Source organism: Caloenas nicobarica, chromosome 12 (genome assembly GCF_036013445.1).
Source record: "Caloenas nicobarica isolate bCalNic1 chromosome 12, bCalNic1.hap1, whole genome shotgun sequence".
Lineage (NCBI taxonomy): Eukaryota > Metazoa > Chordata > Aves > Columbiformes > Columbidae > Caloenas > Caloenas nicobarica.
In genome coordinates, this window is record NC_088256.1 from 773,804 (window position 1) to 844,985 (window position 71,182).

Genomic DNA, 71,182 nt, shown 5'->3' on the forward strand with positions numbered 1-71,182 from the left:
GATCAGCTTCTGGGTGACCTGTTGAATAGTTGATTTCAGATGCAGAGGGACAGCTTGGCCCAAAAGAGCGACAGAAGAGGCAAGCAGAGCGCCGTAAGCAGGTGGGCTGGTGCGTGGTCTCAGAGAGAAGGTGTGCCGTCTGCCTCTATGTAAGTTTGGTTGTTTCTCTACTTTATGGGTGTGAAACCAAGAGGAAAGCCGGGTATCGGCAGCGCAGCTCCTTGGGCAAGGTGAGCAAGGAGTGCTGGGCTGAAGCAGCAGCTCGTTTCACATCTTGTGTTTCTGGTGCAGGTCTGAGCATCTTTTGCTTGTGTTTTACAGGTGGTAGCTGAACCTCAATGTGGTCAACAGTGTGGCAGTTGAAAGTGACAGAGGCCAGGTGGGTGAGCAGCCAAGGTAAAGGAATGGGAGATGGGACTGTCTGGGGGCAGGCTGTTCTTTTGGGCAGCATCTGAGCATGTGCCTTTGTTTTAGCAGGTGCTACAGGCAGGCTTGGAGGGGTGAAGCCGCATGCCGACCAGCAGCCAGGAAGGTGAGGTGGTGGTTGGTGTTCAGGAGCGTAGTAGTGCCTGGTGACTCGGTTCAGCGTTTCCTTCTTGTTTTGCAGGTGCTTTGTGGACCCCTTTGGACTCAGAGGACTGTTTGTGGTGAGCAGGGGTAGGATCTCATGTCTGTTGTGGGATTTCAGCCGCTTCACATCCCTTGATCATCTCCATGACAGCCTGTCCTATGCTGTGGCATCGCCTGCACCTCTTTCCTTGCAGGCTGGAGACATCCCCCCTGCTGCTCCACCTTGCTCTTGTCTGAGCATCTTCCTTCCCTTGCTGATCTCTCTCTATCCTCCCCAGCTATTCTTTGAAACACAACGCCTTGGGCTGATGCAGTGTTTCAGGTCCTCCTCAGCATGCTAGGTCCTGATCTGTCCTGATGGGTGGGGTTATTCTCCTGACCCGATACAGGACTGGTTACTTCTCCTTATCAAACTTCAGAGCATTCTGATGGCAAAACCAAGATTTTCTCCAGGTCTGGACTCTCCCTGGACTGAAGCTCCATTTGCTCAGCTGTTCATGTTTGCATGCAGACAGCTTCTCCTGATGAGTGTGTCTCTCCCAAGACAACAGCATGAGGAGTTACAGGACACCACAAATAGCCCCTCCTGGAGAAACTGTGGGGTCTTGGGGGTCTGGTACTCATAATGCCTGAGGTCTGGACTTAGAGGGGAAGTTTCCCTTTGTGGCAGATCAGCAGGTATGTGTGCAGCTCTGCTTGGGGACAGACGATGCCAGCTGAAGGTTGAGGAGTCAGCATGAGAGGACCGAACAACATGGGCAATGTTGTGGTGACTGGACATCAGCTACCGACTCACTGATCAGACAAATGAAAGAAGCCTTATGTTTCCAGGGCTGTGTACGTGTGGCAGACCTAAGATATCCCAATAGCTGCAACATACCAGCCATCCAGGAGGGGTTTGGGGCTCATTGAAAACATCTTCCTGACATGGGTGACTGAGGAGTCAGTGCGGTGAGGTGCCCTATGGGACTTCACACCTACAAACTAGAAAGAGCTTGTCAGGGATGTAACAGTCAGGGCAACAGTCAGGAAAGTACAGTTGAGGCTCCTGGAAGATAAGGCGAAGAGCAGGATTTCAGGACAGCAGGCTTTGGCCTGCTGGGGGACCTACTTGGGTTCTATGGGATATGACCTTGGTGTCTGCAGTGTGTTTTCTCTCACATTTCCTCCCTCCTCTCTCCCACCTGCTGTTGTGCAGTGTTTTTTACCCTTTCTCAAATACAACATCACAGAGGAGCTGCCAGCATCACTGAGTGGCTCAGATTTGGCAAGGAGTGGGTCCATCTTGGAGCCAGCTGAAACTGGCTCTGTCTGACATCAGTCCAACTCCTGTTGTCTTCTCAGAGAGGTGACAACTGTAGCACACCCACACTCACCCCCAGTTCAAAGACTTTGCCATGTAAACCCAGTACAGGGTGATAACGTATTGGGTGTTACAAACTGCTTGATCTTGGAGAAGAAATGGAAAATATCTTCTGTCAGCAATGTGAGGAAGTCACCAGTAAATGAGCAGGTTCCTATGGGGAACAGTAATTGTCTGACATTCACTGGCCAGGCAAAGCTGCAGCTGCCAACAGTCCAGAGGATCTTGGGCCAACTGCTTTACAGAGGAGAGGGAGGAAGGCCAGCAGCAGAGCACAGGCTGGTGGGCTCCAGAGGAGAAGACTTCGATGTACTAGAGGATGGCTGGTGAGATGGTGACATCGTGACATGGAAGTAGGTCTGAAGGGTGAAGGAGCTCAGGAAATCTGACAAGCCTTACAGGACAGCCTGCTCCAAGCACAAGAATGATCTCTCCAAGTACCCAGGAAAAGAAGCATTTATCTCGTGAAGCTGCTCCTCTGAGCTGGTGAAGCTCCAGGGCAAAAAGGCAGCACACAGGAGGTGGAAGCAGGGGAAGCTGCAAAGGAGGAATTTAGAAACCTTGTCCATGGATGTGGGGATGATGCCTAAGCTCCCCTGGACTTGACTCCTGCAGCAGAGGCAGAGGCCAGCAAGATGAGCTGACACTGCTTCATTTGCAGTAAAAGAATAGACAGGGTCAACGCAGGCCTACTGCTGAAGTTCGTAAGAGAGGACTGAACTTAGTAAGACAGGACTGAGGTGCTTCACGGCTTCTTTGCCTCCATCTTCATCAGCAAGGTCTCCTGGGACTTTGTTCGTGAAGGCAGGAGTCTGGAGAACACCCAGGAGTGGATGGGGCTCAAGTCAGGAGTTACCTGAGCAAACTCAGACACCATTACAGAAAAGGAGATGGGTCATTTGACCAGCTCCCTGAACACAACTGTGGCTGTGCTGTTGCACCTGAGATTCCCAGGAATACCCACCTTTTGGTCCAGAGGAGGGTGATTCCTCTGGAGGTGCTCTCGTGACCTAGGCACCCACATTTCTGTCATGTTCAGTCTTTATCAGGAGCTGCTCCACATCAATATGAACAGGAGACTGCTGATACCACCTGTTCTGGAAAGGGAGGGAAGGGTGAGCAGGAAAGGAAATAGAAGAAATACTGCTTTATTGCTATTTATTATGGAAATGCTCTCTGTTTGGCTATTCCTGAAATCTCTCTAATCATCCATATCAGACCTGAAGCATTTAGGAAAATGATGCACAAAGCCTTGCCATGTAAGGGCATTTTAGCTGTTTAACGAGCCCTGTGCTGCCATGATCCTGAACTGCAGCTACTAAAAGAATGAACAAGGCTCTAATGAAGTGAAAGGCTGAAGCAAAACTCAAGGTTCTGAGCGTGCTTTGGACTCCATGAAGGGCCATCACTGACACAGCTGTGAAGGAAACAACCAGTCGAGGTCCCTGTCCCTGGGGGCTGGTGAAGGAAAGACTTGAAGACACTGGTTACAGGTAGTGAGGGCAATGTGGAGGTGGCTCTGATGCCGTGTCAGCCCTTGATGTTTGTTTGTTTATCACCAGAATGACTGAGCCCTGACACCTGGTAGATATCTCTCAAGTGTTTTTCAAAGCTTTGCCTGTAGTCAGTGTGAGTGTTTTGGGGGTGGGTTTTGTGTCAAGTGCTGTTGCTTTAACTGGAAGGCTCTGGTTTTCTGTGGAGTTGGAAATGCCTGTGAGTTCCTCACAACTCATCCAGCTTCTTTCATGCACCTGGCAATGGTCACCAATCACCTCAATGTCCCAGTCCCAAAGGTGCTTTAGTCCTCTATTTGTATCTGTACCCCATCACTCCAGGATGTTCATGCTTCCTCCAGGCTCATGGATGATTCCTGAGGACCATGCAAGTGTGGGGAGTGTAAGAGAGGAGCAGAGCAAGGTCAGCTCATGGGCCATGCCTGAGCACAGCCACCCCCAGCAGCAGCCATTCCCCATCTCCCAGGCACAGCCATGCCCACAGCATGCAAATGTCACTGCCATGTATGATTAGTCCAAGAGAAGCCTGCCTTCTTTCCAAAATCACCAAAAATCTTTCTCCTATTCCTCCTCCACCTGCAGACATCAACCACATTCCATTTGCAGGCTCAGACATGGTTGTAAGGATTTGCTGAAGTCATCAGCCATCACCTTTTTCTACCTCACATCCCCTGTCCCTCTCTCCCACACCTACACATGGCCGCTCACTGCTGCTCAGGGCCTCTCACTCTTCAGTAGAGGCTTGAGCATCTTGGTTCTTCCTGGTGCTTGTTATAATCTTCCTCACTCCCTCCAGAGCTCATCTTGATATTTCTTGTCCATAACAGCACCTTTGTGACCACATTTTCCTAATTGAGTGTCTTTTCGTGAGCGTTTGTGCAGGAAGAATAGTCACAGGAAAGCACCAAATACATAAAAACTGATGCTGAGTGAAATGCCATGAAGACCTGATGAGTTACCCCCATTGCTGTGTCTTTCCTGGAGGGAGTCTGTCCCGAGAAGGGCATCTAGCTTCTGCCACTGTCTGCAGAGGCACGTAAGCAGTGTCCGTGCACCTGGGGATGAAAAGGGTGATTTTTGCCAAACCACCCTTCATCTGAACCGCTTAGATATGTACTTATGGATGGGGTATCATGTTTTATACTGAAAACACCTATTGGATTGGCGCTGCCAGTGGGGCTACCACAGATGCAACCTGCTGTGTTGCAGATGTTTATATGTAGGCAGATGAACCCTTTTCTATTTTTTAAAAATTGTTATTTTTAATACTAACACTCTTAGAGAAATTACACAAACACTTGAAAGATTATTGATGCCTTTTAACATGATTATCCACTGAAGGCCCAGTAGCTTTGCATCTCAAGAAATGGGATGCCAGAGGGCAAGGGTAGGATGGCTTGGGCTCTGTCCTGGGATCTGGAAACTGAAGTGTGTGCCCATCTCCCAACACCTGCCCTGCTCAGTGAAGGGTGTGAGAAACTCTGCCAATGAGCTCTGAAATCACAGTCATGACAGGTATCTTATGTCTAACTGCAGACAGTGTTGTCCTGCCAGCTCAGGATTGGAGCTTCCAACCCTCAAGGTATTTAAAATGTGTGTAGACATGGCGCTTAGGGATATGGTGTAATAGGTGGGCTTGGCAGTGTCGTATTTACGACTGGACTTCATGACCTTAAGGGTCTTTTCCAACCTAAATTATGATTTGAGTTAAAACCATTTCAATTCCCATCACCTCCAGCTTCCCCCAAGGTCGGCTGCTGTGTGGCACAACTGGCCTAGCTCTTCAGGCAGGCTGGGCCCTGGTTTGGTGCCTGCATTGGGAGTTTTCCTCTTTCTGGGGTAAAAGATCTTCGATGAGAGACAGTTGTAGAGATCTGAGTTGCAGAGATTTGAAGCAGTCCTTTCAAAATCTGAGCAGGCTCAGTTTTGGAGCCAGCGAAAAATAGAGACAATCTCAAGGATATTTTTGAAGAGTGGTACTATCACTAATAAGAATAACAGGGAATTCCGTTTTCCTGATGATGATGAACTAAAGTTTTTAAATTTCATTCCCAACAGTCATTCTTGCTTCTCAAAAGAACTGCTATGTCTCAGTAGCTAACCTCTTGCACGAGTTCTTTTTAAGAGCTTTTTCTCTCACTTCTACTGTTTTTATCATTTTAAAAGTATTTCTTTGGACAGATTTGCCCTGAAGTCACCCCGTTCATACTTTTTCTCGTTTTTTTCTGGTGTGAGGAGAGGTGACATAGTGCAGTTTTATTTCTTTTTTAGCCAAAGAAGGCCAAGGAACAGATCTCAGGTCAGTGCAAAGGCACAAAGGAATCCAGAGTGTTGAGGTGGTGCACACTGACACACACCGTCACCTGCATTTCCAGTCTCTGAAGTTCCAATGGTGCAGCAGAATCTGGAGTTCTGAGCTGCTTTCATCTGTGTGACACATGTAAAATGAAACTACCCCAGCCAAAGGGTTGGTTTTAATTCTCTTCACAGCCTGAAGCCCCACATGGGTCAGGAGGCAAGTCAGGATACCCAACAAGGACTCACATTCTCTGCACTTAAATTTCAGGTGTTCCTGGGAATCTCAGCAGACAAGTTGTTCAGATTCCTGGGTGCAAGGAGCTGGTCAAGAGCCTCGTCTCCATTTCTGTAACGATGGCTTTGCTGCCTGGCTGATATGCAGACTCTTTACAGGGATGCTGACATCTGTTGAGCAACCTGCTCTGAAAGGATGAACAAGGTGGGCATGAGGACAGCAAAGAAGAAGAACTTGGGTTGGGGCAAATGAAAAGGGATGCACAAGATGTGGTCAGGGCTGTTTGGGGGTCCTTGTAAAGCAGCCCTGCACCTCATGTGAATTATTCCTGTGGTCAGGGAGAACCTGAGAGCTTTCTCTAAATTTAAAACATGAAGGGGATGAAAGGACAGCATCATTCCGGCTGGATGGGACCTCAGCAGGTGTCTTGACCAACCTCCTGCTCAAAGCAGGGTCAGACCAGATTACTCAGGGCTTTATCCAAACACATCTTGGTCACTTTCTGGAGTAGAGTGGATGCGCACCCCTGGGAAACAGCTTCCAGTAGTTCACTGTCCTCACGATTAGAAAGTTTCTCCCTTTCTGTAGCACGTTTCCATGCTCAAGCATCCAGATAGGTTTTTACCCATCTACTTACACACTGACACAGACCATAATATCCTACTTTGGACACAAGAATATTGTGGGGGATGATGCTTGAATGCCTTGCTGACTTCTAGGTAACAGACCATCACTGTTCTCCCCACATCCAGCAACTCTGTCCTTTCCTCACAGAAAGCAAAGAGGATGGACAGGCACAACCTACCCTGGGTAAACCCCATCACCTTCTCTTTCAGACACCCAGAAATGGGGTCCCAGTGGACATGTTCTGGGGCACAGCCCTTAGTTCCCCTGCTCACCCACTGGCCATTTTTGAAAAGTGCACACAATGTGTGAGAGCTGCCAGTGGTCAGGGAGTCCCCCCAGTCTCCATGAGCTTTCCAAGATGGTGGAGAGTGGCCTCACTGTGACATGGTCCTGCTGTCTCAGCTCCTGGGATGCTGCCCCTCCTGTCTCATAGACTGGAAAGGATTGTGTTAGTTCCAGCGACCCCTGAATTGATCCCCATCCACTGCTGGTTTTTCTGCCTCCAGTCACAGAGGCCTGGGAGACCTTGCTGGTGAAGATGGAGGACCAGAGACACGGAGAATATCACTTCTTTCCTTTATTAAATTCATCAGTAACTACAAGTTAGTTGTTTCTCCTTTAACTGTTCCTGCAGTAGTAACAGCTCATTATGGGGCCCTTGAATTGCCTTACAGGTCTAGACTGAGTTTGATCTGGCCTGTTGCTGTGCTTGGAGGCTGCTGTCCTTGAAGACCAGATGAACTAACTTCTGCCACCCTGCCTTGGCAGTTTATTCCATCCGTGTCACAGCTCTGTCTGCAACACTGACAGCTCCAGCTCACCCAGTCAGGTCCCTGGCTGAGGACATTGCCTCACATCTGGACTGAAACACCCCAGCTGTGGCACCAGGAAACCTCTGAGTCGCCCCGCGGAAACCTGGCACCAAATGTTCAAGATCCCATGTGTGCAAAGGCTTTGCTTCAGAGCACAGACATGAAATGGTCAAAGATTGCTGAATGTCTCTCTAGACCTAGAAGTATAAAACCAGAATAAAATGCCTAAATTCCTTTAACTTAAGATATTCCTCCTCCAGCTTGGAGAAATTAGCTCCTTTGCTGTAACCTTTCTGGTGTCCTGTCTAATGATGGGACAAGAAAAGATGATTCTCATACCAATTTATTTTTTTATACAAAGAACATGATGCTGGCCAGAAGTGTCTCTGCAGAGGAGAGAGAATCAACATCACTCATTACTTCAGTTTGTTTCAAAGGACGTGCCCTTGGAGCCCAAGGGCCACCTGGAGGGTGCCCAAAGGGGACAGAGAAAGGGGCATCACAGGCTGCTCCTGTGCTGCTGAGCTGGGCTGGGCTCCTGGCACAGAGGGAACTCATAGCAAGCAGCAGCGCTGCAGAGAGACAGCTCTGCCCAGGAGCAGCTCCTCTGCAAAGTGCAGCAGGGCTGAGGGCTCTGCCTGCAGCACCGAGGGCAGAGGAGCCAGGCAGAGAGGGGAAACGCAGGCTGGGGTTGGAGGATGCTGAGAGATCTCTGTGGGAGAAATCTTCAGAGATATGATGCCTGTGGCTGCAGAGTGTTGCATCTGCAAATCTTGGTAGAATCTCAGAAAGCTGTCACATTGCAGAACTTACAAGAGACGTAAGTGCAACTCTCAGAGATTCTCTGACAAGAGGAGGAGGATGTGCTGCAGAGATCCGAGTGATCAGCTAATCTGCCAGAGGCCTTGTAACATCCCTTCAGGCACTCCTCTGCCCATGGACAGCAGCAGCATCACATCTGCTGAACCCATGAGCCTTAGTCTGACTCGTCCTTTTTTCCAGCCTGCAAACCTCTGCTCTCAGCAGTGCTTGGTGGCTTTTCAGGGTAACACGGGAGTGTGATCAGCCTCCATCTCAGAAAGGTGCCAGTCCAGGGCAAGACAGAGGGACAGACCAGCTGCCCTCACTCTGCACTGACCCACAGGCATCCTCTGGTCTCTCAGGACTTGCTCTCTTCTCCCTGCAGCATAAATGATGAGACTTTCTGACACACAAGAACACTCTCCAGGGGAGTCACAGGATTGGACTAGATGATCTTTTGAAGTCCCATCCAATCCCTAACATTCTATGATTCTGTGAAGCTGTAAAAAAACCAAACCTTTCAAATTTCATTCTACCATCCTGTTTCATTCTCTGTGACAGCGCAGATGCTGACAGGCCCTTCTTCACCAGCAGCAGTTTCAGATGACAACTTTGAACCACAGGTCTGGCCTCTGCCCCCGTTCCCATGACCCCCTGCTGCAGAGCAGGGCTGACTCCTGGGCAGCCAGCGGGCACAGGCCCTGCTCCTCACGGCACCTCCAGCCAGCACCACCCAGGGTTCAGCCATGGAGCTGATGGAAGGTCTGGAAAAGGACAAGGGGGAGTGGAGCGGGGGGAAGGCGTATGTGAAATGGCTTTGATATTGCTCAGAGAAGTTTCTCCTAAATTGTCACTTTCTTTTGCTCCTGTAACAGTGCCCCATGCTCATCAGCAGCAAATGGCCCCTGCCCCACCCAATCACACAGGGTCAGGCTGACACCTCAAGAGCCCCTGGGCAGAGACCCTGCCCTTCATTGCACACTCATCAAGCACCGATGAGGGCTCCAGCCAGAATGTTCTCCTGGAAAAAGAAAAGAGTCTCTTTGTGGGAGGGTCTGTGGGAAATGGCTTTGGTTTTTCCCAGAGAAGTCTCATCTAAATGGTCACCGTCTTTTCCTCCTTGCTCAGGTCCTCATGCCCATCAGCAGCAAATGTCCAACAGCAGCTCCATCACCCAGTTCCTCCTCCTGGTGTTTACAGACACACGGGAGCTGCAGCTCTTGCACTTCTGGCTCTTCCTGGGCATCTACCTGGCTGCCCTCCTGGGCAACGGCCTCATCATCACCACCATAGCCTGTGACCAGCACCTCCACACCCCCATGTACTTCTTCCTCCTCAACCTTGCCCTCCTCGACCTGGGCTCCATCTCCATCACTCTCCCCAAATCCATGGCAAACTCTCTGTGGGATACCAGGGTCATTTCCTTTGCAGGATGTGCTGCCCAGGTCTTCTTCGTATATTTCTTGTTTGGTGCAGAGTATTTTCTTCTCACCATCATGTCCTACGACCGCTACGTTGCCATCTGCAAACCCCTGCACTACGGGACCCTCCTGAGCAGCAGAGCTTGTGTGCACAAGGCAGCAGCTGCCTGGGCCACTGGGTTTCTCACTGCTCTGCTGCACACGGCCAATACATTTTCACTACCACTGTGCAAGGGCAATGCCCTGGACCAGTTCTTCTGTGAAATCCCCCAGATCCTCAAGCTCTCCTGCTCAGATGCCTCCCTCAGGGAACTTGGGATTTTTGTGTTTTGTGTCTGTTTAGCATTTGGGTGTTTTGTGTTCATTCTGCTGTCCTATACGCAGATCTTGAGGGCTGTGCTGAGGATCCCCTGTGAGCAGGGACGGCACAAAGCCTTTTCCACGTGCCTCCCTCTCCTGGCCGTGGTCTCTCTGTTCATCAGCACTGTCAGCACTGTCACATTTGCCTACCTGAAGCCCCCCTCCATCTCTTCCCCGTGGCTCGAGCTGGTGGTGTCTGTTCTGTACTCGGTGGTTCCTCCAGCAGTGAACCCTCTCATCTACAGCACGAGGAACAAGGAGCTCCAGGATTCAGTGTGGAAACTGGTAACTGGATGTTTTCAATAAGAAACAGCAACAAACTGTGATCCTCTGCATGGCAGTTATAGTGTAACACATTGCAGGCTCAGTCATTCTTGCTTTGCTGTTGTTGTGGTGGTGTTTTGTGATAGTGTTTTCATCCCTTTCCTAATTCACTGTTCTGCCTTTTTTTTTTACCAAGTGTCTGTGTAAATGAGGAGCCATGATCTGTGTGTATTTAAACAAAATAAAGGGCCCTACCGTGTTTTGTTTTGTTTTCTTTTTCCCCTGAGGTCTTCTTTTAAGGCCTTTTGGGAGGCGGAGGGACAGTTTCTGTCTGTATTGGTGAAGGGGAACAGAGTCTCATCCTGGCAGCACTGCCAGGGAGCACCAGCCCTTGGTCTTCCAGAGCTGTTCTCATTCCACTCCCACACTCTCCTTCTCATCCCTTCTGTTGGTGCAAGGCCTGAGTGCTCTGGCAGCTTGGTCACCGTCCTGCTGTGTGTCAGTCCTGTGAGCGCAGGCAGGGACAGGCAATGGGCACTTGTGTGACAGAGCTGGCCTCAGAGCAGCCTTACCAGAAAGAAAGGTGATCTCCTATGGGCAGGGCATGAAGGTTTAGGTCTTCTTCCAAAGTTTTTCTCAATAACATGTCCAAGAAAGTGACCCACAGATGAAACAGCAGTGTACAGCTAAACAGTGTGTGCGTGCCGGGCTGGGCACACAGCAGTGTCCTCTCACAGCCAGGCCTCCTGCCAGAGACCTGCAGGACCAGCAGAGCAGGGTCTGGGCTGTGCCCGTGTGCACTGGACACCCCATGGAAGCTGGCCCAGGGCATCGTCATGGTCTGGCCCCTCACAGCCACCTTTTCCCACCCTGTCCTCTCTACCCCAGCTCACAGAGGTTGCTCTTCCCTCCATGGCTGGACACTGAATGAGTAGTTCAGCGATCCGTGCTTGAGTTGTATAGATGAAATGTAAGCACGCACATCATGTATGTGAGGCGACATGAACAAGGGTGAACACAAACACCATCAACTATTCCTTCTGGTTCCATGATGGCCTGTGGCACAGACAAGATCGTGAGGTCACCGCATGTTGGGAGGAACACCCCATGGGAAATCACCTGAATGCAGCACTGGGATGTGCTTCCTTGAACTGAGGTCCCCGTGTCCATTCCTCATGACATGGGACATCTCAGATAAGTGCAGAGCAGGGTGACACACCGCAGGGCTGAGGTGCCTCCTGTCCTGTCGGAGTGGCAATAGGAGGCCAGAAGGACACTGTGACTCCTGCCTCTGTGTGTAAAAGGGACAGACTCTGTCTCTGATTATCCCTGGGTGCATAAGGAGTTCACAAGGCTGGCTCAGACGACAGAACCTGACAGAACCTGACATTTCTGTGTGTGACTCCAGGAACAAACCCCACTGGATCAGTGAGATTCATCTCAGCTGCCTTGGACAGGCTCACTGCAAGTCCTCCATTCTGCTATGTCACCCTTGCCTGTGACTCTGGACTGTGCTGTCCAAAGTACGATAGAAACCAGAATGGATCTGGGGTCCTTAGAAAATGCAGACCTCAAACCCATCTTCCAGAAGAGCATGAACAGGAACTGGGAGAATAACAGGCTGGCCACCCTATCTCCCTCCCTGGGAAGGGGGTGGGACATGTCCTCCTGCAGCCATTTCCAGGAATGTGAAGGACAAGGAAGGGATTGCTGAACCCAAATGGACACGAGAAAGAAAGGCATGTTCTGTACAGGGTGTTTCCAAGGCCTCAGACATGGTCTCCTCTGGGCAGGGTGGTGCTGATGGAACTCAAGAAGTGGATGCTGGGTGGGAAGTCGACTGAACCATCAAGCCCAAATATCATCAGTAGTACAAAGTCCTCCGTGCAGCCAGTTACCAGTGTCATCTCTCAGTGACCAGCACTTGGGCCAACACAGTTGAACGTCTTTATTCTCCCCTTCCATGATGTAACAGAATGCACTTTCGGCTCCTTTGTGGATGATGCAAACCTGGGTGGAGGCCTTGAGGAACCTCCCCTGGTTCACCCTGCCCTGAGCAGGAAAGTGAGAGAAGATGAGTGAGACAAGGGCTCTCTTCAAACCTGAGTTATTCTGTGATTTGAAATAATTTTTGCCTTGGAGAGGTTTCTGGAAAGAGAATACATAGAAGAATAGTAAAAACAAAAAGGCAGAAGTGGAGATATAGAAGTGTTACCATAAATATAGCAGTTCCAGTGAGGAGTGCTTTTCACTCACATTGTTAGTAGGAAATATATTTGACAAATTTGAAAAAATGTGAGGAAGCAAGATGGGTGTCTAGGGCCTGTGGGAAAGAAGGGCAGGTGTAGGACCATGTAGAACATACTTCAGTCTTGCTCGGGTCCTGGGTGCTAAGGAGGGGGATGGATGGGTGTGGTATTATGAGGTCAGTTGTATCTCGGTAACTCATAATCCAGTAAGCAGCGTGTGGCTGTGAAGGGGACTGTGGGGTCAGTTCTGTCTCTGGAGGTGACAGCCCAGCAGCAGGGACATGGCTGGGAAAGAACCTCTGCCAAAGTACCCACAGGCCCTACCCAGGAAGAGCAGGAACATGGCTGGAAAAGGGACTGTGCAGTCACACGTACGAGACGAGCAATCGGGCCCAACCAGCATGGCTTTATGAAAGGCAGGTCCTGCTTGAGCAACCTGATCTCCTCCTATGACAAGGTGACCAGCTTAGCAGATGAGGGAAAGTCTGTCGTGGGGGAGTGAATCCGCCACACAGCCTGTGGATGTTGTGTACTTAGACGTCAGTAAAGCCTTTGACACCGTATCCCACAGCATCTCCTGGAGAAGCTGCAGCTCATGGCCTGGATGGGTGTATCTGCGATGGGTAAAGAACTGGCTGGAGGGCCGGGCCCAAAGAGCTGTGGTGAACGGAGCCAAATCCAGTTAGTGGTCGATCACGAGTGGTGTCCCCAGGGCTCAGTATTGGGGCCAGTTCTGTTTAATTTCTTTATCAATGATCTGGATGAGGGGTTCAAGTGCACCCTCAATAAGTTTGCAGGTGACACGAAATTGGGTGGAAGTGTTGATCTGCTGGAGGGTGGGAAGGCCACACAGAGGGATCTGGACCGGATGAAATGATGGACTGAGAACAATTGTATGAGGTTTCTGACCATGATGCCATATGGTGTGGAGTATCTCTTTGGTCAGTTGGGGTCAGCTGTCCTGGCTTGGTCCCCTCCCACCCTTTAGCCACATCCAGCCCTCTTGTTTTTGGGGCAGACTGATAAACACAGAAGGCCTTGAGGCTGCGCCAGCACTGCTCAGCAATAACTAAAATGTCAGAGTGTTCTAAAAGCTGTTTTGACCACCAAGTAAAGCACAGCACAGCAGGGGAAGGAGTGTTGATCTGCTGGAGGGTAGGAAGGCCATACAGAGGGATCTGGATGAGCTGGATTGATGGGCTGAGGCCAGTTGTCTGAGGTTCAACAAGGCCAAGTCCCAGGTCCTGCACTTGGGTCACAACAACCCCATGAAGGCTCCGGGCTCAGGGAAGAGTGGCTGGAAAGCTGCTCGACAGAAAGGGATCTGAGGGTGTTGACTGACAGCAGCTGAACAGGAGCCAGCATGTGCCCAGGTAGCCAAAAAGGCCACCAGTATCCTGACGTGCACCAAGAATAGCACAGCCAGCAGCACCAGGGCAGTGATTGTCCCCTTCTACTTGTCGCTGGTGAGGCCCCACCTTGAATACTGCGTTCAGTTTTGGGGCCCTCACTATAGGAAAGACCTTGAGGTGCTGGAGTGAGCGCAGAGAAGGGCAATGGAGCTGGTGAAGAGGCTGGAGAACAAGTTTTATGGAGAGCAGCTGAAGGAGAGCGGCTGTTCAGACTGGAGAAAAGAAGGCTGACGAGAGACCTTATCACTGTCTATAACTGCCTGATAGGAGGCTGGAGCATGGAGGGTGTTTGTGTCTTCTCCTGAGTAGCGAGTGATAGGACAAGAGGAAATGGTCTCAAGTTGTGCCAGGGGAGGTTTAGATTGGATATTAGGAAAAAATTCTTCATGGAAATGGTTGTCAGGCATTGGAACAGGCTGCCCAGGGAAGTTACGGGGTCACCATCCCTGTAGGTGTTTAAAAGAAGTTTAGATGAGGTTCTTAAGGGAGATGGTTTAGTGCTCGAGTCAGGTTATGGTTAGACTCGATGATCCTGAGGGTATCTTTCCACTGAAACAATTCTATGATTCTGTGATATCAACAGGATAATTCTTCTATCACTTCTTCTCAGTGCTCTTCATGTACCTGCCTCTTTACCTACAGTCCTGAAACTTTTCTAATTAAGCACAGAAGTCTTGAATGCTAGATGTAAATGACGGAAGCTACATGTCTTTATCAGTCTGGTCTGATACCTACCAGTCCAGGCAAACACCTCAGGTATACTGAGGCCTCTCAAGGTTTGCATTGGATGCTTATAGTGAGACCATGGAGCTCAGCCTGAAAAACTGAGAACTCCCCTGAAAACTGAAAAACCAAACCAAACCAAACCAAAAACAACAACAAGAACAAAAAAGCCACACTCTTTTTTTCTCAGATGAAATAATTCAATATTTCCAATAAAATGTCTGTGGAATTTCTATACTGCTAAAATATGAATTTTCAGAATGTATATGTACTGTGGGAGATGAAACATTGACCTTTCCCTGTGCTTGCATTGCCAGAATTCTGTCTATCATGCTGTGTATTTAATCCCCCTGAACATCCAGGAGTTTCTACCTGTCCTTAATCATCTCAGCACGTCTGAAGTCGTCTCTTCAGAAACCTGTCTGGACATTTGCACTTTCCATTGCTCCCCAGAGGTTCTTCTCCTCTCACTCTTTGCTCATTCAGAGCCTCTCAGCTCTCACCCTGCTTTGAGCTTCAGGCAGGTAAAGTCTTTCAGCAGTTGCTCTCGTACTCCCTATATGCAACTAAATTATGGCAATGAACCTCGCTGGAAACTACTTAATTTAACCATAGAACTGAGAAAGATCAGTAAGTTCTATTGTGTTTTCTTTTTTTTCTCCTTTCTTTGTTTCCTCTAATTAAAAATTCCCCCAGTGCCTGTTTAATCCAGTTCTCTAAGGAAACATGAAGTAATTCATGCAAAGAAGCTGTAACAATCAGGTACAAACTTCAGTGCAGAATCTGGTGTAAAGAAATGTGATGTCAATCCCAGGGGGCCAATGAGCAAAACAGGGAGTTTGGGGAGCTGATTGTAGATTTCCTGCTAACAATTTGAGTAGAGAAACATTCTTCACAGGAACTGCTCTGTTTCTGTTGACACCTTTTAGGTCTCTTCCTCTGCCTCTTTTTTCTTTTTTATTTTTCTCTTGTTCCTCCACCTAGTCTGTCTTCAAAAACCTTTCAAAGGGAAAGATTCCTTGAATCACAGAGTAACTCAGGTTTGAATATCCTCTTGTCTCACTCTCCTGCTCAGGGAAGGGTGAACCAGGTGAGGTTGTCCAAGGCCTCTGCCCAGCTTTGCACCATCCACAAAGGAGCTGAAGGTTCACTCCGTCACCTCATTCTGAGGGAGAATAAAGACATTCAACAGTGTTGGCCCAAGTGCTGGTCCCTGAGGGATTCCACTGGTAACTGGCTCTATGGGAGACTTAGTACCACTGGTGACATTTGGGCTCCATCATCCAGCCAACTTCCCACTCAGCATCCACTTTTTTAGCCCAGAAAGCGCCAATCGCATTACAAGGACATCACAGGAAACCATGTCTGACACGTTGCAAAACTCCATGTGCACAACATACCTTTCTTTCCCTGCCCATTTGGGTTCAGCAATCCCTTTCTTGTTTTCCAAGTGCCTGGACATAGCTGCAAGAGGACTTGTCCTGTTCCCTTCCCATGGAAGGACACAGGCTTACCAGCCTGTAACTCTCACAGTTCTGGTTCCTGCCCTTCTTGAAGACAGGTTTGACAACTGCCTTTTCCAAGGACCTCAGAACCTCTCTGATTGCTCTGGCACGTTTGAGACCACAATCCAGAATCACGGGTAAGGATGACATAGCAGACAGGAGCATGTGAGATTGATCTACCTGGGCCAGTGGGGTTTGTTCCTGGAGTCATACACAGAAATGTCAGGTTCTGTCAGGTGTCCACATCTGAGGCGGCCTCATGGACTCCTTATGCACCCAGGGATGTTCAGAGACAGAGTCTGTCCCTTTTACACACAGGGGCAGGAGTCACAGTGTCTCTGTGGCCTCCTCTTGCCACTCCCACACGACAGGAGACGCCTCAGCCCTGTGGTGTGTCACCCTGCTCTGCATTCATCTGAGATGTCCCACGTCATGAGGAATGGACACGGTGACCTCAGTCCAAGGAAGAACATCCCAGTGATGGGATGGTGATTTCCCATGGGGTGTTCCTCCCAACATGAAGTGACTTCAGGAGCTTGTCTGTGCCACAGGCCTTCATGGAAAAACAAGGAATAGCTGATGGTGTTTGTGCTGTACTTGCATTCATGTCACCTCACATACATGATGTGTATGCTCACATCTCATCCATACAATACAAACTCGGACTACTGAACTACTCATTCAGTGTCCGTCCATGGAGGGAAGAGCAACCTCTGTGAGCTGGGAAGAGAGGCCAGGTCTGGAAATGGGAGGTTGTGAGGGGCCAGTCCATGACAATGCCTTGGGGCAGCTTCCGTGGGGTGTCCAATGCACAGGGGCACAGCCCAGACCCTGCTCTGCTGGTCCTGCAGGTCTCTGGCAGGAGGCCTGGCTGTGAGAGGACACTGCTGTGTGCCCAGCCCTGCATGCACACACTGTTCAGCTGTACACTGGTGTTTCAACCTGCAGACTGCTTTCTTGTGCATGTTCTTGAGAGAAAGGTGAAGAAGACCTAAACCTTCAGGCCCGGCCCATAGGAGATCACCTTCATTATGGAAAGGCTGCTCTGAGGCCAGCTCTGTCACACAAGTGCCCATTGCCTGTCCCTGCCTGCGCTCACAGGACTGACACACAGCAGGACGGTGACCAAGCTGCCAGAGCACTCAGGCCTTGCAGCAACACAAGGGATGAGAAGGAGAGTGTGGGAGTGGAACGAGAACAGCTCTGGAAGGCCAAGCACTGGTGCTCCCTGGCAGTGCTGCCAGGCTGGACTCTTTTCCCCTCCTCCCATGTACACAGGAACTGTCCCTGCAGCTCCAAAAGGCCTTGCAGGGACGATATAGTGAAAATGAAGTCACTACAGGATGCTTTATTTTGTTTAAATACACACAGATCATGGCTCCTCATTTACACAGCCAGTGGTTATAAAAGAAAAGCAGACAGTGAATTAGAAAGGGGATAAAAATGTTATCACAATTTTTAAAAAGGCCAATAACAACAGAAAATACAGATGAGAGACTGGACCTGTAACTACTTACATTAAAACTGCTATGTAGAAGCAGATGAGTAGTTTATTGCTTCAGAAAACACTAAGGTATGAGTTTCCACAGGGCATCCTTGAGCTCCTGGTTCCTCATGCTGTAGATGAGGGGATTCACTGCTGGAGGCAGCACTGAGTACAGAACAGACACCACCAGGTCCAGGGATGGGGAGGAGATGGAAGGGGACTTCAGGTAGGCAATCATGACAGTGCTGACAAACAAGGAGACCATGGCCAGGTGAGGGAGGCACGTGGAAAAGGCTTTGTGCCGTCCCTGCTCAGAGGGGATCCTCAGCACGGCCCTCAAGATCTGCACATAGGAGAAAAGAATGAAAATAAAACACCCAAATACAACTAAGAGACTAACCACAAGAAGCCCAAGTTCCCTAAGGCATGAGTTTGAGCAGGAGAGCTTGAGGATCTGGGGGATTTCACAGAAGAACTGGTCCACAGTATTACCATGGCAGAGTGGCAGTGAAAATGTATTGGCTGTGTGCAGCAGAGCATAGAGAAACCCAGTGGCCCAGGCAGCTGCTGCCATGTGCACACAAGCTCTGCTGCCCAGGAGGGTCCCGTAGTGCAGGGGTTTGCAGATGGCAACATAGCGATCGTAGGACATGATGGTGAGAAGAGAATACTCTGCACCAAACAAGAAACATACAAAGAAGACCTGGGCAGCACATCCTGCAAAGGAAATGACCCTGGTATCCCACAGAGAGTTTGCCATGGATTTGGGGAGAGTGATGGAGATGGAGCCCAGGTCGAGGAGGGCAAGGTTGAGGAGGAAGAAGTACATGGGGGTGCGGAGGTGCTGGTCACAGGCTATGGTGGTGATGATGAGGCCATTGCCCAGGAGGGCAGCCAGGTAGATGCCCAGGAAGAGCCAGAAGTGCAAGAGCTGCAGCTCCTGTGTGTCTGTGAACGCCAGGAGGAGGAACTGGGTGATGGAGCTGCTGTTGGACATTTGCTGCTGATGGGCATGAGGACCTGAGCAAGGAGGAAAAGACGGTGACCATTTAGATGAGACTTCTCTGGGAAAAACCAAAGCCATTTCCCACAGACCCTCCCACAAAGAGACTCTTTACTTTTTCCAGGAGAACGTTCTGGCTGGAGCCCTCATCGGTGCTTGATGAGTGTGCAATGAAGGGCAGGGTCTCTGCCCAGGGGCTCTTGAGGAGTCAGCCTGACCCTGTGTGATTGGGTGGGGCAGGGGCCAGTCCTAGGGTTCAGCTTTATGAGATGGAACCTCTCCTGGTGCACAAGGGACTGTCAGCATCTGTACCCCCAGGCCTGAGAAACTGAGTTTGAGAGGTTTGGCTTTTCTACAGCTCCATCTCCCCTCCCACCCTGGGGAGTGTTCTTGGGTGTCAGAAACCCTTAGCATTTCTGCTGCACCCAGGGAGAACAGAGCGAGTCCTGCAAGACCAGAGGATGTCTGTGGGTCAGTGCAGAGTGAGGGCAGCTGGTCTGTCCCTGTGTATTGCTCCAGCTGCCCTGGGCTGGCACCTTTCTGAGATGGAGGCTGATTACACTCCCATGTTACCCTGAAAAGCCACCAGGCACTGCTGAGAGCAGAGGTTTGCAGGTTGGACAAAAGGACAGGTCATTTTAAACCAGATGTGTCCAGCCAAGGCGATGCTGCTGCTGTCCACAGGCAGAGGAGTGGCTGAAGGGATGTTATGAGGCTTCTGGCAGATGTGCCGATCACTCAGAGTTGCAGTTCAGGAGTCGCAGTGACTTCTTAAAATTGGAGAGCTCCTTTTGCATTTATCCTTATCGCCGCACCCTCCGAGTCTTGGAATAGGAAACTGAAAGGACAGACTTGGGAAAGGTCCTTATCTTTGTAGTAATACCTGTATAGATCTTCTCCTTGAAACCTCCTATTGGAAGCAGTCTGCAGTGAGCTGGAGCTGTGAGCTCAGAGAACCCAGCAGCAGAATGACCCTGCCCTGCCAGGGGTCACTCCTTCCCCCCACAGCTTCTCCCCACAGCACCGTGGGGATCTCCCCAGGCAGGCTGAGCACTGACCCTGGCAGGTGGCAGAGTCCCTGTCCCGGCACAGCCCTGGGCTGCAGGGACCCTGCGCTGCAGGACAGCCCTGGGCACCCCTGGGTGCTCACCCGGCTTCACAGCTGTTCAAAATTGCCTGACAAGAGCCTCCTCCTTACAGATCCCACAAGCTTTCCCTGTGCTAACTTCAGGAGACGCCTCCACGAGTTACAGCTGCATTGCTCTGCACCAAGAGACTTACCAGGTCAAGGGCTGCAAAGATTTTTCCTCCAGTGAGCTCTCAGTAATCCTCCCCATCCTGACCACCTTTAATCTCTCTCTACCTTGCTCATCTCCCTGAGATCCCCAGGCAGAGCCCTCAGCCCTGCTGCGCTGTGCAGAGGAGCTGCTCCTGGGCAGAGCTGTCTCTCTGCAGCGCTGCCGCCTGCCATGAGCTACCTCTGTCCCAGGAGCCCAGCCCAGCTCAGCAGCACAGGAGCAGCCCATGATGCCCCTTCCTCTGTCCCCTCTGGGCTCCCTTCATGTGTCCCCGGGACTCCAGAGACACATCCTTTGATACAACCTGAAGTAATCAGTAATGTTGATTCTCTCTCCTCTGCAGAGACACTTCTTGCCAGCATTGTATTCTTCCTATTAGAAAACAAATTGCTATGATTATCATCTTTTCTTGTCCCATCATTAGACAGGACAACAGGAATGTTACAGGAAAGGATCTAATTTCTGCACGCTGGGGGACGAATATCTTCAGTTGAAGGAATTTAGGCATTTTATTCTGGTTTTATACTCCTAGGTCTAGAGAGACATTCAGCAATCTTTGTCCATCTCATGTCTGTGCTGTGAAGCAAACCCTTTGCACACATGGGCTCTTGGACACTTGGTACCAGGTTTCTGTGGGGCGACTCAGAGGTTTCCTGGTGCCACAGCTGGGGTGGTTCAGCCCAGATGTGAGGCAATGTCCTCAGCCAGGGACCTGACTTGGTGAGCTGGAGCTGTCAGTGTTGCAGACAGAGCTGTGACACGGATGGAATAAACTGCCAAGGCAGGGTGGCAGAAGTTAGTTCATCTGGTCTTCAAGGACAGCAGCCTCCAAGCACAGCAACAGGCCAGATCAAACTCAGTCTAGACCTGTAAGGCAATTCAAGGGCCCCATAATGAGCTGTTACTACTTCAGGAACAGCTGAAGAAGAAACAAAGACACTGTGTGGCCACTCATTAATTTAATAAGGGAATGATGTTCTGTGTGTCTCTTGTCCTTCATCTTCACCAGCAAGGTCTCCCAGGCCTCGGTGACAGGAGGCAGAACAACCAGCAGTGGATGGGGATCAATTCAGGGGTCGCTGGAACTAACACAATCCTTTCCAGTCTATGGGACAGGAGGGGCAGCACCCCCGGAGCTGAGACAGCAGGACAATGTCACAGTGAGGCCACTCTCCACCATCTTGGAAAGCTCATGGAGACTGGGGGGACTCTGAACACTGGCAGCTCTCACACATTGTGTGCACTTTTCAAAAATGGCCAGTGGGTGAGCAGGGGAACTAAGGGCTGTGCCCCAGAACATGTCCACTGGGACCCCATTTCTGGGTGTCTGAAAGAGAAGGTGACGGGGTTTACCCAGGGTACGTTGTGCCTGTCCATCATCTTTGCTTTCTATAAGAAAAGGACAGGGTTGTGGATGTGGGGAGAACACTGATGACTCCTGGAAGTCAGCAAGGCATTCAGCTCCATCTCCCAAAATATTCTTTTGTCCAAGGTAGGATATTATGGTCTGTGTCAGTGTGTAAGTAGATGGGTAAAAAGCAAGACGAATGGCTGGGCTTGGAAAACTGCTATAGAAAGGGAGAAACTTTGCAGTCATGCGGACAGTGAAGCACTGGAAGCTGTTTCCCAGGATTGCGCATCCACTCTGTCCCAGAAAGTGACCAAGATGTGTTTGGATAAAGCCCTGAGTAATCTGGTCTGACCCTGCTTTGAGCAAGAGGTTGGTCAAGATACCTCCCAAGGTCCCATCCAGCCTGAATGATGCTGTCCTTTCATTCCCTTCAAGTTTTAAATTTAGAGAAAGCTCTCAGGTTCTCCCTGACCACAGGAATAATTCACATGAGGTGCAGGGCTGCTTTACAAGGACCCCCAAACAGCCCTGACCACATCTTGTGCATCCCTTTTCATTTGCCCCAACCCAAGTTCTTCTGTTTTGCTGTCCTCATGCCCACCTTGTTCATCCTTTCAGAGCAGGTTGCTCAACAGGTGTCAGCATCCCTGTAAAGAGTCTGCACATCAGCCAGGCAGCAAAGCCATCATTACAGAAATGGAGACTAGGCTCTTGCCCAGCTCCTTGCACCCAGGAATCGGCACAACTTTTCTCCTGAGATTCCTGGGAACACCTGAACTTGAAGTGCAGAGCATGTGAGTCCTTGTTGGGTATCCTGGCTTGTCCCCTGACCCATGCGGGGCTTCAGGCTGTGAAGAGAATCAAAACCAACCCTTTGGCTGGGGTAGTTTCATTTCACATGTGTCACGCAGGGCAGATGAAGGGAGCTCAGAACTCCAGACTCTGCTGCACTGTTGGGACTGGAGAGACTGGAAATGCAGGTGACGGTGTGTGTCAGTGCACACCACATAAACATTCTGGCTTCCTTTCTGCCTTTGCACTAACCTGGTATCTGTTCCTTGTCCTTTGGCTAAAAAAAGAAATTAAACTGCCCTATGTCACCTCTCCTCATACCAGAAAAAATAGGGAAAAAGCATGAAAGAGGGGTGATTTCGGGGCAATTCTGTACTTTCTAAATGATAAATCTAGTAGAAGTGAGAGAAAAAGCTCTCAAAAAGAACTCCATGCAAGAGGTTAGCTACTGAGACATAGCAGCTCTTTTGAGAAGCAAGAATGACTGTTGGGAATGAAATTTAAAAACATCATCATCATCATCACCAGGAATAAGGAATTCCCTGTTATTCTTATTAGTGATAGCACCACTTTTCAAAAATATCCTTCAGATTGTCTCTATTTTTTGATGGCTCCAAAACTGAGCCTGCTCAGATTTTGAAAGGACTGCTTCAAATCTCTGCAACCCAAATCTCTACAACCATCTCTCATCGAAGGTCTTTTACCCCAGGAAGGGAAATCTGCCAGTGCAGGCACCAAACCAGTGCCCAACCTGCCTGGAGAGCCAGGTGAGTGGAGCCACACAACAGCCACCCTCGAGGGAAGCTGGAGGTGGTGGGAATTGAAATGGTTTTAACTCAAATCATAATTTAGGTTGGAAAAGACCCTTAAGGTCATAAAGTCCAATCGTAAATACGTCACTGCCAAGCCCACCTATTACACCATATCCCTAAGTGCCATGTCTACACACATTTTAAATACATTCAGGGATGGAAGCTCCAATCCTGAGCTGGCAGGACAACACTGTCTGCAGTTAGACATAAGATACCTGTCATGACTGTGATTTCAGAGCTCATTGGCAGAGTTTCCCACACCCTTCACTGAGCAGGGCAGGTGTTGGGAGATGGGCACACACTTCAGTTTCCAGATCCCAGGACAGAGCCCAAGCCATCCTTCCCTTGGCTTCTGGCATCCCATTTCTTGAGATGCAAAGCTGCTGGGCCTTCTGTGGATAATCATGTTAAAAGGCATCAATAATCATTCAAGTGTTTGTGTAATTTCTCTAAGAGCGTCAATATTAAAAATAATAATAATTAAAAAAAAAAAAAGGATTCATCTGCCTACATATGAATATCTGCAACACAGCAGTCTGCATCTGTGGTAGTCCCACTGGCAGTGCCAATCCAATAGGTATTTGCACTATAAGGCTTCATACCTCATCCACAAGTAAACATCTAAGTGGTTCAGATGAAGGGTGGTTTGGCAAAAATCACCCTTTTCATCCCCAGGTGCACGGACACTGCTTACGTGCCTCTGCAGAGAGTGGCCAAAGCTGGATGCCCTTCTCGGGACAGACTCCTTCCAGGAAAGACACAGCAATGGGGGTAACTCATCAGGTCTTCATGGCATTTCACTCAGCATCAGTTTTTATGCATCTGGTGCTTTCCTGTGACGACTCTTTCTGCACAAATGTCACAAAAACACACCCATTTAGTAAAACATGGTCATAAAGGTGCTGTTATGGACAAGAAATCTCACCATGAGCTCTGGAGGGAGTGAGGCAGATGATAGTAAGCACCAGGAAGAAGCAAGAAGCTCAAGGCCTCTTCTGAAGAGTGAGAGGCCCTGAGCAGCAGTGAGCGGCCATGTGTGGTGTGGGAGGGTCAGGGGATGTGAGGTAGAAAAGGGTGATGGCTGATGAATTCAGCAAATCCTTACAACCGTGTCTGAGCCTGCAAGTGGAATGTGGTTGATGTCTGTGGGTGGAGGAGGAATAGGAGGAAGTTTTTTGGGAGTTTATGGAAAGAAGGCAGGCTTCTCTTGGACTAATCATACATGGCAGTGACATTTGCATGCTGTGGGCATGGCTGTGCCTGGGAGGTGGGGAATGGCTGCTGCTGGGGGTGGCTGTGCTCAGGCATGGCCCATGAGCTGACCTTGCTCTGCTCCTCTCTTACACTCCCCACACTTGGATGGTCCTCAGGAATCATCCATGAACCTGGTGGATGCATGAACTTCCTGGCATGATGGGGTACAGATACAAATAGAGGACTCAAGCAAGTTTGGGACTGGGACATTGAGGTGATTGGTGACTATTGCCATGTGCATGAAAGAAGCTGGAGGAGTTGTGAGGAACTCACAGGCATTTCCAATTCCACAGAAAACCAGAGCCTTGCAGTTAGAGCAACAGCACTTGACATAAAACCCACCCCCAAACCACCAAACACTCACACTGACCACAGGCAAAGCCTTGAAAAACATTTGAGTAAAATATGACAGGTCCCAGGGGTCAGGACTCAGTCATTCTGGTGATAAACAAGCATCAAGGGCTGACATGGCATCAGAGCCACCTCCACATTGCCCTCACTACCTGCAACCAGTGTCTTCAAGTCTTTCCTTCACCAGCCCCCAGGGACAGGGACCTCGACTGATTGTTTCCTTTGCAGCTTTGTCAGTGATGGCCCTTCATGGGGTGCGAAGCACGCTCAGAACCTTGAGTTTTGCTTCGGCCTTTCACTTCATTAGAGGTTTTTTCATTCTTTCAGTAGCTGCAGTTCAGGATCATGGCAGCACAGGGCTCATTAACAGCTAAAATGCCCTTACATGGCAAGGATTTGTGCATCATTTTCCTAAATGCTTCAAGTCTGATATGGATGATTAGAGAGATTTCAGGAATAGCCAAACAGAGAGCATTTCCATAATAAATAGCAATAAAGCAGTATTTCTTCTATTTCCTTTCCTGCTTACCCTTCCCTCCCTTTCCAGAACAGATGTTATCAGCAGTCTCCTGTTCATATTGATGTGGAGCAGCTCCTGATAAAGACTGAATATGACAGAAATGTGGGTGCCTAAATCACTATAGCACCTCCAGAGGAATCACCCTCCTCTGGACCAAAAGTTGGGTATTCCTGGGAATCTCAGGTGCAACAACACAGCCATACTTGTGTTCAGGGAGCTTGTCAAATGACCCATCTCCTTTTCTGTAATGGTGTCTGAGTTTGCTCAGGTAACTCCTGACTTGAGCCCATCCACTCCTGGGTGTTCTCCAGACTCCTGCCTACAGGAACAAAGTCCCAGGAGACCTTGCTGATGAAGATGGAGGCAAAGAAGCCGTGAAGTACCTCAGTCCTGTCTGATTCTACTCTTACAAAGTTCAGCAGCGGGCCCGCGTTCACCCTGTCTATTCTTTTCCTGCAAATGAAGCAGCGTCAGATCATCTTGCTGGCCTCAGCCTCTGCTGCAGGAGTCAAGTCCAGGGGAGCTTTGACACCATCCCTACATCCGTGGACAAGGTTTCTAAATTCCTCCTTTGCAGCTTCCCCTGCTTCCACCTCCTGCGTACTGCCTTTTTGCCCTGGAGCTCCATCAGTTCAGATGAGCAGCTTCACGAGATAAATGCTTCTTTTCCTGGGTACTTGGAGAGATCATTCTTGTGCTTGGAGCAGGCTGTCCTGTAAGGCTTGTCAGATTTCCTGAGCTCCTTCACCCTTCAGACCTACTTCCATGTCACCAACATTATTGCCCGCCATCCTCCAGTATGTCTAAGTCTTCTCCTCGGGAGCCCACCAGCCTGTGCTCTGCTGCTGGCCTTCCTCCTTCCCCTCTGTAAAGCAGTTGGCCCAAGATCCTCTGGACTGTTGGCACCTGCCGCTTTGCCTGGCCAGTGAATGTCAGGACAATTACAGTTCCCCATAGGAACCCACTCATTGACTGGTGACTTCCTCACATTGCTGACAGAAGATCTTTTCCATTTCTTCTCCATGACCAAGTAGTTTGTAACACCCAACACATTGTCACCCTGTACTGGGTTTACATGGCAAAATCTTGGTACTGGGGGTGAGTGTGGGTGTTCTACAGTTGTCACCTCTCTGAGAAGACGACAGGAGTTTGACCGGCATCAGACAGAGCAGATTTCAGCTGGCTCGAAGATGGACCCACTCCTTGCCAAATCTGAGCCACCCAGTGATGCTAGCAGCTCCTCTGTGATGTTGTATTTGAGAAAGGGTAAAAAACGCTGCACAACAGCACGTGGGAGACAGGAGAGAGGAAATGTGAGAGAAAAGATGCTGTAAACACCAAGATCATATCCCACAGGACCCAAGTAGGTCCCTCAGCAGGCCAAAGCCTGCTCTCCTGAAATCCTGCTCTTTGCCTTGTTATCATCTTCCAGGAGCCTCAACTCTACTTTCTCAGCCCTGACCGTTACATCCCTGACCAATTCTTTCTGGTTTGTAAGTGTGAAGTCCCACAGGGCACCTCAACCCACTGACTCCTCAGTCACCCATGTGTAGAAAGATGTTGCCAATGAGCTCCAAAACCCTCCTGGATGGCTGGTACCTTGCAGCTATTGGGATATCTTAGGTCTGCCATGAGGACACGGCCCTGGAAACATGAGGCTTCTTTCATTTGTCTGAAGGAGGCCTCATCTAATTCCTCTTCCTGATCAGTGAATCATTAGCTGATGTCCATTCACCACAACACTGTCCATGTTGTTCTGCCCTCTCATGCTGACTCCTCAACATTCAGCTGACATTGTCTGTCCCCAGGCAGAGCTCCACACATTCCTGATGTTCTCCCACATGAAGGGAAAAATCCCCTCTAAATCCAGAGCTCTGGCATTATGAGTACCAGACCTCCAAGACCCCACAGTTTCTTCAGCAGGGGCTATTTGTAGTGTCCTGTAACTCCCCATGCTGTTATCTTGGGAGAGACACCCTCATCAGGATAAGCTATCTGCACGCAAATATTAACAGCTGAGCAAATGGAGCTTCGGTCCAGGGAGAGTCCAGACCTGGAGAAAATCTTGCTTTTCCCATCAGAAAGCACTGAAGTTTGATAAGAAGTTCAGTTCAGCACTGGTGTGACGCCACACACGGGTGTGTGCCAGTGTGTGGCTTCCCAGTTTGGAGAAGCAGGGAGGAACTGGAGAGTGTAGGACTCTGCCAAGGCAGGGTACAGGACCTTGTGCACATGGTGTGGGATGCTGAGGGACCTGGGCTGCTTTGGCCCAGCAGTGCTGGGGAGGCTGCAGTAGTGTAGGAGTAGCCTGAGAGTGCTGGAAGGGTGGTTTCAGAGATGGTGGAGGTTTTCTTCCTAGTGGGAAAGAGCATGAGAAAGAAATAATGGCACACAGTGCAGCTGGGGAGGTCCAGGCTGGACATGAGCAGAAAAGAATGTGAGTGGAAGGGCAGTGCTGTGGTAGAGCAGGTCACCCAGAGGGAGTCTGCATCAGCCCAAGGCTTTGTGCTTCAAGGAACAGCTGGGGAGGATGGAGAGATATCAGCAAAGGAAGGAAGATGCTCAGACAAGAGCAAGGTGAGGCAGCAGGGGGGATGTCTCCAACCTGCAGGGAAAGAGGTGCAGGTCATGCCACAGCATAGGACAGGCTGTCGTGGAGATGATTAATGGATGTGAAAAGGTTGAAAGCCCCCAACAGGCAGGAGTTCCTTCTCCACTTGGCTATGGCTGTTGTGTCCACCTCTGATGCCTGTGAGGAGACACCTTGTCCTTACAGCACAGGGGCCTCATGGCCTCCTTGTCCCCACCCAGGAACCTGGGAGGTGTCAGACCATAGTCCTGCCCTTGGCCTTGCACAGCCCCACATCACACTGTCCCAGGAAGAGCCCTGGGCAATGTAGGAGGGACAGGATCTGACTTCCAAAGAGCTGGGGGTCAGGGCTTGGTCCTTTGATTAATGAAACACATCCAGGTTTACTCAGCATCAGAGAGACTTTCACCTTGCTTTTCCTGACCTATCATTTCTGCCTCCAGTTTTCTTCTCTAACCAGACCCTGGGGTCGGTTCCTCAGTAGCGTTCCTCAGTGGGACCCATTAACATTGCAAGAAACTTTAGAGTTTGCACATGACTTTGACTTCTTGAGAGGTATCTTCAGCTTCCCCTCAGGGTCTGAGGTTCATGGCCTCAGCACCAAACTCACCAGAGGGGTCATTAAAGTGCCTTGGGCTGCTCCTGTGCTGCTGAGCTGGGCTGGGCTCCTGGGACAGAGGGAGCTCATGGCAAGCGGCAGCACTGCAGAAAGACAGCTCTGCCCAGGAGCAGCTCCTCTGCAAAGCGCAGCAGGGCTGAGGGCTCTGCCTGGGGATCTCAGGGAGACGAGCAAGGCAGAGAGAGATTAAAGGTGGTCAGGATGGGGAGGATGACTGAGAGCTCACTGGAGGGGAAATCTTTGCAGCCCTTGCCATGGTAAGTCTCTGGGTGCCGGGGCAATGCAGTTGTAGCTCCTGGAGGCATCTCCTCAAGTTAGCACAGGCACAGCTTGAGGGATCTGTAAGGAGGGGGCTCTTGTCAGGCACTTTTGAACAGCTGTGAAGCCGGGTGAGCACCCAGGGGTGCCCAGGGCTGTCCTGCAGCGCAGGGTCCCTGCACCCCAGGGCTGTGCCAGGGCAGGGACTCTGCCGCCTGCCAGGGTCAGTGCTCAGCCTGCCAGGGGAGATCTCCATGGTGCTGTGGGGAGAAGCTCTGCATGGAAGCAGCAACCTCTGGCTGGACAGGTTCCTGCTATGGAGAGGGTGCTGCATGGCTCAGGGATTCCCACAGTTCCAGATCACTGCAGGACATTCCCAGGAGACTTTTAAGAAACACAGCAAGACAGGGGCTCTATGAAAGGGAAGGATCCTGCTCTATGAGTCTCATACTCTGAGTTGTCTATGTGGCCAAAGGGACACAGAAATTAATGTCTCTGTTCAGGAGGAGGCACTGAAATTCCAAATCTGTTACTCTTAGCAGTGAATAAACCTGTGATGATCAGGAATCAACACACTGGGGCTTCCAGACAGCATCAGGATGACTTTTCCAGCCTCATCAGGGCTGGTCTGATGTTCCCATCAGAGCCGGCCCACACAGAGCTGCCCCTGGGCAGTGCCCGGCTGCTGGGAGGGGTCTGCAGGGCAGAGCTGAGCACACAGCGGCTGGCATGGGGTCTGTGACACTGACAGGAGGAGACCTGGGCACAGAGACACAGCTGCAGGCAGGGACAGCTCCAGGCAGCAGAGCAGGGGCTGTTCAGGAGCTCTTCTGCTCCTTCTCTGCAGATGGCTGCTGGGTGTTGTCTGCTGGGCAATGATCTGACTGTCCCTTGAGCACATCCCATCTCCAGGAGCCCTGACTCTGCTCTGCCTGTCCTGCTGGGCTCACCAGCTGCCCCCAGAAAGGCCCAGCTCTGCTGTAGGATCCCAGGAGTGCTGAGCCTTTCCTTGGGGGCTGCACTCACTGCTCAGAGTCCTTTGCTTCTCTCGGTGAGGGGTCGTGTCCTGCTCTCTCCATCACATCTCCACCTCTGGGCTGGGACAGGGAAGAGTTTGCAGATCTTCCCTTTCAAACAGGGCTCCCCTGCTCCAGTGTGAGTCCAGTTTTGGGTTTTCTTTTAAAGAGAGATTTGTTTATGAAGTCATTTTCAAGGCAGCACAAGTGAAAGCACAGGGCAAATGGGTAAAAGCTGCTCTCCTGACTCTGCACTGAGCCACAGCAGATGAGCCCTTTTGCCTGTCCTGTCTCAAGACTTCACATTTTCAGTCATGATATATATAGATGATATCTACAAATCCACATATATACATATACATATACCCCTACAAAAATCCAGTCATGAGATGTGATGGTGGAAAATCAAAAACACAGACAAAATCTTAATAATGACATGCTAAGCCTCTGCTCTGCAGCCCACACTCTTAAGTGTCATGAGTGCAGATATTGAATTTTTCCATTAATGGTGCATAAAATCTGACATTGCTTGTGAATGTCTGATCTCTCACCAACCAGCTCCCATGTACCCACTACAGGAGAGCAAAGCTGGCTGCTTGGCCCCGGATGGGCAGAGGTCCTGCTCCTCAGAGCACACTCAGCCAGCACAGAGCAGAGAAGGGAAGGGCTATTTATATGAAAAATGGAGTGGCTTTCTTGGAGGAGTGTGTCCTGATTTTAACTTCTCATTTGCTTTTTAGAAGAAAGCCCCCATGGCAAGAAACAACAAATGTCCAACAGCAGCTCCATCGCCCAGTTCCTCCTCATGCCATTCACAGACACACGGGAGCTGCAGCTCTTGCACTTCTGGCTCTTCCTGGGCATCTACCTGGCTGCCCTCCTGGGCAACGGCCTCATCATCACCACCATAGCCTGTGACCAGCACCTCCACACCCCCATGTACTTCTTCCTCCTAAACCTCTCCCTCCTTGACCTGGGCTATATCTCCACCACTGTCCCCAAATCCATGGCCAATTCCCTCCGGGACACGAGGAATATCTCCTATACAGGATGTGCTACCCAACTCTTTTTTTTATTTTTTTGTGCTACAGCAGAATACTCACTTCTCACTGTCATGTCCTACGACCGCTACATTGCCATCTGCAAACCCCTGCACTACGGGACCCTCCTGGGCAGCAGAGCTTGTGTGCACATGGCAGCAGCTGCCTGGGCCACTGGGTTTCTCTATGCTCTGCTGCACACGGCCAATACATTTTCACTGCCACTGTGCAAGGGCAATGCCCTGGAACAGTTCTTCTGTGAAATCCCCCAGATCCTCAAGCTCTCCTGCTCAAACTCATACCTCAGGGAACTTGGGCTTCTTGTGGTTAGTCTATTAGTTGTATTTGGGTGTTTTATTTTCATTCTTTTCTCCTATGTGCAGATCTTCAGGGCCGTACTGAGGATCCCCTCTGAGCAGGGACGGCACAAAGCCTTTTCCACGTGCCTCCCTCACCTGGCCGTGGTCTCCTTGTTTGTCAGCACTGGCATGTTTTCCCACCTGAAGCCCCGCTCCATCTCTTCCCCATCCCTGGACCTGGTGGTGTCTGTTCTGTACTCAGTGCTGCCTCCGGTTGTGAATCCCCTCATCTACAGCATGAGGAACCAGGAGCTCAAGGATGCCCTGTGGAAACTCATACCTTAGTGTTTTCTGAAGCAATAAACTGCTCATCTGCTTCTACATAGCAGTTTTTAATGTAACTAGCTACAGGTCCAGTCTCTCATCTGTATTTTCTGTTGTTATTGGCCTTTTTTAAAATTGTGATAACATTTTTATCCCCTTTCTAATTCACTGTCTCCTTTTCTTTTATAACCACTGGCTGTGTAAATGAGGAGCCATGATCTGTGTGTAATTAAACAAAATAAAACATCCTGTAGTGGCTTCATTTTCACTATATCCTTCCTGAAGACCTTTTGGAGCTGCAGGGACAGTTCCTGTGTACATGAGAGGAGGGGAAAAGACTCCAGCATGGCAGCACTGCCAGGGAGCACCAGCGCTTGGCCTTCCAGAGCTGTTCTCGTTCCACTCCCACACTCTCCTTCTCATCCCTTGTGTTGCTGCAAGGCCTGAGTGCTCTGGCAGCTTGGTCACTGTCCTGCTGTGTGTCAGTCCTGTGAGTGTAGGCAGGGACAGGCAATGGGCTCTTCTGTGACAGAGCTGGCTTCCGTAACAGCCTTTCCATAATGAAGGTGATGTCCTATGGGCAGGTCCTGAAGGTTTAGGTCTTTTTACAAACCTTCTCTCAAAAACTTGCCCACAAAAGTGGCCACAGATGCAAACACCAGGGTTCAGCTGAACAGTGTGTGTATGCAGGGCTGGGCACACAGCAGTGTCCTCTCACAGCCAGGCCTCCTGCCAGAGACCTGCAGGACCAGCAGAGCAGGGTCTGGGCTGTGCCCCTGTGCACCGGACACCCCATGGAAGCTGCCCCAAGGCATTGTCATGGACTGGCCCCTCACAACCTCCCTTTCCAGCACTGGGCTATCACACCAGCTTGGAGAATTTGTTCCTGAATGGGTAGGTCAGAAGTCCACGTTTGCATTGTGCAGATGAGATGTGAGCCTGCACATCATGTACGTGATGTGACATGAACACGAGTGAGCACAAACACCATCAGCTGTTCCTGGGAGTTCCATGAAAGCCTCTGGGACAGACAGTGTCCCAAGGTCACTTCACATTGGGAGTAACAGCCCATGGGAAACCATCCACTGGGATCTTCTTCCTTGAACTGAGGTCCCCATGTCCATTCCTCATCATGTGGGACATCTCAGGTGAGTGCAGAGGAGGGTGATACACCACAGGGTTGAGGTGCCTCCTGTCCTTTTGGAGTGGCAACAGGAGGCCAGAGAGACACTGTGACTCCTGCCTCTGTGTGTGAAAGGGACAAACTCTGTCTCTGATCATCCCTGGGTGCCTAACAAGTCCTGAGACCAGCTCAGACATGGATGCCTGATGGAACCCTGGCATTTCTGTGTGTGACTCCAGGAACAAACCCCACTGGCCCAGTGAGATTTATGTCAGCTGCCCTGGACAGGCTCATTGCAATTGCTCCTGTCTGCTCTGTCACCCTTGCCCATGATTCTGGATTGTGTTTTCAAAAGTGACAGCAGAATCAGAGAAGTTCTGAGGTCCTTGGGAAAGGAAGATGTCAAAACCATCTTCAAGAAGGGCAGGAAGGAGAATTTGAAGAATTACGGGCTGGTCAGCCTACCACCATCCATGGGAAGGGGATAGACCGTGTCTTCCTGCACCAATCTCCCAGCACCTGAAGGACAAGGAAGGGATTGCTGAACCGAAATGAGCAGAAAACCCAGTGAGTCCCAGGAAATGCTCTGAACCCATTCCAGAGCTTTAGACCCCCGGGAAAGAGCTCAGTGACAGTGCAGCCCATCCAGTTGCATCTGTGTCCCTCACTGAGCAGCACAACCAGTGTGGAGTCACCCCATGGTTCTGCAGCCAACCTGCTCTGCAGAGCATCAGTGCCAGGTTGGGGCCCTGTGGGGAGCACAGCGAACGGGCCAGGAGCGCCAGACCAGATCAGAGGAGGGATGGGGGGAGATCAGACAGGAGCTGACCTGGGCTGGAAATTGCCTTGGAGAGAAAAATGCTGGTGTTAGTTGCCCCAAGATTATATGCAGAGTTCAGGGTGCAGGGCCAGAAGTCCTTGCTGTCCTGGTGCTTCACCAGGCCCGGGAAGTAGCTGGAGAAGGATCGGTGTCCCCCACTTGCCATCTCTTAGTGCATCAACCCTCGTGAAGGGTGGCATGGAAAGCAAGTCTGGGACCCTGTGTCAGGACTTGCACTGAAGAAAATATTCACCCAGAAGCCACATCATTTTACTCTGGTACTTCAGTCCTGGTGCTCATCACATGTCCTTAAGACAAACTTATGCACCCCTCTTGTCAACCTTACCCCAAAAAGTCACCCCTAGACAAGGCTCCTGAGCTGGGGCCAAACTGGAGAACCGGGGACCATCTGTGACCAGAGGAAGGACAAGGCCTGTCCTGTGTCCTCTAAAGGGCTGGCAGCCTCTGTGATCTCCACCAGAAAAGGCAGCATGCAGGAAACTGTAGGCCATCCCCAAGCCCACTGGAGGCCCTTAGGAAGAGTTCCTCTCTCCAAATATCCAGCCCAGCTTGTTGCTGCATGAACAACCAGGAGAAACTGCCCCAGGACCCTCATTCCAGACCCCATGTCCTCCACCCCATACAGTCAGTACTCTCCCCCTTGTCACTGCGATGGTTCCAGGGATCCAAGAGACGCCTGTGGGGAGGAGATGTTGGGTAGGGATATGGTGTCCTTCAGTGCTCCTCATGGTACCTCCTGCTGGGCTTTGTGCCGCTGGTCACAACCCTCTGAGCCTGGATGTTCAGTCAGTTCTCAGTGGTGCTAAACAGGAATATGCCCATGAGCACATTGGGCTGCACTGGGAGGAGCGTGGCCACCCAGACAAGGGCAGTTATTGTCCATCTTGACTCAGCACTGGTGTGATCACATCTGGAGTGGGATGTCCCAGTGGGAGGTTCCCCATTCTGGAGGAACGGGGAGGAGCTGTCATGTGCCCAGAGAAAGTCTGGGTCATGTGTGGAGATGTTGAGAGACCCAAACTTCTTTAGCCTGGTGAAGTGGAGGCTGAGGAAACGTGCTGTTTTTACTGAGACTTAGTTAATTTTCTTCATGCATTTTGAATCTCTTTCCTTCATAGCTAGTACAGTCTTTTGTTTAGATTTACTATGAGGATAATGAGATAACGCTGTTTCTACCCCTAGATAGAGTTAAGTTTTTCTTTTAGCAGCTTTACAGAGTTTGCCATTTGGTATGAAAGGAATGTCAGAACTCACTGATACCTTGGCTGTTGTCAGGGAAACCAAGGACTTCTTTGGCCATCCAGCTGCAGATGCAAATTTACAGGAGGGGACACAGACAGGACAGCACCTGGATTGACATGCAGGCTGATCAATGAAATATTCCCCATGATTAGCATCATGCTGAGTCTAAAGCTGGAGCCAGCTTTAAGGTCTTGTTACATCTGTTACTTTGGGTTTTCCAGCTGGTTTGGTTAGTTCCATTCAAAAGTTTCATTTGTCAGGAATTCGATGTTAATTCTGCCTTTTGCCGTTCTGCCATTTTGCAGTTGGCCCTTGGGCATTTCTGCCTGTTGCCTTTTTGCTCTCTCCTCCTGGGATCGGCTGTTCAGGACCAAGGTACTCCCTTCTGTAGGACTGGCTGTTCCGTGTGACTGGAGTTACATGAGGGATTGCACTGAGTATATTTTCTTAATTTAATTTATCTATTTCTATTTAATTTACCTTGACTATTGTGAGTGAAACCAAGGACTCCTCTGGAGTCCAGCTGCAGGTGCAAATCGGTAGGAGGGGGCACAGACAGAACAGCACCTTGATTGACATCCAGGTCAATCAATGAGCTATTCTCTACCATTAGCGTCATGCTCGGTATAGAGCTGGAGATGCCTTTGCCAGCTAGTTGGTTTTGGTTTTCCGACTACTTTGGTTAGCTCTGTTGGGAAGTTCCATTCTATTGGGAGTTCAGTGTTAGTTCAGTTTTATGATGTTTTGCTGTTTTTCAGTTCGCCCTTGGGCTTGTCTGCCTTTTGCACTTTTACTCTCTCTTGCTGGTATCAGGTGTTCAGGACCAGGGTGCTCCCTTCTTTTCGGCTGGCTGTTCAACACATCTGGAGTTATGTGAGGGATTGCACTGAGTATCATATATTTTTACTTTATGTATATTCTAGTATAAGTATATTAGTAGTAGTAGTGTATTATTTTTATTGTCACTTTTTTTTTCTAAACCCACAAGTTTCTCCCTTCCCCTTCAGTTCTCTCCCTTATCCCACTTGAGGACTGGGAGCAGGATGTGAGCATCTCTCATGGTCTTAGTTGGTGGCTGTGGTAAAACCATGACAAGAAAGAGTAGTAGTAGCTTCAGAAATCTTGAAAATCACTTTCCAAGATGATGGCACTTTTTGGGGTTTGGTTTTTTTTTTTTGGTAGAGGGAAACAACATGAGAAAGGAAAACCATCAGAAACTGCAGCTCTGGAGGTCCAGAGTGGACTCAGGATAAAGAAATGTCATTCTGAGCACAGTGCTGTGGTCATTCCGAAGGACTCTGGATCAGTCATGGCTTTGTGTTTCAAGGAACAGCTGGTGAGGATGGAGAGACAGCAGCACAGGTGGGGACACACTGGGGTGAGAACAAGGTGGGGAAGTGCATGGGGTGTCTGCAGCCTGTGGGGAAACAGCCACAGGCCTGGGACAGTGTAGGATGGACTGTGGTGGAGATGGCCAAGGGTGCTGGCAAGGCTGGATGTCCCTGAAAGCCCCGAGGTCTTTGTCCCCTTGGCTATGGCTGATGTCCCTGACAGCGAGGCCTAAGAGGAGACACATGGTTGTCATGGCCATGGCACCCCATTGCCTCCTTGCACCCCCCAGGGAGTGTCACACCATTGTCCTGCACTCGGCATCATCCCCACATCCCCAGGAAGAGCTCTGAGACACACGTGAGGGACGGGATCTCCCTTCCTAGGGGCAGGAAGTCAAGGCTTGGCCATTCTCCTTCATCAAACAAATCAAGGGTTTTCTCAGCATCAGAGCTGCTGCACTTTGCCTTTGCCTGATGCAATCACTGCTTCCAATTATCTGCTCCAACGAGTCCCTGGGGAGGCTTTGTCAGTAACAGCCCTCAGTGGGGCCCATTAATGCTTCAAGGTACTTTGGAGTTTGGTTCTGACTTGGATTTCTTGAGGAGATTCTTCAGTCTGTCCTTGGGATCTGAGGTTCATGGACTCAGCACCAAATACGCCATGGGGCTCATTAAAATACAGAAAGCCCTAACGAGCCATGTTTCTTTCCTAATTTTCTTCAAATCTTCAAGACTTGTAGAACTAATTGGAGAGGTTTCAATGGGACACTTACTGATGAAGATTTCAAAGAAGATTTCATAAAGGAGGGTTTTTTCTTTCAAGGGTATTTTCTGTCATTTTTCAGTGTATGGAAGAAGTGACAGCAGCATTCTACAATGAACATTGATCCAGAGGGTCTCCTGAAGACATCTGGACAGGCAGGAGAACAGTCCCTTGAGGCTGGACACTGTATGGACAACTTTGCTGCTCACCCCCCACCCCCAGTCTGCCAGTTCCCTCATTGGCCACCAGGCACTTGCATCACTTTTCCTCACATCAGACTTCTCCACTGAGCTCTGCAGGTGGATGCTGCAGCTCCTGCACACCAGCTCCCATCTGCTCTCCTGTGTAAACACTACACAATTTCATAAACTAAAACAGTTTCCTCAACTGTGTGTGTAAGCTGGATCTAATGAGATCCACCATCCACAAGGGATATCCACACAAGAACTGTTTTAGACAGAAAGATAAGAAAGGATAGAAATAAACACAATTAACGTGTTGACTACCATGTTAATTAGAGCTCTGAAGAAAGGGGCAAGTTTGTAACTCCCTGAAGCTCAAATCAGAAACTAGACAGTTGAGAGGCAACTGAGTGACCAAAGAGCAAGTGGCGGAGGAAGTCTGAGAGCACTGGGAAGGGCAAAAGTCCAGACGGTCTGCTGGAAAGTTGTCCTTTGACATGGACATTTAATCAGGAGAGGTGGAAACTCCTGAATGATGAGGGAGATGAAATAATGGAGTGCTGGTAATAGAAGTACAGGGGAAGACCAATATTCCAATATTTTTTTTTTCCTACGCTTAGTACACTTCCCACTAATTCACTTTTTGGCTTTTTTTTTTCTTTGTTTTAATATGTAAAAAAACCCCAACCAACCAACCCAACCAAACAGACAAACAAAACAAAAAACCAAACCAACAAAACAAAACAAAACAAAACAAAAACAACAAAAAAACCCCACCCAACCAACCAACCAAAACTCACATACAAACAAACAAAACCCCAAACCCCAAAAAAACAACAACGTAAAAGTGCACCTTTCCAGGCAGGCATCAGTCATCAGTTGTCTCACCATAAACAGCCAGGGCCATTTTAGGGACCCCAGTGCACCTGAGGTGCTGGCCTGGGATTGGCATCTATCACAGAGGACCTGGGGGAGACCAGAGCACCTTGCAATGCAGGTGGAGCCTGGGCAGGGGTTCCCGGGGCATCTACACTGGCACCAGGTGTTTGTGTCCCTGGAGCTGAAGACATTTGTGTCCTAAATCCATTCCCAGTTCTGGAAAACTCTTTTTCAAAGAAAAGAAACCCTCCCAAATAAAAAAGAAAAATAAAGAAAAGTATGTTGACACCTTCCTTTGCTTCGGATGTTTGTCTTCAGTTCTTCTTATTTTAATTTTCATTGACATTAACTGACATCCAATGGGCCTACAAGCATTAAGCCAAGATCATTTTGTGTCTTGCATAGCGCCCCATGCCCTCTAAACCTTCCCTGCCCAGGACTCCTCACACTTTGCCCAGAGTGTCACACTGAGGTGTTGACTGGTTCACTGGTTGAGATGATGGTTTAGATGGTCACCTACAGCACAGGAGGATTCATGGCCCATAATCGTCTGCTCTGCTCCAGTTAGAAACAGAGCCCAACATCACAATGGGATCATAAGAGAACTGAGGTTGAAGGGACCTCAGGAGTCTGCAGTCCAACCTGTCACAAACTGGGTCAGACCAAGGTGTTCAAGCCTTGATTCAATCAGAGATTGAAAACCTGCAAAGACAGAGACTGTGCAGCCTCTCTGGGTGACCTGAGACAGCACTTGGCTGAGCTCCTGGGGAAAAAGCTTTTCCTTATGTCCTGGCTGAACCTCTCTCACCTTCCACCCATTCTCTTTTGTGCTTCTACCATGCACCATGGTGAAGAGCCTGGCTGTGTGTTCTCCATGACCTCCTGTAAGAGTCGGTCCAAAGAACAGTATTTGCCTGAACATCGCCTTCAGGGACTTGGAGAACAGATGCCTTGACAGAAAGAATTGGACAATGGCTTGGAGAGAGGCCTGAGGAAAAGAATTGTGTTGTACAGGTCTCTCCGGCCTGGGGACAATAGCTGCTGTCCAGAAGATGGATTTTCACCTGCTGCCTCAGCCAAACTTGCCCCCACCCCCTCCCTGCTACTAAAGCCGAGAAAGAAGAGCATGCGCAGAGGCTTGACGAAGGTCTTGATGTCGCCCAGCGGACCAGTAAGAGACCCCTGAACCGAGGCGACGCAGACGGGTTCTGGCAAGTGAAGTGGGGACTCTTCAGGCCTGCGCAGTTAAGCCTGGATGGCGAAACAAAGGCAGTGATTGGCCTCAATCCATGGGAGCGAGGCAGGGCGAAGAAGCATAAAAGACAATTCCCAGCTGGACATCATTGAGCTCACACCACCAAAGGATCACGCATCATGACGGAGGACTGGCAGGACGCTGCTTTCGGGACCTGAGACCATAGGGACGCCTTTGGACTCGTGGTGGTAGCTAATCCTCTTTCCCCCTTTTTTTTCTCTTTCTCTTTTCTCCACTTTCTCTATCGCGTGCCGCTTTACGGGCAAAATAATAAAGTTAACACTGGTTGGTTGGATTATAACCCTGTGGCATTTTGGTTGCTTTGAGATCAAAGTAAACGAACCATCACGAGTCCATCATTGAATGGACCGTGACATTAAATTGGTGTCACGGACAGGATTGTGAGAAAACAGAGTGCAGGTACTGTGTGGTCTATAATAGGAGAAGAAAGTTTCGCTCCAGCCGCACCTGGCCCTAACTGATAAGGTAAGAGGTGTCCAGAAAGCAAGGGGGGCGATTCAGATTTCCCACACACCACACACACCTTGGTGTTCAGCGCTCCAAACTTGAGTTGAGCGCTCTGTCTCTCAGATCTCAAAGTGCAAAAATGGGTGTTGTTCTCATGTTGATGAGAATTGTCTGTTAGGGAGACTGAAGGGGCAATTTTGAGTGTTTGTGTAACTAAGTTGAGCCTTCCTGTAGCAGATTTTTGGCCCCTTCAACCACTCAGGAAAGAGAAGGGTGACACAGCAGTTGCTGTGGCTTTGTGTAACTAAGTTGTGCCTTCCCGAAGTGGGTTTGGCCCCTTTGAAATAAGAATGAGAATTGTCTGCTAGGGAGAGTGAAGGGGTAATTCTGAGTTTTGTGTAACTAAGTTGAGCCTGCCCATAGCAGATTTTTGGCCCCTTCAACCACTCAGGAAAGAGAAGGGTGACACAGCAGTTGCTGTGGCTTTGTGTAACTAAGTTGTGCCTTCCCGAAGTGGGTTTGGCCCCTTTGAAATAAGAATGAGAATTGTCTGCTAGGGAGAGTGAAGGGGTAATTCTGAGTTTTGTGTAACTAAGTTGAGCCTGCCCATAGCAGATTTTTGGCCCCTTCAACCACTCAGGAAAGAGAAGGGTGACACAGCAGTTGCTGTGGTTTTGTGTAACTAAGTTGTGTCTTCCCAAAGTGGGTTGGGTCCCTTTGAAATAAGAATGAGAATTGTCTGCTAGGGAGAGTGAAGGGGTAATTCTGAGTTTTGTGTAACTAAGTTGAGCCTGCCCATAGCAGATTTTTGGCCCCTTCAACCACTCAGGAAAGAGAAGGGTGACACAGCAGTTGCTGTGGTTTTGTGTAACTAAGTTGTGTCTTCCCAAAGTGGGTTGGGTCCCTTCGTAATAAGAACGACTGAAAAGGCTGATAATCAAGATTTTTGGTTAGGGAAAGATAGAGACTCGTTCTACACAGTTTTAGCAAAGTATGGGGCTCGACCCTCCATACCCGGAGAAGACTGGGCTCATGATAATTGGGCTAATTTACAGAGTGTAGTGGACTGAGTGATTTCTCTACAGACCAAGTCTAAGTTTAGATCAGATAAGAACAAAGCTATAGTCTGTGCTGTCCTAGGAGCCAGCCTAGTCACAGTGATTGAAGATTGCCTTAGGCAACATAGTAATGAAAGCAAAATTATAGAATCCCTTGAAAATCTCGTGTAGATTTTGCAAAAAACTCCAATTTAGAACAATTAGAAAATTGTTCACAACAACTAGAAAAAGAGAGGGAAGAAAACAGCTCATTAAAAGCTACTCTAAACGAGAAATGTTTAAAAAACACAGAGGTGCTGAGGGAGCGGCAGCTAGAGGAGAAAGGACAGGCACAGTGGGGCACAAAAGGTGCAAAGGAGACATTGACTGCCCTATTGAAGGCTCTGGATCTCAGGGGGATGTGCAACTGCCACAGTGGGGCATTGTGATGTCACTGGTGATGTCACAAAGGGCCCCACCCAGGCACCCCTTTAAAAGCAGGGCAGGGGTTGCAGAGCTGCATCCTCTGGCAAGACAGGGAGGTGGCCACTCCACCATGGCCTGGTCCTGGTGAAAGAGGAGACGTGGCCGCAGCCAGACACGCTGCCATGGCCGGCGCCGCTACCAGAGCCGCTCTCTCCACCTCTGTGTCACATCCCTGGAAACCGTGAGGCCCCTAAGAGCCAAAATTTCCCACCCCTGGACACCTTGGGCCACTCAGGGTAAAATTTCCTGTCCCTGGACCTGTTAGGGCACAAAGACCTAAAATGTCACATCCCTGGACCCCTTGGGTCACCAAGAGCCAGAATGTTCCATGCCAGACCCCGGATATCCCATCCCTGGAGAATTTGCATGACCAGGACCCAGCATGTCCCTTCTCTGGACACAAGATGTCCCATCTCCTACCCGCTTGGGCCACCAATACCTAAAATGCCCCAACCCATGGACCACCCAGGCCAAGATGTCAGTTCCCTGGACACTTTGGACCACCAAGACTCAGGATGTTGCATCTCTGGACCCCTTAGGCCACCAAGACATAAAATGTCCCATCCCTGGACACTATGGGACACCAAGAACAAGATGCCCTGAACTCTTTGGGCTACCAAGACCCAAACTGTCCCATCCCTGGACACTTTGGGACACCCAGGCCTAGATGGACCATCCCTGGACAATCTGAGGCCACCAACACCCAAGATATCCCATCTCTAGACCCCTTCGGCTACCGAGACCAGGATGTCCCATGTCCACCCACCTTGGGCCACCAAGATGAAGCTGTCCCATCTCTGGACCACTTGGGCCACCAAGAGCCAGGATGTTTCACCTCTGGATATTGTGAGGGCACCAAGACCCAGGGTATCTCATCCCTGGACCCAAACTGTCCCATCTCTAGGCCCCTTGGGCCATCAAGAGCCAAAATTTCCCATCCCTGTATCCCCTGGGATACTCAGGGCAAGATGTCCCATCCCTGGACACTTTGGGGCCACCAAGACCAAGGTTGTCCCATCTCGGGACCCAAGATGTCCCATCTGCAGCCATCTTGGGCCACCAAGACCTTTAATGCCCCAACTTTTGGACCCCTTGGACCACCCAGGCCAAGATGTCACATCCCTGGACACTGTGAGGACACCAAGGCCCTGGATGTCTCATCCCTAGATCCTTTGGGGACATCAAGTCCTAAGATATCCCATCTCCAGCCCCCTTGGGCCACCCAGGCCAATATGTGCCATCTCTGGACAACTTAGGCCACCAAGACATAAAATGTCCAATCCCAGACCCCAGATGTACAATCCCTGGAGACTTTAGGACACCTAGGACAAGATGTCCCATCCCTGGACACTGTGAGGACACCAAGACTCAGGATGTCCCATCCCTGGACACTTTGGGTGATCAAGACCTAAAATGTCCCATCCCTGGGCCCCTTGGGCCACCCAGGCCAAGATGTCCCATCCCTGGACACTGTGAGGACACCAAGACTCAGGATGTCCCATCCCTGGACACTTTGAGTGATCAAGACCTAAAATGTCCCATCCCTAGGCCCCTTGGGCCACCCAGGCCAAGATGTCTCATCCCTGGACCCTGTGAAGCCATCAAGACTCAGGATGTCCCTGGACACTTTGGGGACACCAAGTGCTATGATGTCCCATCTCCAGCTGCATTGGGCCACCCAGGCCCCGATGTCCCATGCCTGGACCCCTTGGGCCAACCAGAACCAAGACCTCAACATCTCCCCCAACTTCATCCCACCTTATGTGGAGGGTGTTGAACTCCAAGACCTCAAAACTTCTCCCCAAACTTCCCCCCTGAGCACCTGGGGGATGTTCAATCCCAACCACCTCCCTAACTTCACCGCACCTCATCTAGAGGATGTTAGACTCCAAGACCAAACAGCCCCCCGAACTTCGCCCCACCTCACCTGGAGGAGAATGAACTACAGCTGAGATCCAACATCTCCCGCAATGTTGTCCCACCTGGGGAATAGAGAACCCAAGACCACAAACATCTCTCCAAATTTGACCCACCTCATCTAGAGGGTGGAGAACCCTAAACTATCCCCCCAACTTCACCCCATCTCATATGGAGGATGTTGAACCCCAACCAAGACCCTAAGCATCTCTCCAACTTTGTTCCGCCTCATCTAGATGGTGGAGAACCCCAAGACCCCCAACATCTTCCGCAGTGTTGTCCCATCTGGCGGATATTGAACCCCAACCAAGACCCGCAAACATCTCCCCAACTTCATCCCTCTTCACCTGCAAGGATGGAGAACCCAAGACATGAACCATCTCCCCCAATGTTGTCCCGCCTCACGCTGACGATGTTGAACCCCAAGACTCCAAGATCTCCCCAACTTTGTCCCACCTGGAGGATGTTGAACCCCAACCGAGACCCCCAAACCTCTCCCCAATTTCATCCAACCTCATCTGGAGGATGGAAAACCCAAGACCCCAACATCTCCCGTCACCTCCTCCTGATTGGTGAGTGGGTGGGGCAGGGCCTGTGGGTGGGGTCTGTGGGAGGGGCCTGCCAGGGGCAGTGGCCACTGCTGCTCTCCCAGGGAAGTTCATCTGGATCCATTTTGGGAACACCAGGAAGTTGGTGTTGCCCAACAAGATGTGTGAGTGGGCGGAGGGCCCAGCAGGGGGCATCTGGTTGGCCGGCGTCTACTTGTCCATCATCCATCTGTCCATCCGTCCGTCCCTCCACATGGCCATCCCTCCATCTCCTCATCCCACCACCTGCCTGACTCCCATTCTCCATCTCCTGGTGTCTCCACCCTCATTTGTCCATCTGTCCATTCCCATCTTCTCACCCACCTCCTGGTCCCTCCATCTCCACCTCCTGGTGTCTCCATCTCCTTGTGTCTCCATCCATCTGTCCATCCCGGCCTCCTCACCCACCACCCACCTGACCCTCCCTCTCTTGGTGTCTCTATCTCCTCATCCATCCTTCTCCTCACATCTCCCTCTCCTGGCTTCTCCATCTCACAGAATCGCAGAAATCAGGGATTGGAAGGTGTAAGAGTCGGTCCGAAGAACAGTATTTGCCTGAACATGACCATCAGGGACTTGAAGAACAGATGCCTTGACAGAAAGAATTGCACAATGACTTGGAGAGAGGCCTGAGGAAAAGAATTGTGTTGTACAGGTCTCTCCGACCTGGGGGCTACAGGTAACAATAGCTGCTGTATGGATTTCACCTGCTGCCTCAGCCAAACTTGCCCCCACCTCCTAAAAGCAATTGTGTTGTACAGGTCTCTCCGACCTGGGGACAAGAGCTGCTGTCCAGAAGATGGATTTTCACCTGCTGCCTCAGCCAAACTTGCCCCTACCTCCGCCCTGCTACTAAGGCCAAGGAGGAAGAGCATGCACAGAGGCTCACCAAGGGTCTTGAGGTCACCCAATGGACCAGTAAGAGACCCCTGAACACGTGGCGACGCAGGCGCAGACGGGTTCTGGCAAGTGAAGCGGGGACTCTTCAGGCCTGCGCAGTTAAGCCTGGATTGCAAAACAAAGGCGGAGATTGGCTTCAATCCATGGGAGCAAGGTAGGGTGAAAAAGCATAAAAGATGGCTCATGACTGAACATCGTTGAGATGTCCCCACCCCATCACGGATCACAATGGAGGACCGTCAGGACACTGTATGGGACCTGAGACCATAGGGATGCCTTTGGAACTCGTGGTGGTAACCAACCCTTTTCCCCCTTTCTTTTCTTTCCTTTTTCTCCACTCTCTCTATCACATGCCGCTTTACAGGCAAAATAATAAAGTAACACTGATGAATGAATTACAACCCCTTGGCATTTTGGTTGCATTAATTTTGCACTTCAAGATCAAGGTAAACCAAGCATCACGAGCCCATCACCGAATGGACCGTGACAGGCCTGGAGCAAAAGTCTTATGAGGAGCGGCTGAAGGACATGAGGCTGTTTAGCCTGGAAGAAAACAGAGTGAGGGGAGACCTTATCGGTCTCTACAACTCCCTGAAAGGAGGTTCTAGCATGGTGGGTGTTGGTCTCTACTCCCAAGTAGCAAGTGATAGGACGAGAGAAAATGGTCTTAAGTTGTGCCAGGGAAGGTTCAGATTGGATATTAGGAGACATTTCTTCCTTTTTCTTGCATAAACTCTTGACGGAACCCTGCTACTGCTGTCATTTTAGTGGCCTCTTTCTGGGCTCAGAAGAGTCCTGGAGGATGGGGCCCCTTTTCTTTAGGGGGCACCCGGAGCTCCCTGGGCGAGTGATCCCTGGCCTGGATGGAGTTGGAGGGACTGCGGCTGCAGCAGTCCAGAGAGAGTCCAGACCTTCAGAAACTTTGGGGTTCCACCATCAGGAATCTCATAATTTTAAAAGAAGTGGCCACTTCTGTATGGGGACAAGAGAATAACCCCATCCATCAGGACAGAGCAGGACCTGACACGCTGAGCAGTGACCCTGAGGAGAAGGGCCTGGGCACTACAAGGGCTGCCCCACAAGCCTGTGCTGCATGCTCACCATGAACAAGGCAGCTGCACACGGGGCTGCATGAGGAGCAGCGTGGGGACCCAGACACCTGGAGTTCTCATCCCATTTGGTTCAGCACTGGTGTGACCCCACACACACGGGTGTGTGCCACTGTGTGGCTTCCCAGTTTGGAGAAGCAGGGAGGAACTGGGGAGACAAGAGCTAGGTGGAGTAGCAGGGGGGATGTCTCCAGCCTGCAGGGAAAGAGGTGCAGGTGATGCCACAGCATAGGACAGGCTGTCGTGGAGATGACCAAGTGATGTAAAGAGGCTGAAAGCCCCCAACAGACATGAGCTCCTTCTCCCATTAGCAATAGCTGTTGTCTCCACCTCTGATGCCTGTGAGGAGACACCTTGTCCTTACAGCACAGGAGCCTCATGGCCTCCTTGTCCCCAGCCAGGAACCTGGGAGGTGTAGGACCATAGTCCTGCCCTTGGCCTTGCACAGCCCCACATTACACTGTCCCAGGAAGGGCGCTGGGCAACATGAGAGGGACAGGATCTCCCTTCCCAGAACCTGGGGGTCAGGGCTTGGCCCTTTGATTAATGAAACACATCCAGGTGTACTCAGCATCAGAGCCACCTTTACTTTCCCTTTCCTGACCTGTCATCTCTGCCTCCAGTTTTCTGCTCCAACTGACCCTGGGGATGGTTTCTCAGTAGTGTGCCTCAGTGTGACCCGTTAACATTAAAAGAAACTTTGGTATTTGAATCTGAGCTTGACTTTTTGACAGGTTTCTTCAGCTGCCTCTCAGGGTCTGATGTTCATGGACTCAGCACCAAACCCACCAGAAGGGTCATTAAAGTGCCTTGGGCTGCTCCTGTGCTGCTGAGCTGGGCTGGGCTCCTGGGACAGAGGGAGCTCATGGCAAGCAGCAGTGCTGCAGAGAGACAGCTCTGCCCAGGAGCAGCTCCTCTGCAAAGTGCAGCAGGGCTGAGGGCTCTGCCTGGATTCTCAGGGAGACAAGCAAGGCAGAGAGAGATTAAAGGTGGTCAGGATGGGGAGGATGACTGAGAGCTCACTGGAGGAGAAATCTTTGCAGCCCTTGCCATGGTAAGTCTCTGGGTGCAGGGCAATGCAGCTGTAGCTCCTGGAGGCATCTCCTCAAGTTAGCACAGGCACAGCTTGTGGGATCTGTAAGGAGGGGGCTCTTGTCAGGCAATTTTGAACAACTGTGAAGCCAGGTGAGCACCCAGGGGTGCCCAGGGCTGTCCTGCAGAGCAGGGTCCCTGCACCCCAGGGCTGTGCCGGGGCAGGGACTCTGCCGACTGCCAGGGTCAGCGCTCAGCCTGCCTGGGGAGATCCCCACGGTGCTGTGGGGAGAAGCTGTGGGGGGAAGGAGCAAGATCTGGTAGGGCAGGGTCCTGCTATGGAGAGAGTGTTGCCTGGGTCACGGCTGCTCACAGCTCCAGATCATTAAAGGAGATTCTAAGGGAACCTTTTAAAAAGTACAGCAAGGCAGTGGGTACCTGCAAGGGAAAGAACCTGTTATTTCAGTCTTTTACTCTGGGTTGTCAGGGTCAGCACTGGGACATAACAACTCATCTCTTGGCTCAGGAGGAGGCACTGAAATTCCAGATGCATTTCTTTTAGAGGTGAATAAACCTGGGAGTATAAGAAATCAACACACTATGGCTTACAGACAGCATCAGGATGACTTTTCCATGCTCATTATTGTTGGTCTGATGTTCCCATCAGAGCCGGCCCACACAGAGCTGCCCCTGGGCAGTGCCCGGCTGCTGGGAGGGGTCTGCAGGGCAGAGCTGAGCACATAGCGGCTGGCATGGGGTCTGTGACACTGACAGGAGGAGACCTGGGCACAGAGACACAGCTGCAGGCAGGGACAGCTCCAGGCAGCAGAGCAGGGGCTGTTCAGGAGCTCTTCTGCTCCTTCTCTGCAGGTGGCTGCTGGGTGTTGTCTGCTGGGCAATGATCTGACTGTGCCTTTAGCACATCCCACCTTCAGGAGCCCTGACTCTGCTCTGCCTGTCCTGCTGGGCTCACCAGCTGCCCCCAGAAAGGCCCAGCTCTGCTGTAGGATCCCAGGAGTGCTGAGCCTTTCCTTGGGGTCCGCACTCTCCTGCCAGAGTCCTTTGCTTCTGTCTGTGAGGGGTCGTGTCCTGCTCTCTCCATCACATCTCCACCTCTGGGCTGGGACAGGGAAGAGTTTGCAGATCTGCCCTTTCAAACAGGGCTCCCCTGCTCCAGTGTGAGTCCAGTTTTGGGTTTTCTTTTAAAGAGAGATTTGTTTATGGAATTGTTTTCAAGGCAGCACAAGTGAAATCACAGGGCAAATGGGTAAAATCTGCTCTCCTAACTCTGCACTGAGCCACAGAGAGATGAGCCCTTTTGCCTGTCCTGTCTCAAGACTTCACATTTTCAGTCGTATATATGAGGATTTCAACCACTACAAAAATCCAGTGATGAGATGTGATGGTGGAAAATTAAAAACACAGGCAAAATCATAATAATGGCATGCTAGGCCTCTGCTCTGCAGCCCAAGCTCTTAAGTGTCATGAGTGCTGATATTGAACTTTTTCGTTAATGGTGCATAAAATCTGACATTGCTTGTGAACATCAAAGCTGTCACAAACCAGCACCCATGTCCCCACTGCAGAAGAGCAAACCTGGCTGCTTGGCCCCAGACGGGCAGAGGTTCTGTTTCTCACAGCACACTCATCCAGCACAGACCAGAGAAAGGAAATGCCTTTCAATTCAGGTTATTTATATAAAAAAATGGACTGGCTTTCTCAGAGGAGTGTGTCCTGATTTTAAGTTGTCATTTCCTTTTTAGAACAGAGCCCCCGTGGCAAGAAACAAATGTCCAACAGCAGCTCCATCACCCAGTTCCTCCTCCTGGCGTTCAAAGACACACGGGAGCTGCAGCTCTTGCACTTCTGGCTCTTCCTGGGCATCTACCTGGCTGCCCTCCTGGGCAACGGCCTCATCATCACCACCATAGCCTGTGACCAGCACCTCCACACCCCCATGTACTTCTTCCTGCTCAACCTCGCCCTCCTTGACCTGGGCTTCATCTCCACCACTCTCCCCAAATCCATGGCGAACTCCCTTTGGGACACCAGGGCCATGTCATACTTGGGATGTGCCGCACAGGTCTTTTCATTTGTCTTTTTGATAGTAGCAGAGTATTCTATGCTCACCATCATGTCTTATGACCACTATGTTGCCATCTGCAAACCCCTGCACTACGGGACCCTCCTGGGCAGCAGAGCTTGTGTCCACATGGCAGCAGCTGCCTGGGCCACTGGGTTTCTCAATGCTCTGCTGCACACGACCAATACATTTTCACTACCACTGTGCAAGGGCAATGCCCTGGACCAGTTCTTCTGTGAAACCTCCCAGATCCTCAAGCTCTCCTGTTCAAACACCTATCTGAGGGAAGCTGGGCTTATTGTGGTTGGTGTCTGTCGAGGGTTTGGATGTTTTGTGTTCGTTGTGCTGTCCTACGTGCAGATCTTGAGGGCCGTGCTGAGGATCCCCTCTGAGCAAGGATGGCACAAAGCCTTTTCCATGTGCCTTCCTCACCTGGCCGTGGTCTCCCTGTTTGTCAGCACTGGCATGTTTGCCTACCTGAAGTCCTCTTCCATGTCCTCCCCAAGCCTGCATCTGGTGGTATCTTTTCTGTACTCAGTGGTGCCGCCAGCAGTGAACCCCCTCATCTACAGCATGAGGAACCAGGAGCTGAAAGTGGCACTGAAGAAGTTGATTCAATCATTTTTCTGTCAGCAACGATATGCTACCCATGTCTCTTCAGAAGTGATTTCCAGTTCAACTCAGGAACCTCCTGTGCATTGAGTATTTTATCTGTGATTACCATGTTTGTCAAGGAATTTCTTCACCCATGGCACTTCTCCAGAGCCATGACTCAGAGGCCTGTCTACCTGTTTCTGGGACCCTGGTACAGCTGGTGTCCTGTGTCACATCTCTATAATACAGGGTGTTTCAAAAGGATCAACCCATTTTGAAAGCACTGTATCTCTGAAACTGGGGCCATCTTTTCGAAACAGCCCACAAAAGGGGATTTCCTCAGTTTCAGTATTTGGAACTTGGGCTCCTCTTCCAAAGCTGTGGTCAGCCTGAATACATTTCCCTCACAAGGCCATGCTGCTGTGCTTGGGTTTTTCATGGGCTCAGGGGAGGACACGGGGCAACATGTTACGTCACGGTGCTGGTTTGAGTGTTCATCTGTGGGTGCCCAGTGTTCCTGGAGATGGTGAAGGACCTTCAGTAATCTGCTTTGGACTGTCTTGCTGTGGTTTTCAGGCACCACAGCCTGCTCCCAGTGCTCTGTGCTTCAACAGGGGAATAAATGACCAACAGAAACCTATTTCTGCATTCGCCAGCTCAGGGCAGGCTGCTCTGTCACTGTGGTAGCAGGAGCAGCATGAAGAGCTCCTAGCCTGGAGTCTTGTGCTGGATAGAGGGGCTGGCACAGGAGGGATGCCAGGAATGGGTGCAAAGGATCTCTTGAAAACAAGAGCAGGGGACAAAGAGGGACTGGCCTTGCTTCCATCATGCAATGGCTGGCCCCAGCCCTTGGGCTGATAAGGAGGCTGATCCTCCTCTCTGTCCCAATCCACCCATCCATCCATCTATCATCATCTATCATCAGTACTCCACCTGGGTGAGCTGCCCCACCATGTTTCTCATCCCAATGAGGTCATAGGTTGGAAGAGACCCTCCAGATCATTGAGTCCAACCATTAACCCAACTCTGGCACTAAACCATGTCCCTAAGAACCTCATCTATATGTCTTTTAATAACCTCCAGGGATGGTGACTCGAACAATACTTGGGCAGCCTGTTCCAATGCCTCACAAACTCTTCCACAAAGAAATTTTCCCTAATATCCTAACTGAATCTTCCCGAGTGCCACTTCAGGCTGTTTCTTCTCCTTCTACCACTTGCCACATGGGAGAACAGACCAACATCCTCCATGTTCCAACCTCCTTTCAGGTAGTTGTAGACAGTGAAAAGGTCTCCCCTCAGCCTTCTTTTCTCCAGGCTAAACAGCCCCAGCTACCTCAACTGCTCCCCATCTGACTTGTTTTCAAGACCCTTCACCAGCTTTGTTGCCCTTCTCTGAACTCCCTCCAGCACCTCAAGGTCTTACTTGTAGGGAGGGGCCCCAAACTGAGCACAGCATTCAAGGTGCAGCCTCACCAGTGCCAAGAAGAGAGGGATGATCACTTGCCTGGTCCTGCTGGCCACACTGTTCCTGATGTATGCTGGGATGTTGGTGGCCTTCTTGGCTGCCTGGGCATACGCTGGCTCATGTTCAGTCACTGTCCATCAACATCCCCAGATCCTTTTCCGTTTGGCAGATTTCCAGCCGCTCTTCCCTGAGCCTGTAGTGTTGCATGGAGTTGTTGTGACCCAACTGCAGGACCCAGCACTTGGCATGAAAATGAAGAAGTCCAAGTGCTGGATTGTTCACCTGGGATAGAGTAACACTAAGTGCAAGTGTAGATTGTGAGAGAGTGGCTGGAGAGCAGCCCTGCAGAAAGGGATGTGGTGTGATGATCAGCCACAGGGTCAATAGGAGGCAACACTGTCCCCCAGCAGCCAAGATGGTAAACCGCATCCTGGGGTGCATCAAACACAGCATGGCCATGTGGTCAAAAAAGGTGACTATGCTGCTGTATTCAGCATAGGTGCGGCCTCACCTGGAGTGCTGTGTGCAGTTCTGGGCCCCACATATTATTACAACAAGGATGTGAAGGTCCATGAATGCATCCAGAGGAGAGCAACAAACCTGGTGAAAGGGTTGGAAGGATTGTCCTCTGAGGAGCGGCTGAGGACTTTGGGCTTCTCTAGTTTGGAGAAAAGGAGGCTGAGTGGAGACCTACAGCTTCCTGAGGAGGGGACATGGACAGGGAGGTGCTGAGATCTTCTCCCTGGTGTCCAGTGGTAGGACATGTGGGAATGGTTCAAAGTTTGGCCAGGGGTGGTTTAGACTCCATATTAGGAAACATGTCTTTATCGAGGCTGGTCAAACACTGGAACAGGCTTCCTAGAGAGGTGGTCAATGCCCCAAGCCTGTCAGTGTTGAAGAGGCATTTGGACAATGCCCTTGATAACATGATTTACTTTTTGGTCAGCCCTGAATGGGTCAGGTATTTGAACTAGATGATCGTTGTAGGTCCCTTCCAACTGAACTCTTCTAGTCTAGTCCAGTCTATTTTATGTATATACCTGTACAGGGTGGATTCTTCCAGCAGCTGGGCTCAAACACTCAGTCTGCTCAGTAGCCTCCCCAGGACACCGGCCTTGCCAGTTGCAGGCACCACGACACATGAGCCCCCAGGGCTGCAGCACCATTCCAGATATTGGTACAGACCCCCATAGTCACACACATGCACGCCCACACTCTTATGTCCAGTCACTCTGGTCTCTCAGTTGCCGGCACCAATGTCATACAGACTGTCTGACCCCCTGGTCCTGCTCCAGTTGCTACACTCACACCCCTACGCTCACACGTTCACGCAGAGAAGAGATTTGCCCACATCGCAAAGACTTAGAAATTCAGTTTAATGAGAAGACAGGACAGGCTGCACTGGTTGGGGTCCTTCTCCAATATTCCCATGATAAGTCCTGTGTAATCCAAAGATGCTCTTCCCCTGCATCCCACCATGTGTCCTGCACCCCTAGGCAACAATCCCGTTAGTCTAAATGGTGATCCAGAGAGCTGCTCTCAGTGGCTCCTCTTGATGGGCTTCACACCTGGACAATGAGGCTGATGGCTTTCCAGAGTAGCCTTGGGACAAGATGTTCATTCATCAGAGCCTGTAATTTGGGTTCCCACTTGCCAATGAGCCTCTGTGCTCTTCTTGGTTTTGGAGATGGGCTTGTGATGAGCTGGTGGCTCTGCAGTGATGGTACTGGGAGCAGCCGGGGCAGGGTATTAACTGACTTCCTTCTCCTGCCATTGTTAGTGCCTTCTTTGTGTGTGCAGAGGAGCTTTTTATCACTTAACACAATCCAACAAGATAGGACAAGAGGAAATGGCCTCAAGTTGCACTAGGGAAGGTTTAGATTGGATATTAGGAAAAAAATCTTCCTGGAAAGGGTTGTTGGGCATTGGAACAGGCTGCCCAGGGCAGTGGGGGAGTCACCATTCCTGGAGGTGTTTAAAAGGTGTTTAGACGAGGTTCTTAGGGACACAGTTTAGCACTAGAGTTGGGTTATGGTTGGACTCTATGATCCTGAGAGTGTCTTCCAAATGAAAGGATTCTATGATTCTGTAAATTTCCTGAGGTATCTCTGTCTGGAGGTTACATACATATGCATTGGTATTATCTGACTTATGATAGCAGATCACTGGAATTGCTGTCCAGAAATGCCTCATGATTAGGGGAAAGGCAGTGTTGTTGTACGGGCAATGTCCTCATTCAGGGCCAGTCTTGTTTCTGAGACTGTAGATGAATGGATTTAAGAATGGGTACAGGATGGTGTTCAGCAACACTACAGTTCTGCTGTTCTCCAAGGAAACATCTGTTGAAGGACACACATAGGGAGCAATGCAGCTCTGGTATGCAATTGCCAAGGTGGTGAGATGGGAAGAACATGTAGAAAAAGCTTTTTTTCCTCCCAGAGGCTGCTGGAAGATGTAGAATACAGAAAAGGATGCACATGTAAAATGCCAGAGTTAAACATAAGGAACCCAGAATGACAAATGATTAGAAAACAGAGTCTATTTTCCAAAGCAGGCTGGTGTCAGAGCAGGACAGTTTGAATAAGGGGGAATTGTCACAGAAAAAGTGATGGATCTCATTTGAGCCACAGAAAGTCAGCTGGGAGAGGATGACCAGGCGGTAACTCAAGAGTGTGAAGCCTGTGACCCAAGTAGCAACAACCAGGTGGATGCAGAGCTGAGGCTTCATGATGGCAGCATAATGCAAAGGTTGGCAGATGGCAACATAGCGGTCAAAGGACATGACGACAAGTAGAATAAGCTCTGTACAGCCCAGGGTAAAATAGGAGGAGGATTGGGCAAAGCAGCTGCTTAGTGAGATTGTTCTCCTACCAGAACCCAGGATCACAACCAACTTGATGCTTGTGGAGGATGTAAACCAGATTTCCAGGAAGGCCAGATTGCCAATGAAAAAGTACATGGGGGTTTGAAGGTGGTGATCTGCATACATAAGGAAAATGATGGTAGCGTTCCCCATCACTGTTGTCAGGTATATGAGCAGAAAGACCAGAGAGCGTACAAGCTGCAGTCTTTGATCAAGCCCTGAGAAACCCTCTAGGATGAACTCAGTAACCGCAGTTTCATTTTCTGGTCCCACGTTGAATTTCGGTTCATCATGCCAAGACAGGAACATGGCAAAAAACAAGTGTGATAATTCCACAGTCTGGGTGAAAGGCTCTCCAAAACCTTCTCTGCTTCTTTCCTTTCTTGCAGTCTTCCTATAGTACACAGATAGAGTACTTCAAGCACTTCTCATACCCTGATTTTTCTGTATCAAATTTCATTTGGAGTTCTCAGAGAATTTGTTGTCTTCTTTCTACCTTTTTAAAACACTCATAAAGAATTCTTCCTTCATGACAGAGGATTTTAAAGTCTGTTACCTATTTTATCCCATTCCTGGCAAATTCCAAATTCACACAGACCTGTTCCAAACATCTGTCACACCTATGTGCCTAAGTCATCTCTTCTGTTGCACAAATGCCAGAGTATTACATCGAATCGAATCGAATCGAATCGAATTGAATTGAATCAAATCAAATCAAATCAAATCAAATCAAATGTATGTTGAAAGCTTTTCTTTCTACTTTTCAGTACTTGCCTTTTTGGACTAGGAACCCCTGAGTATCTATTGATTTCAGAATAAGCAGTATCAAGAATCTCTTTCATAACCCCGTGCTTTCTTCCACAGCTTTGTGCTCTCTGTTTCTTCAGGAAAGGGGAGGGAAGGGCAGAATATGGACCAAGTATAACTCATCTTCTTTAGTTATGGTTCCACACAGTCTCATCTGACATCCATCTGCACCGAAATGCAGTTACTTCCAGACAATTGCTCATTGCTATCACTATCAAATATCCTGACCTAAACGTAGACCGGGAGAATAGTGACTGGAAGAGATCTGTAACTTTTCTTTCGTGTGCCAGCTATAGGTCGGGAGGACCCAGCCTTGACAGTTTTCTCCTGTCTCCATTGATTCTACAGGGAGCCTTGGGAAAACAAATTCTCACAGGCACCTGTTGTGAAGCAGGTGAAACTCACTATTCAACTCTCAAATCTCCGATTCCTTAAGTTATTTTGTTTTTTAAATCAAACTACGCATCTAGGAGAAAGAAAGACAAAAAATCCCACATATACAATAAAGACTGGTGTTTTTCACAGAATCACAGAATCACAGAATGTTAGGGATTGGAAGGGACCTCGAAAGATCATCTAGTCCAATCCCCCTGCCAGAGCAGGAACACCTAGGTGAGGTTACACAGGAAGGCGTCCAGGCGGGTTTTGAATGTCTCCAGAGAAGGAGAATCCACAACCTCCCTGGGCAGCCTGTTCCAGTGTTCCGTCACCCTCACTGAGAAGAAGTTTCTTCTCACATTTAAGTGGAACCTCTTGTGTTCCAGCTTGAACCCATTACCCCTTGTCTTACTGTTGGTTGTCACCGAGAAGAGCCTGGCTCCATCCTCGTGACACCCACCCTTTATATATTTATAAACATTGATGAGGTCACCCCTCAGTCTCCTCTTCTCCAAGCTAAAGAGACCCAACTCCCTCAGCCTTTCCTCATAAGGGAGATGCTCCACTCCCTTCATCATCTTTGTGGCCCTGCGCTGGACTCTCTCCAGCAGTTCCCTGTCCTTCTTGAACTGAGTGGCCCAGAACTGGACACAATATTCCAGATGAGGTCTCACCAGGGCAGAGTAGAGGGGAAGGAGAACCTCTCTCGACCTACTAACCACCCCCCTTCTAATACACCCCAGGATGCCATTGGCCTTCTTGGCCACAAGGGCACAGTGCTGGCTCATGGTCATCCTGCTGTCCACCAGGACCCCCAGGTCCCTTTCCCCTACACTGCTCTCTAATAGGTCATTCCCCAACCTACACTGGAACCTGGGGTTGTTCCTGCCCAGATGCAAGACTCTACATTTTCCCTTGTTATATTTCATTAAATTTTTCCCCGACCAACTCTCTAGCCTGTCCAGATCTCGCTGGATGGCAGCACAGCCCTCTGGCGTGTCAGCCACTCCTCCCAGCTTGGTGTCATCAGCAAACTTGCTGATAGTACACTCAATTCCCTCATCCAAGTCATTGATGAATATATTGAACAGTATTGGTCCCAGAACTGACCCTTGAGGCACTCCACTAGATACAGGCCTCCAACCAGACTCTGCCCCATTGACCACGACTCTCTGGCTTCTCTCCTTCAGCCAGTTTGCAGTCCACCTCACTACCCGATCATCCAGTCCACACTTCCTCAGTTTTGCCGTGAGGATGCTGTGGGAGACGGTGTCAAATGCTTTGCTGAAGTCAAGGTAGACCACATCCACTGCTCTGCCATCGTCAATCCACCTTGTTATGTCTTCATAAAAGGCTATGAGGTTGGTCAAACACGACTTCCCCTTGGTGAAGCCATGTTGACTGTCCCTGATGACCCTCTTATCCTTGATATGTCTTAAGATGGCACCAAGGATAAGGTGTTCCATCACTTTCCCAGGGATGGAGGTGAGGCTGACCGGTCTATAGTTGCCCGGGTCGTCCTTCTTGCCCTTTTTGAAGACCGGAGTGACATTTGCTTTCCTCCAGTCCTCAGGCACCTCTCCCGTTTCCCAAGACTTGGCAAAGATGATGGAGAGCGGTCTAGCAATGACTTCAGCCAGCTCCCTCAGCACCTGCGGGTGCATCCCATCTGGACCCATGGATTTATGGGTGTCCAGATTGCTTAACTGGTCCCTAACCCAGTCCTCATCAACTAAGGCAAACTCCTCCATTGCCCTGCCTTCCTGTGGGGCCTCAGGGGTACGGGGCTCCTCAGGACAGCCTCCAGCAGAGTAGACAGAGACAAAGAAGGCAGTCAGTAATTCTGCCTTCTCTGTATCTTCTGTCACCAGGGCACCCACCCCGTTCATCAGTGGGCCTACGTTGCCTCTGGTATTAGTTTTATCTGCCATGTATTTGAAGAAGCTCTTCCTGTTGTCCTTGACCCCTCTCGCCAGGTTTAACTCTAAGGAGGCCTTAGCTTTCCTAGTTGCCTCCCTACATCCTCTGACAACAGCCTTATATTCTTCCCAAGTGGCCAGCCCCTCCTTCCATGATTTGTAAACCCTCCTCTTCCACTTGAGTTTGCCCAGCAGTTCCCTGTTTAACCACGCAGGTCTCCTGGCTCCCCTCCTTGACTTCCTGCACATCGGGATGCACTGATCTTGAGCTTGGTAGAAGCAGTCCCTGAATGTTAACCAACTATCTTGGGCCCCTTTACCTTCAAGCAGCCTTGCCCACGGGATTTCCTCCAGCAATTGTTTGAAAAGGCCAAAGTTGGCCCTGCTGAAGTCCAGGGTTGCAATTCTGCTCGGTATTCTGCTCACACCACAGGAGATTCTGTACTCCACCATCTCATGGTCACTGCAACCAAGGCAGCCCCCCACCTTTACTGCTTCAACCAGACCCTCCTTGTTAGCGAGGACGAGATCCAGCAGCACACCTCTCCTAGTCGGCTCCTCCACCATTTGCATCAGAAAGTTATCGTCAATGCACTGGAGGAACCTCCTAGACTGAGGCTGGCTGGCTGAGTAGTCCTTCCAGCAAACATCAGGGTAGTTAAAATCCCCCAAAACAACCAGAGCCTGTGACTGTGAGGCCACGCTCAGCTGCCCATAGAAGGCTTCATCAACATCCTCACTCTGATCCGGTGGCCTGTAATAGACTCCCACAACTGTGTCACCCCTGCCAGCCTGCCCCTTAATTCTCACCCAATTCTCACTCTTTTCCCTTCATCTTTACATTTGTTTTCAGACATAGAAAGGAGTAGAGCAGATGGCTCCAAAACCAGGATAATTCAAAATGCAAGGGGAGAAGGGGGAGAGGAGGAGATGATGGGTTTGAGGTGGTGAAACAAAGTTGTGTGGGTGTGCAACCAGAGCTCTGCAGTCATTAGTCACCTGGGTGGTCCAAGGACTTTCCCGTCTCATTGTCCACAGAGACAACAGCAGAAACTGGTCTGAGACAATGGATCAACTTGAAACCAAGTGACTGAGTAAAATCAACCTCCTTCAATATCATCCACCTCCAAAATAAGCAAAAATTTGTCATCTTCAAATTAAATGTTGGCCTGACTTGTGTGGGATTTCTCCAGGTGGGATTCCAGACAGTGCTGGAGACAGGCAGATCCTGCTGTGCCTGGGCCTGTTTCCTGTGCATACAGGTAGTTATTAACATCCTGGGTGAAGACTCTGACTGTTTCAGAGATCCTTGTAGCAGTTTCTGCTGCAAAACTGAATAAAACTGAGTAAACAGTAATCACTTAACTTGCTTGCACATGCCAGAGAGGATGTGCAGGACAACAGGCTGGCTGAATTGTTAAGAACTCAGCAGAACTGTTGTAAGGGGAGCCTCACTTGATCCAGTTGAAGACACCGTTGCAAAGGTCCTTGCAAAGGAGACTATTCCAATCTGTGGTATTCCATAATTCAATTAATCTTTTCCTCAGAGAGCTCTTCAAAGAATAGGCAAGGAAGTAAAAGAGACAGAGGGAAAGAAGTAGAGATATAAAATGTGCCAATACAAATTGAGAAGATCCTCTGAACAGTGTTTCTCAACTCAAACCATTGGTAGGCAATGTATTTTGGGAAATGGCTGCATAAAAACATTCATATAGAGATGGAGTGTTTAATTAGCTTGCTGACACTTGCCCATGGTGCTGTCAAAACAAACTAACTAACTAACTAACTATGAAAAGTTTCATGAGAATTAGTTTAAAAATACAAGCAGTTGTGGAAAGGAAGACTTTTTCAGCTATTACACAGAAGTCTTTTCTGCAGAGGGCTCAACTATTTCCTAAAATCTACATTCAGGGCTTGATTCAGTTGTTTGCACAGAGGTGGCCACTGCCTCCAACATACCCTGGGGCAGCTGAAGCACCATGTGGGCTGGGAAATGTCTCCCAGGACCTATGGGAGCTCTTCTGGAGCACAAGCTGGTAGGCGTGAGCTGAGGTAGGGGACCTTAGGGGTGGTGCAGGGCTGCTGGGTGGGCTGAGTAGGGACCTCAGCAGCACAGCAGCTCGTTGTGTCCCTTTGGATGCTGCTGTGAGGTCACTTCTGTCACAGGAACTGACTGACCAGCAGCGGGAAGGCAAATACTCAGAGGTCATGAGGGCCATCAGAAAGATGCTCCCAAGATGATGACAGATTTGGGAAGGTCAAAGGGAACTGGGACAAGAGAGACTGGAGATTTTTGTGGGGAGAGGATGACTTGGCCAACAGAGATGAAAGATTTGGAGGGTTTCAGGTAACAGTGATGCCGCTGTGACATTGACTGTGAAAAACATTCATGTTAGGCCCTTACCTGGGTTCTAAGCAGTAATCTTAAACTCTAACCTTACTCCTAAATGCTAGTCCTCTCTCTGACAGTAATGCACTACCTTAAACCCAAACCTCAAAGTTTACCTCTAAGCCAAATCCCAAACCCATAACCCCTTATTTTTAGTCTTATCCTTTTACTCACTTTAACCCCTAACCCCTTATTCTTAGTCTTATCCTTTTACTCACTTTAACCCCTAACCTGTATCCCTAGCCTTAAAATACCAGCCTTAACCTTAGCCCTCACCACAACCCTAAAATAACCCTAACTCACAAAGCTAGCTCATACTCTTAACACTAACCACGCACCTAAGCAGATTTCCAGATGCCTAAATCCTAACCCTGAACAGCTAGCTCTTATCCCTAATCCCTAAATTGAACACCTCGTCCTCAAAGCTCTCATTCCCATGCTCAACCCCCATCACCTCCAACCCCTCTCCCTACCCTACTTAAGCAATTTGGCCCCCTGGGGCAACCCAGGGTAATTCTGGAGCAGCCACGGGGCATCTGAAGAGGGATTGTGAGGTTACAGGTGCCTGACCAGCTGTCAGGCCCAAGGAGAAGATGGGCAGGACTGCTGGGACGAGGTCTGTGGTGCTTCAGAGACTCATGGGCATGTGAGAGGCACATGGCTGTGGTGGTGGCTGTGAGGTCACTTCCACCTGAGTACCTGATAGGCCAGCTTCAGGCACATGACTAGTCTATGTGTGTATCATTGAAGTTGTGCCTAAGGAACTGATAGGCCACCAACATGCACGTAGGTTGAATACTGTTTGCAAGGTCTCTGCTGCCCTAGCACCTTGCAGGACTGGCATGGAGATGCGCCTGGCAGTCAGAGAAAGACCACCAGCAGGTGCATGGGCTTGGAGGGTGACAATCAATTTTACTTTTATCTGCAGCAGGCACATGCCTTTAGTCTTGTCCAGGAAGCTGAAAGGTCAACAGCAGACATGTGGCTTGGAAGATCATGGTGAGGATACTTCTTTCTGGTCAGCTGAGAGACCACAAGCAGGCGGATGGGCTGGGTCAGACACCTTAAGGGTGGATTCTGAGATCATGGAACTTTGCTTGATAATGGGAAAGAGCAGAAGAAAGAGAGAAACTGCTGCAAAGTGCTGCTTGGAATGTGGAGACGGGGCATGACGAGATAAAAATGTCACTTGAAGGTTGCACTGTGGTGCAAGAGGTCACCCAGAGGGAGTCTGCAATCAGCCCATGGCTTTGTGTTTCACAGTACAGCCAGGGAGGGTGGAAAGACATAGGTGAAGCATGGAGATGCCATGGTGAGAGCAAGGTGGGGAAGAGATGGGTGTCTACAGCCATGGGGAAAGAGGGGCAGGTGTGGGACAGTGTAAGACAGTCGGAGGTGGAGGTGGCCAAGGGCTCTGATAGGGCTGGAAGGCACCCACAGAACAGAGATCTTTGTCCACTTGGCCATGGCAGTTGTCTCTGCCACAGACCTGTGAGGAGACATGTCCTCATGGCACCGGGGCCTCATTGCAGCCCCACAGGGAGGTGTCAGGCCATTGTTCTTCACTCAGCATCACACCCACATCCCACTGCCCCAGGAAGAGCCACGCAGGAGGGACAGGATCTGCCTTCCCAGTGGCTGGGCTGAGGGCTTGGCCTTTCTGCCTCATAAATCAAACCAAAGGTTTTCTCAGCATCAGAACTGTCTGTACGTGACCTTTGCCTATCTGCCATCATGGCCTCCAAGTATCTGCTCTAATGAGTCCATCAGGAGGGTTTGTTGGCAATTGCCGTCAGTTGGGCCAATTAACACTCCGAGACACTTTGGCATTTGCTTCTGACTTTACATCCTTGAGAGGTTTTTTCAGTCTCCTCTCAGTATCTGAGGTTCATGGGCTCAGCACCAAACACACCATGGGGCTCATAAAAGTGGAGAAAGCTCTAAGGATCCGTGTGTCTACCATGATTTTTGAAAAGTCTTCAAGACTTGTATAGGTTTTAGGAGTCTAGTTGAAGATTTCTAGAAGTATTTAATAATTTTTATTTTCATATTTAAGTTTTTTTTTCATTATTTTTCAGTTTATGGAAGAGGTGATACCAGTATTTTCTAACTGATATTGATCCAGGCTGTCTCCTAAGGAGGTCTGGACAGATTGGAAAAGTAGTCCCTTGAGGTCTGACACCGTGTGGACAACCTTGCTCCTCACCTCCCAACTCCACTATTTCTGTCATTGCACATCTGGGACGTACATCACTTTTCCTTACATCAGACTTCTCCACTGAAGGCTGCAACTGGATGTTCAAGCCCCTTTCCACGAATTTCCACCTGCTCTCATTTGAGAACTGGCTGCACACAGGCACAAAAAGGTTTTGCTTGGTTTTGAGCACACAAATTCAAATGTGATAAGATCATCAAAAAGATAAAACACAGGCCTCAGCTCTACGCCAAGTCCAAGCTGTCTCAAATGAGTTCCACCTTCCAGAAGGGAGAATGATGCAATAAATCTTTTTGAGAGATAGGAAATTATAAATATAAACACAATTAAAAGACATGATGAATTTCTTCAGGCCAGGAGGAAATAACTGGAATGTGAGGGAGATGAAACACACAGAGTAAGAGATAGAGTACTGGTGATGCAAAGACAAGGAAAAATCAATATTTCTTCTCCTGCTGTTAATAGACATCCTGAAAAATTCTCAGTTAGAAATCACAGGAAAAGCTCAGACATTTTACTGAATGTATTCAATCATTTCAGTTGATTTACAGGTACTCGTAATTTTTAAAAGTTCTCAGAATTGCAGTCACTGTCCAACCATGAGCATAGAACCTGAAGTGAACCCCCTCGTCTACAGCATGAGGAACCAGGAGCTCAAGCATGCCCTGAGGAAACTGATGACTGGATAGCTTTCTGAAGGAATAAACTGCCCATCATCTTCTGCATAACAGTTATAGTGTAAATTGTTGCAGGCCCAGCCTGTCTTCTGTATTTCTTATTGCTGCTTGTGGTTTTTCACACGTGATAATATTGTCATTATTGTCATCCCCTTTCTAATTCACTGTCTTCTTTGCTTACTGAGGGGCTGTGTAAATGAGGAGCTGTGCTCTACGTGTTTAAACAAACTAAAAGGCCTTGCAGCATCTATTTTTTCCTGAGATCCTTTCAGCAAGGCCTGTTTGGAGCTGATGGGACAGTTCCTGTGTGCATGAGAGGAGGGGAAAAGAGTCCAGCATGGCAGGGAGCACCAGCGCTTGGCCTTCCAGAGCTGTTCTCGTTCCACTCCCACACTCTCCTTCTCATCCCTTGTGTTGGTGCAAGGCCTGAGTGCTCTGGCAGCTTGGTCACCGTCCTGCTGTGTGTCAGTCCTGTGAGCGCAGGCAGGGACAGGCAATGGGCACTTGTGTGACAGAGCTGGCCTCAGAGCAGCTTTCCAGATGGAAAGGTGATCTCCTCGGGGCAGGGCATGAAGGTTTAGGTCTTCTTCAAAGCTTCTCTGTAGAACATGCTGAAGTGACACGCAGATGCAAACACCAGGGTACAGCTAAACAGTGTGTGTGCAGGGCTGGGCACACAGCAGTGTCCTCTCACAGCCAGGCCTCCTGCCAGAGACCTGCAGGACCAGCAGAGCAGGGTCTGGGCTGTGCCCGTGTGCACTGGACACCCCATGGAAGCTGCCCCAGGGCATCGTCATGGACTGGCCCCTCACAACCTCCATTTCCAGCACTGGCCTCTCACCCACAGAGGCTGTTCTTCCTTCCATGGAGGGACAGTGAAAGAGTTGTTCAGCAGTCCATGTTTGCATTGTACAGATGAGATGTAAGCACGCACATCATGTACGTGACATGACATGAACACGAGTGAGCACAAACACCATCAACTATTCCTTGGGGTTCCCTGAAGGCCTATGGCACAGACAAGGTCTTGAGGTCACTTCATGTTGGGAGGAACACCCCATGGGAAACCACCTGAATGCAGCACTTGGATGATCTTCCTTGGACTGAGGTCCCCGTGTCCATTCCTCATGACATGGGACATCTCAGATGAGTGCAGAGCAGGGTGACACACCACAGGGCTGAGGTGCCCACTGTCCTTAGGGAGTGGCAACAGGAGGCCACAGAGACACTGTGACTCCTGCCTCTCTGTGTAAAAGGGACAAACTCTGTCTCTGAACATCCCTGGGTGCATAAGGAGTCCATGAGGCCAGCTCAGATGTGGATGCTTGATGGAACCCTGACATTTCTGTGTATGACTCCAGGAACAAACCCCACTGGATCAGTGAGATTCATCTCAGCTGCCTTGGACAGGCTCCTTGTAAGTGCTCCTGTGTGGTCCGTCACACATGCCCGTGATTCCAGATTGTGCTTTCAAAAGTGCCGTAGAAACCAGAATGGATCTGGGGTCCTTAGAAACATCTTCAAGAAGAGCATGAACAGGAACTGGGAGAATTACAGACTGGCCACCCTATCTCCGGTCCTGGGAAGGGGATGGGACATGTCCTCCTGCAGCCATTTCCAGGAATGTGAAGAACAAGGAAGGGATTGCTGAATGCGAATGAACAGGGGAAAGAAAGGCATGTTGTGTACAGGGCGTTTGCACGGCCTCAGACATGGTCTCCTTCTGGGCAGAGTGGTGCTGATGGGGCTCAAAAAGTGGATGCTGGGTGGGAAGTTGGCTGAACCATCAAGCCCAAATATCATCAGTGGTACAAAGTCCTCTGTGCAGCCAGTTACTAGTGTCACCTCTCAGTGACTAGCACTTGGACCAATGCTATTGAACATCTTTATTCTCCCCCTCTAAGATGTAACAGAGTGCACTTTCAGCACCTTTGTGGATGATGCAAACCTGGGAGGAGGCCTTGAGCAACCTCCCCTGGTTCACCCTACCCTGAGCAGGAGAGTGAGACAAGATGAGTGAGACAAGGGCTCTCTTCAAACCTGAGTTATCCTGTGATTTAAAATAATTTTTGCCTTGGAGAGGTTTCTGGAGAGAGAATAGGTAGAAGAATAGCAAAAAAAAAAGAAAGCCAGAAGAGGAGATATAGAAGGTGTTAATATAAATACAGCAGTTCCAGTGAGGAGTGCTTTTTACTCACATTGTTAGTAGGAAATATATTTGACAAATTCGAAAAATGTGAGGAAGTGAGATGGGTGTCTAAAGCCTGCAGGGAAAGAGGGGCAGGTGTAGGAACACGTGGAACACACTTCAGTCTTGGTCAGGTCCTGGGTGCTAAGGAGGGGGATGCATGGGTGTGGTATTATGAGGTCAGTTATATCTCAGAAACTCATAATCCAGTAAGCAGCATGTGGCTGTGAAGGGGACTGTGGGGTCAGTTCTGTCTCTGGAGGTGACAGCCCAGCAGCAGGGACATGGCTGGGAAAGAACCTCTGCCAAAGTACCCACAGGCCCTACCCAGGAAGAGGCCTTGGAGACGTGTTGTCATGTCCATCCCACCTGAGTACACGACGGGACAGCAGCAGGGACATGGTCGTGTCTACCAGAGAAGCTGAAAGGCCAGCAGCACTCATGGGATTCAGGAGATCATGGTGAGGTGACTTCTCCCTGGTCAAGTAAAAGACCACAAGAAGCCTGACAGATTGCGTTCTCTGCTTGAAGAGCAATTTTTGAGATGGTTGAGTTTTCCTTAATAGCAGAAAAAGGCAAGAGAGAGAAAAAACGTCACAAAGTGCAACTTGGAAGATGGAGACTGGATATCAGGAGGAAGAAATGTCACTGGAAAGGCAATGCTGTGGTGCAAGAGGTCACCCAGAGGGAGCTGGATCAGCCCATGGTTTGTGTTCCAACGAACAGCCAGTGAGGGTGCAGACACATCAGTGAAGGAACAGAAATGCTGGGGTGAGAGCAGGTGGGGAAGCGAGATGGGCATCTGCAGCCTGCAGGGAAAGAGGGGCAGGTGTAGGACTGTGTAGAACAGCCTGTGATGGAGATGGCAAAGGGCACTGGCAAGGCTGGAAGGGACCAACAGAACCCAGGTCTCTGTCCCCTTGGCCATGGCAGTTGTCCCTGCCACTGAGGCCTAGGAGAAGACATGTTGTCCTCATGGCACTGGGGCCTCATTGCCTCCTTGCAGCCCCATGGGGAAGCTGGAAGTTGTTGTACCAGTGTTGTCCTTCCCTCAGCCTTGCACACCCACATCCCACGATCCCAGGAAGAGCCCTGAGCCGTGTGTGAGGGACAAGATCCCCCTTCCCATTGCCTGGAGGTCATGGCTTCTCCTTTCTGCTTCAGAAAGCAAACTCCCCCTAGGAGTTACATCACTTTTCTTTACATCAGATTCACCACTGATTTTTGCACCTGGTTGTTACAGCTTTTCTGAAGTTGGCAAACGCAACACCCATCTACAGGAAGGGCTGGAAAGACGATCCGGCGACGTACTGGTCTGTCAGTCTGACCTCAGTGCTGGGGAAGGTCATGTTGCAGATGATCTTGAAGTAATATCACACATCACTTACAAGAGAACCATGTGATCAGACTCAGTCAACATGGGTTTATGAAAGGCAGGTCCTGTTTGACCAACCTGATCTCCTTCTATGAGAAGGTGACCCAACCAGTAGATGAGGGAAAGGCTGTGGATGTTGTGCACTTAGACTTCAGTAAAGCCTTTGACACCATATCCCACAGCATTTTCCTGGAGAAGCTGCAGCTCATGGCCTGGATGGTGAATCTGTGATGGATAAAGAACTGGCTGGAGGGCCAGGCCCAAAGAGTTGTGGCGAATGGAGTCAAACCCAGTTGGCGGCCGGTCACAAGTGGTGTCCCCAGGGCTCAGTATTGGGGCCAGTTCTGTTTAATCTCTTTATCAATGATCTGGATGAGGTGATCGAGGGCACTCTTAGTAAGTAACAGGTGACACCAAGTTGGGTGGGAGTGTTGATCTGCTGGAGGGTGGGAAAGCCACACAGAGGGATCTGGACTAGCTTGATGATTGGGCTGAGGCCAAATGTCTGAGGTTTAACCAGACCAAGTGCCAGGTCCTGCACTTGGGTTACAACAACTCCAGGCAGCGCTACAGGCTCGGGGAAGAGTGGCTGGAAAATTTCCTGGTGGAGAGGGATATGGAGGTGTTGATCGACAGCAACTGAATATGAGCCAGCGTGTGTCCAGGTGGCCAAAAAGCCACCAACAGTATCCTGGCTTGTGTCAGGAATAGTGTGGCCAGCGGGACTAGACAAGTGATTGTGCCACTGTTCTTGGCACTGGTGAGGCCCCACGTTGAATCCTGTGTTCAGTTTTGGGCCCCTCATCATAAGAAGAACATTGAGGCACTAGAGAGAGTGTGGAGGAGGTGACGAAGCTGGTGAGGGGCTGGAGTACAAGTGTGATGGTAGCGATTGAGGGAGCTGGGGCTGTTCAGCCTGGAGAACAGGAGGCTGAGGGGAGACCTTATCGCTGTCTACAACTGCCTGAAAGGAGGCTGGAGCATGGAGGGGGTTGGTCTCTTCTCCCAAGTAACAAGTGATAGGACAAGAGGAAATGGCCCCAAGTTGCACCAGGAGAGGTTTAGACTGGATATGAGGAAAAAATTCTTCCTGGAAAGGGTTGTCAGGACTTAGAACAGGCTGCCCAGGGCAGTGGTGGAGTCACCACCACTGGAGGGGTTTAAAAGGCGTTTAGACGATGTTCTTAGGGACATGGTTTGGTGTGAGAGTTGGGTTGTGGTTGGACTCAATGATCCTGAGGGTGTCTTCCAACTGAAATGATTCTATAATTCTATGATATCAACTGGAAAATTCTTCTATCACTTCTTCAAAGTGCTGTTTACATACCTGTCTCTTTACCTACAGTCCTGAAATTTATCTAATTAAGTGCACAAGTCTTGAACACTAGTTGTAAATGACCAAAGTGACATAGCTCTATCAGTCTTGTCTGATACTTGCCAGTCCCAGGCAAATATTTCAGGTACATGGGGGCCTCTTGAGGTTTGCACTGGGTGTTTATATTGAGACCATGGAGCTCAGCCTGAAAAACGGAGAACTTCCCTCAAAACTGAAAAAACAAACCAAACCAAACCACCACCAACAACAACCACCCACACTCTTTTTTTCGTGACATTAAACAATTCAATATTTTCAGTAAAATATCTGTGAAAGGTCTGTCCTTTCAAAATATGAATTTTCAGAATGCGTATGTACTGTGGGAGATGAACCTTTACTTTCCCTGTGCTTGCGTTGCCAGAATTCTGTCTATCACGATGTGTATTTAATCCCCCTGAACATCCAGGAGTTTCTACCTGTTCTTATTCAGCTCAGCATGTCTGAAGTCATCTCTTCAGAAGCCTGGTCTCCTCCTCTGCCTCTCTTTTCTTTGTTTTTTTGCTCTTGTTCCTCCACCTATTCTGTCTTCCAAAACCTTTCCAAGAGAAAGTCTCCTTGAATCACAGAGTAACTCAGGTTTGAACATCATCTTGACTCACTCTCCTGCTCAGGGCAGGGCGAACCAGGTGATGTCGTCCAAGGCCTCTGCTCCGCTTTGCACCATCCACAAAGGAGCTGAAGGTTCACTCCGTCACCTCATTCAGGGGGAGAATGAAGACATTCAACAGTGTTGGCCCAAGTGCTGGTCCCTGAGGGATTCCACTGGTAACTGGCTCTATGGGGGACTTAGTACCACTGGTGACATTTGGGCTCCATCATCCAGCCAACTTCCCACCCAGCATCCACTTTTTTAGCCCAGAAAGCGCCAATCGCATTACAAGGACATCACAGGAAACCATGTCTGACACGTTGCAAAACTCCATGTGCACAACATACTTTTCTTTCCCTGCCCATTTGGGTTCAGCAATCCCTTTCTTGTTTTCCAAGTGCCTGGACATAGCTGCAAGAGGACTTGTCCTGTTCCCTTCCCATGGAAGGACACAGGCTTACCAGCCTGTAACTCTCACAGTTCTGGTTCCTGCCCTTCTTGAAGACAGGTTTGACAACTGCCTTTTCCAAGGACCTCAGAACCTCTCTGATTGCTCTGGTACGTTTGAGACCACAATCCAGAACCAGGGCTATGGATGACATAGCAGACAGGAGAACGTGAGACTGATCTGCCTGGGCCAGTGGGGTTTGTTCCTGGAGTCACACACAGAAATGTCAGGTTCTGTCAGGTGTCCACATCTGAGCTGGCCTCATGGACTCCTTATGCACCCAGGGATGCTCAGAGACAGAGTTTGTCCCTTTTACACACAGAGGCAGGAGTCACAGTGTCTCTGTGGCCTCCTGTTGCCACTCCCTAAGGATGGGAGGCACCTCAGCCCTGTGGTGTGTCACTCTGCTCTGCACTCATCTGAGACGTCCCACGTCATGAGGAATAGACACGGGGACCTCAGTTAAAGGAAGAAGATCCCAGTGGGTGGTTTCCCATGGGGTGTTACTCCCAATGTGAAGTGACCTCGAGACACTGTCTGTCCCACAGACCTTTGTGGAACCCCTAGGAATAGCTGATGGTGTTTGTGCTCACTCAGGTTCATCTAACCTCTTGTACATGATATGCATGCTCACATCTCATCTGTACAATGCAAACATGGATTTCTGACCTGCTCATTCAGTGTTCATCCATGGAGCGAAGAGCAACCTCTGTGAGCTGGGGAGAGAGGCCAGTGCTGGAAATGGTGGTTGTGAGGGGCCAGTCCATGACGATGCCCTGGAGAAGGTTCTGCGGGCTGTCCAGTGCACACGGGCACAGCCCAGACCCTGCCCTGCTGGTCCTGCAGGTCTCTGGCAGGAGGCCTGGCTGTGAGAGGACACTGCTGTGTGCCCAGCCCTGCACATACACACTGTTTATCTCCACACTGGTGTTTCAACCTGCAGGCTGCTTTATTGTGCATGTTCTTAAGAAAAACTTGAAGAAGACCCAAGCCTTCAGGCACTGCCCTAAGAAGATCATTTTTCTTTATAGAAGTACTGTTACGGAGGCCAGCTCTGTCACAGAAGTGCCCATTGCCTGTCCCTGCCTGCACTCACAGGACTGACACACAGCAGGACGGTGACCAAGCTGCCAGAGCACTCAGGCCTTGCACCAACACAAGGGATGAGAAGGAGAGTGTGGGAGTGGAACGAGAACAGCTCTGGAAGGCGAAGCACTGGTGCCCCCTGGCAGTGCTGCCAGGCTGGACTCTTTTCCCCTCCAACCATCAAGGGAGCAGTCCCTGCAGCTCCAAAAAGCCTTTCAGGAAGGATATAGTGAAAATGAAGTCACTACAGGACCCTTTATTTTGTTTAAATACACACGGATCATGGCTCCTCATTTACACAGCCAGTGGTTATAAAAGAAAAGCAGATAGTGAATTAGAAAGGGGATGACAACGTCGTAACAATAAAAAAAACACCAATAACATCAGAAAATACAGGTGAGAGACTGGACCTGTAACTAGTAACATTAAAAACTGCTATGTAGAAGCAGATGGACAGTTTATTGCTTCAGAAAACACTAAGGTATGAGTTTCCACAGGGCATCCTTGAGCTCCTGGTTCCTCATGCTGTAGATGAGGGGATTCACAACCGGAGGCAGCACTGAGTACAGAACAGACACCACCAGGTCCAGGGATGGGGAGGAGATGGAGAGGGGCTTCAGGTGGGAAAACATGCCAGTGCTGACAAACAAGGAGACCACGGCCAGGTGAGGAAGGCACGTGGAAAAGGCTTTGTGCTGTCCCTGCTCAGAGGGGATCCTCAGCACGGCCCTGAAGATCTGCACGTAGGAGAAAAGAATGAAAATAAAACACCCAAATACTACTAAGAGAGTAACCAGAAGAAGCCCAAGTTCCCTGAAGTAGGAGTTTGAGCAGGAGAGCTTGAGGATCTCAGGGATTTCACAGAAGAACTGGTCCAGGGCATTGCCCTTGCAGAGTGGCAGTGAAAACGTATTGGCCGTATGCAGCAGAGCATAGAGAAACCCACTGGCCCAGGCAGCTGCTGCCATGTGGACACAAGCTCTAGCGCCCAGGAGGGTCCCGTAGTGCAGGGGTTTGCAGATGGCAACGTAGCGGTCGTAGGACATGATGGTGAGAAGAAAATACTCTGCACCAAATAAGAAATATACGAAGAAGACCTGGGCAGCACATCCTGCAAAGGAAATGACCCTGGTATCCCACAGAAAGTTGGCCATGGATTTGGGCACAGTTGTGGAGATGCAGCCCAGGTCAAGGACAGAGAGGTTGAGCAGGAAGAAGTACATGGGGGTGTGGAGGTGCTGGTCACAGGCTATGGTGGTGATGATGAGGCCGTTGCCCAGGAGGGCAGCCAGGTAGATGCCCAGGAAGAGCCAGAAGTGCAAGAGCTGCAGCTCCCGTGTGTCTGTGAACGCCAGGAGGAGAAACTGGGTGATGGAGCTGCTGTTGGACATTTACTGCCTCTGGGCATGGGGCACTGTTACAGGAATAAAAGAGTGTGACAGGTTAGGGGAGACTTCTCTGGGAAAAATCAAAGCCATTTGTCATATACCCTCCCCCTGCTCCACATCCCCTTGTCCTTTTCCAGACCTTCCTTCGGGTCCGTGGCTGAGCCCTGGGTGGTGCTGGCTGGAGGTGCTGTGAGGAGCAGGGCCTGTGCCAGCTGGCTGCTCAGGAGTCAGCCCTGCTCTGCAGCAGGGGGTCATGGGAACAGGGGGCAGGGAATGGACCTGGGGTTCAAAGTTGTCATCTGAAACTGCTGCTGGTGAAGAAGGGCCTGTCAGCATCTGCACAGTGACAGAGAATGAAATAGGATGATAAAATAAAGTTTGAAAGGTTTGGTTGTTTTACAGCTTCACAGAAGCACAGAATCATGGTATGTTAGGTATTGGAAGGGACCTTCAAAGTTCATCTAGCCCAATTCTGCAACTGCCCTGGAGAGTGTTATTGGGTGTCAGAAACCCTCAGGATTTCTGCTGCACTCAGGAAGACCAGAGCAAGTCCTGTGAGACCAGAGGATGCCTGTGGGTCAGTATAGTGAGGGCAGCTGGTCTGTCCCTCTGTCTTGCTCCAGCTGCCCTGGGCTGGCACCTTTCTGAGATGGAGGCTGATCACACTCCCATGTTACCCTGAAAAGCCAGCAGGCACTGCTGAGAGGAGAGAGATCCTCCTCAGACCATGACATGTCTCACCCTTTCCTAAGGACTCAGCACTGCATGTTTAGTGCATGACACACATGGCTCATTGCCCAGCCCCACAGACTGCATTGCCCACAGCCCCACAGCTCAGAGCAAAGCTGGGACACCTGTTCCCATGGACACAGCTGCAGGAAAGGACCCACAAGATCAGGCTGTGACTCTGCAGTTGAAACTCCCATCCCCAGAGAGCCTGACAGCAAGAACCAGATCGCAACAACAGTGACCCAGAGCAGTGGAGCAAGAAGGAAAATGCGGTGAGGGTGGGTCTGAGAGAG

At 50.0% G+C, this 71,182-nt stretch overlaps 2 protein-coding genes and 1 pseudogene across 2 annotated transcripts; 2 read left to right on the forward strand and 1 right to left on the reverse strand.

Moving 5' to 3' along the window:
• The first annotated feature begins 30,273 nt into the window (after positions 1-30,273).
• Positions 30,274-31,188, forward strand: LOC135993549 (olfactory receptor 14A16-like). The gene has a single exon (XM_065643483.1). The coding sequence runs from the start codon at positions 30,274-30,276 to the stop codon at positions 31,186-31,188; it is 915 nt and encodes a 304-aa protein (XP_065499555.1).
• Positions 31,189-48,108: 16,920 nt separating this feature from the next.
• On the forward strand, positions 48,109-49,104 carry LOC135993664 (olfactory receptor 14A16-like). Its single transcript, XM_065643673.1, has one exon. The coding sequence runs from the start codon at positions 48,109-48,111 to the stop codon at positions 49,102-49,104; it is 996 nt and encodes a 331-aa protein (XP_065499745.1).
• Positions 49,105-52,695: 3,591 nt separating this feature from the next.
• LOC135993665 (olfactory receptor 6E1-like) lies at positions 52,696-53,635 on the reverse strand (annotated as a pseudogene).
• Between the last annotated feature and the right edge of the window lie 17,547 nt (positions 53,636-71,182).

What these genes read in the sequence shown, in the direction of transcription:
- LOC135993549 (XM_065643483.1), top strand. Translation starts at nt 30,274, where the DNA reads ATGTCCAACAGCAGCTCCATCGCCCAGTTCCTCCTCATGCCATTCACA.
- LOC135993664 (XM_065643673.1), top strand. Translation starts at nt 48,109, where the DNA reads ATGTCCAACAGCAGCTCCATCACCCAGTTCCTCCTCCTGGCGTTCAAA.